This window comes from Myxine glutinosa, chromosome 4, assembly GCF_964187855.1.
Source record: "Myxine glutinosa chromosome 4, kmMyxGlut1.1, whole genome shotgun sequence".
Lineage (NCBI taxonomy): Eukaryota > Metazoa > Chordata > Myxini > Myxiniformes > Myxinidae > Myxine > Myxine glutinosa.
This window is the reverse complement of record NC_136264.1, coordinates 17,894,497-17,966,585: the sequence shown is the minus strand read 5'-3', so window position 1 is coordinate 17,966,585 and position 72,089 is coordinate 17,894,497. Positions and strand designations below refer to the sequence as shown.

The following is a 72,089-nucleotide window of genomic DNA, read 5'->3' as shown; positions in this document are numbered from 1 at the left end:
TAAAGTTTCCGATGACTTTAAATGATATTCCTAAATTTGAAAAGATGAATAATTTATCAGTTAATGTTTATGGTCTAACAGAAACAAACAACATTCAGGTTTTAAAGCTTTCTGACAATTGTAAACAAACTCATATTAATCTTCTATATTTTAATTCAGACGAAAATTCACATTATACATACATCAAAGATATTGCTAAATTAATAAAACCACAAGTCTGTAAGAGAACAAATAAAATATATATTTGTTTGCGTTGTCTTAACTTCTTCCATACACAAGAAAGATTAGATAAACATTCAAATTATTGTGGTGAACATAAATCAACGGTAATCAACATGCCTAAAAAAGGCTCAAAGATCACATTCAAAGATGAAAAGAAAAAGATCAAACATCCATTTGTTATATATGCTGATTTTGAAAGTATTTTAGAAAAAATTGATACTGCTTCTCCAGATCCAAAAGAATCATACACAAATAAATATCAAAAACATACTCCTTGCGGTTTTTGTTATTATATCAAATCATCCGTTGGTGATAAATATAACAAGTTAGAGATGTATAGAGGCTCAAATACCCCAGAGGAGTTTGTGAAACGACTAGAAAAAGACTGTGTCCGATTAACCAAGATAATGAGAGAAACCAATAAACCAATGTCCTTAACAAGTAAAGAAAAAAGCGAATTTAGACAGCCAAAGGTTGCCTGTCATATTTGTGAGAAGAAAATTGGTAAAGGTCTAAAGGTTAGAGACCATTGTCATCTCACTGGTAAATATAGAGGTCCGGCTCATCAAAGTTGTAATATTAATTATCAACTCCCCTCTTTCATTCCTGTTTTTCTTCATAACAACGCTCATTATGATACACATCTATTTATCAAGGAACTCTCAAAGACTTCTGGAAGTATCTCAGCAATTCCATACACGGATCAGAAATACATTTCATTCACAAAAACAATTCACACATCTCCTATTACTCATATCAGATTTCTTGATACATTTAAATTCATGGCAAGTCCATTGGTTAACTTGGTTCAAAATCTAAAAGAGTTTCCATGTCTTTCAGAGTATTTTTTAGATAAAGATTTTCTAACACAAAAGGGAATTTACCCCTATGACTATATGGACTCATTTGAGAGATTCAATGAAACACAACTTCCTTCAAAAGAAAATTTCTATAACAAATTAAACAACAGTAATATATCTGATAAAGATTATGTACACGCACAAAATGTTTGGAAAAAATATAACATCAAGAATCTTGGCGAGTATCACGATTTGTATCTCAAAACTGATGTCCTTTTATTGGCCGATGTATTTGAAGCCTTTAGATCTGTTTGTCGCACTGGATATGGATTGGATCCTGCTCACTACTACACAGCACCTGGATTGGCCTGGAGTGCGATGTTGAAAATGACAAAACAAGATTTGGATTTGATAACCGATGTTGATATGCTTTTGATGATTGAAAAGGCAAAGAGAGGAGGAATTTCACAAGTCTGTTCAAAGAGATACGCAAAAGCAAATAACAAATATCTACCAAATTATGATTCAACGAAAGAGAGTTCTTACTTGATGTACTATGACGCAAACAACCTGTATGGCTGGGCAATGTCTCAGGCTCTTCCTTATGGAAAACTTAGATGGGTAAAGGAAAAAGATTACAAAAAGGTTTTACAAGATGTATGTATCTCTACACAAAAAGAATTGGATGATTCAAAGGTTGGTTATTATTTTGAAATTGATTTAAAATATCCAGAGGAACTCCATAACCTACACAAAGATCTCCCATTTGCTTGTGAGAAAGAAAGTCCAAAGAAGGAGTGGTTAAGTGATTATCAACGATCATTTAATATAGGTGAATCAACAGAAAAATTACTTACTACATTATATAACAAGAAAAATTATGTTCTACACCAAAGAAATTTGCGACAATATTTATCAAAAGGTCTAAGAGTAGAGAAGATCCATAGGGTTCTAAAGTTCAATCAAAGTCATTGGTTAAGGGAGTACATTGATTTCAATACACAAAGAAGAACAGAGTCAAAAACCGATTTTGAGAAAGACTTTTATAAATTGATGAATAATGCGGTCTTTGGTAAGACCATGGAGAATGTGAGGAAAAGACAAAATATCAGACTATCAACATCTTGGGAACAAGCATCAAAATTAATTAATAGACCGAGTTTTACTAGAGCTGAGGTCTTTACTGAGAACTTTTGTGCGATCCATTTGGTTAAAGAGAGTATTGAAATGAACAAACCTATTTATATTGGAACAACAATTCTTGATTTATCAAAGTCATTAATGTATGATTACTTTTATAATAACTTGAGGAAGAAATATCAAAATGATGTTAATCTACTTTATATGGATACAGATAGTTTTATTTTGCAAATTAATACTGATGATGTTTATTCAGACATGAAAAAGGACATTAATATCTATGACACTAGTAATTACAGCCTAGAGAGTGAGTTGTTCTCCTCCAAAAATAAAAAGGTGATTGGAAAGTTCAAGGATGAATTAGGAGGAAATGTCATGAGTGAATTTGTGGGATTGAGGTCTAAGGCTTATGCTTATAAATATATTGTGAATAACGTCGAAAAAACTGATAAGAAGTTAAAAGGCATAAAGAAAAATGTCATAAAAGAAACAATAAACTTTAAGGATTATTATAACTGTTTAACAACAAAGAAAGAAGAGTTTAGAAAGATTAATGGAATAAGAAGTTATAAACATCAATTATATTCAGAAGAGATGAATAAGAAAGCATTGGGGGCTTTTGATGATAAGAGGTTTATTTTAGAAAATGGAATTGATAGTCTCCCTTATGGTTATATAAGTATATAAGTGATAAGTTAATGGGGTTAGGGATTTTAAGGGCTACCGCCACCTTTTTACTATTATATAAATGATAGAACCAAGTATTAACCAGACTAAAGAGTGGAGGTGTAATCAACCTTGGTATATAAATGGAAAACATAACGAATGTGAAAAATATCAAATAGGTATAATTGAAAAGGCAACTGGTAAAAAAGTTCACAAAACAAATAAGAGAATTAATTTAAATACCGGTGAATTGGGTAAAAAAGATGGAAATATTTTTGAGTGGACGGAAAACTTTGATGGTTGCCAGGAAAATATATACTTTAATTTAAAAATGGTATGTGGTACTGGAGGCGCTCAAACAAGAACATTGAGGGAGGTTTACCATTTTATCTTAGCTCAGTTAAAATATCTTAATAAAGAACCAAACTCAAACATATTTTTTGTTAATATATTAGATGGTGAAGAGAGTGGCAAGAGAATTAAATTATTTCCCACGCATAAACAAATATTTGTCGGGTCGATGTTTGAGTGGGTTATATTCACCAGAGTAAAAGGTTCATAAGGTCAGAAGGATCCCACAACTTTCCAGTTGAGACTTGTGTGTATGTGTGAATCCCATCCCTAGCTCAATTAAAATATATTCATTATGTATTAGCCCAAGTAGATTAATTGACTCATGGTTCATAAGGTCAAAAGGCCCATAGAGTCTTTTGGATTAATAGGGTGTTTTCCCAAATAGGGGTAAACGACATTAGATAGGGATTTCCCATGTTAAACGGGCTGTCCCAGAAGCAACATTATTACCCTACTTACGGGGCTACCACCAGGTACCTGTCCGGGCGGCCGACGTCTCGAAGACGGCCGTCATCACGCCGTTCGGCCTGTTCGAATTTTTGCGGATGCCGTTTGGCCTCAAGAACGCGGCCCAGGCGTTCCAGCGCTTGATGGACGGCATGCTGCGCGACCTGCCGTTTCTTTTCGTCTATCTGGACGACATCCTCGTCGCCAGCACGTCCCGCGCCGAGCACCTCCTCCACCTCCGAACACTGTTCGGTCGCCTCAGCGAGCACGGCTTAATTGTCAACCCGGACAAATGCCACTTCGGCGCGACGACCGTTGACTTTTTGGGCCACCGCATCACCAAGACCGGGGCCGAGCCGCTGCCGACCAAGGTCGAGGCCATCGCCACGTTCCCGCATCCCCGTTCCATCAAGGCCCTCCAAGAGTTCCTCGGCATGGTGAATTTTTATCACCGATTCGTGCCCCGCGCTGCTCAGCTCATGCGGCCCCTTTACGAGGCCCTCCGGGACAAGCCGGCCAAGCATGACATTGTTTGGTCCGCGGCCATGGACGCGGCCTTCACCAGTGCCAAACGGGCCCTCGCCGACGCAACGCTGCTGGCTCACCCGGTGCTCAACGCGCCCATCGCCCTCACTACGGACGCCTCCAACTACGCGGTGGGCGCCGTCCATGAGCAATGGGTGGGCGGGGTTTGGCAGCCACTCGCTTTTTTCAGCCGGCAACTCCGGCCGAACGAGTTAAACTACAGCACGTTCGACCGCGAGCTGCTCGGGCTATTCCTGGCCGTTCGCCATTTCCGACACCTCCTGGAGGGCCGCCCGTTCACGGCTTTCGTCGACCACAAGCCGTTGGTCTACGCAATGGCTAAGGTCACGGAGCCGTGGTCGGCCCGCCAGCAGCGCCACCTCTCCGCCGTGTCAGAGTTCACCACGGACATCCAGCACGTCGCCGGCAAAGACAACGCCGTGGCCGACTGCCTTTCGCGGACCAGCGCGAACGCGGTCCACCTCGGCGTGGACTTCACGCTCATGGCGGCCGACCAGACCACCGACGCCTCGGTGCAGGCACTCCGCGTGGCGGACACGGGCCTCCGCCTGGCCAACATCCCCTTCGCGGGCACCGTCCTGCTCTGCGACGTCTCCCAGGGCCAGCCTCGCCCCATCGTGCCCGTTTCCTGGCAGCGCCGCATCTTCGCCTCCATCCACGGCCTTTCTCACCCGGGCCGGAAAGCTTCTCAGAAGCTGGTGTCGGCGCGTTTCGTCTGGCACGGCCTTCGACGAAACATCCGCGACTGGGCCAACGCCTGCACGGCCTGCCAGCGAGCCAAGGTCCACCGCCACACCCAGGCCCCGCTGGCACCTTTCGCCGTGCCTGAACGGCGTTTCGACCACGTCCACGTGGACCTGGTGGGTCCCCTGCCCCCCTCGCGGGGGTTCACCCACCTGCTCACCATGGTGGACAGGACCACCAGGTGGCCGGAGGCCGTGCCCCTCACCTCCACCACCACCGCCGACGTGGCGCAGGCGTTCATCGCCACCTGGGTCGCGCGCTTCGGCGCACCAGCGGACATCTCGTCCGACCGCGGCCCACAGTTCACGTCTGAGCTTTGGGGCGCGGTCGCCCGTTCGTTGGGGGTCACGCTGCACCGCACCACGGCCTACCACCCCCAAGCCAATGGGTTGTGCGAGCGGTTTCACCGCTCCATGAAGGCCGCACTCATGGCCGGCCTTCAGGACGACGGTTGGGCCGACCGGCTGCCGTGGGTCCTTTTGGGCCTTCGCACGGCCCCCAAGGAAGACCTCCAGGCGTCCGCCGCCGAGCTCGTCTACGGCCAGCCACTCCGCGTCCCGGGCGAATTCGTGCCTGACGCTACCAGTCCCTGGTCCGCCGCTCGCCAGCGCTCGGACCTCCAGGAGGCCGGCCGACGATTTGCCCCCGTGCCGACGTCCCGCCACGGTGGCCCCCAGTCCTACGTCCCCCCGGCGCTTCGCACAGCGGAGTACGTCTTTGTGCGTCATGACGCGCACCGGGGGCCACTCCGGCCGCCATACGACGGGCCCTTCCGGGTCCTGCGACGGGGCGACAAGTCTTTCATCGTCGACTTCGGCGGCCGGCCGGACCGGATTTCTGTGGACCGCCTCAAACCGGCGCACATGGACGTCGACCGACCACCACGGTTGGCCCTTCCTCCGCGGCGAGGCCGCCCCCCTTCCACAGTTCCCCCCGCTCGACCACCCACCACCATGTCAGACCCCTCCCCACGACCCTCCAGGGGTCGCTTCGGCCGGGTCATCCGGACCCCCCTTAAATTGACCCTGCCGGTGCAGGTCGATTCTGGAGGGGCATGTGTAGCGGTTACCGCTGGATGTACATAATCGCCTTGCACCGGCCAGAACACGGCCAGACGCGCCTCTCCCGGGCATGCCCGGACTCACTGTTCCCGGGCACGCCCGAACCTCCCGGGCACGCCCGGTCTCGTCTTTCCCGGGCATGCCCGCTCTCGCCTTTCTAGGGCTCGCCCAGAGCGTCCGGGCATGCCCGCTATCGCCTTTCCAGGGCTCGCCCAGAGCGTCCGGGCATGCCCGCTATCGCCTTTCCAGGGCACGCCCAGAGCGTCCGGGCATGCCCGCTATCGCCTTTCCAGGGCTCGCCCAGAGCGTCCGGGCATGCCCGCTATCGCCTTTCCAGTGCTCGCCCAGAGCGCCCGCGCACGCCCAGCCTCGACTTGCCAGGCCGCAGCCAAACACGCCCGGGCAGGTCCAGACTCGCCTTTCCAAGGCTCGCCCTTGATACCCGGGCATGCCCGGTATAGCTTTGGCCGGGCAAACTTCCCGACATAAATGTGTATATATATATTGTTGCCCGAAAAACGGGCTTGTCAGAATACCTGAGCTGTTTTGTTTCAATAAAGCAACTCGGACGAATTCCGTCTTTGGTCGCGTCAATTCTTTCGTCTCGCGTTGGAGCGCAGTTCCTTCACAGTTCCCCTTTACCAGCTGCATATATGGGGGCGTAGCTGTGTCGCTATATGCAGTTGCCCTTTACCAGCTGCACATATGGGGGCATAGCTGTGCCGCTGATGCAGTGCCCCCTTTGCCAGCTGCACATATGGGGACGAAGCTGTGCCGCTGATGCAGTTCGCCCTTACCAGCTGCACAATATGGGGCGTAGCTGTGCCGCTATATGCAGGTCCCATTTACCAGCTGCACATATGGGGGCGTAGCTGTGTCGCTGATGCAGTGCCCCCTTTGCCAGCTGCACATATGGGGACGAAGCTGTGCCGCTGATGCAGTTCCCCCTTACCAGTTGCACAATATGGGGCGTAGCTGTGCCGCTGATGCAGTGCCCCCTTACCAGCTATGAACTAGCTCATACTCATTTTGCGGACCTCGGAAGGATGAGAGGCTGAGTCGACCCGCGTGGTGTTAATTCAGCGGAACGACAGGGGCTCGAACTCATGATCCTGAGATCCACCTAAACCGTTAATCCAACACCAAGCTTAGAGAGTCGTTCATGCATGGAATGGACTACCTGGAAAGGTAGTGGCAACAGAAACAGTCGACACGTTTAAAGTGGGCTTGATGTGGATACCTGGAGGCTGGAGCCTGGAGGTATTGGAGATAGAGGGGTGTAGAGATGTTGGCAGGACTTTTTGATGTTGGCAGGATGTTGGAGATGTTGGCAGGACTTTTTGATGTTGGCAGGACTTTTTGATGTTGGCAGGACTTTTTTATGTTGGCAGGATGTTGGAGATGTTGGCAGGACTTTTTGTCAGCTTGACCATGGATGGGTGATTGTGTGCATCTGTAGTGTTGTCTTTGGGGGTCTCGTCAAGGGGTCGTGTGTGATTGATGTTGAGTCCTTCTCACCCCACCGCCTTCCTGGAAAGTAAAAAAACGTACGAATTTTAATTTATTTATTTCATTTGGTCTGGTGTTGATGTGGCGCAGGCAAGATGGTCCCAATGGCCTCCAACTGAAAGGATGCGCGGGATCGAACTCCGCACGGAGGTGTCCATGACCAATCAGCTTGCTATCGCTTGCCAAGCAGACCGTTCCTTATAAACCGCTTGGTTTGGTTGCTTCAGCCACTTGTCGAACGCTTCACGAGCTGTTTGGTAATGGAACACCCACAGTATTTATTACAACGACATTCAACAAAACTAAAGCATAAACCAGCGAACATTAAAATATGGTCACATACACCGCTCGACTAAACAACACTTCATAAACTACAAGCAACGACGCGTAAAACTTTCAATGTAGAAAGATAGCAGAAGATTAAGACAGAGAAGCATAAATAATGTAATTGAACACAACTTGTGAACATTCAGAAGGTGGGAATCCGTAACCCGGAAGTGATTCCGCGTACAAAAAAATATATGGAGAGAATTCATAACCCGGAAGTTCTACCGAATACAAAAAAGCAAATGAAACATAAAGATTTCTCATATTATTTAAATGGGTAGTTGGTTTAATTACTGGAAAATTCTTCATTTTAGCGAAAGTGTTAATTTTTTTAAATTGTCAAATGTATATATATGTAACTATGTATTTTTAAAGCTAATATTGCATATTAATATTAATTTAATTTGGTTGCTAAGGACGCCAAGTGCAAATCTCAACGCGGAGTGGAGGTTCGTGTTGGACTGCAAGGCAAGTAGTGAATGTTTATTAAATTTGTCAATATATTGTAAGGAAGAAACGATAAATTAGTCAGGATTACGATGTATAGATTAATTTTTTTAAATATTCATACATTTAAATACACCCAGTTTTACCTTTTTCGCACGTCTCGACCGCATTGTTCGCATTGTATAACTATAAAAATTATCTTTTGTCAAACATATAATACACTGTGTGTGTGTGTGTGTGTGTGTGTGTGTGTGTGTGTGTGTATGTGTGTGTGTGTGTGTGTGTGTGGGGGGGGGGGGGGGGGGGGATGTGTGTATGGTGTGTGTATCTACCAAATAAAACAGTCTGTTTGTGTATTTTTGTATTTGTATGTCTGTCCCTCTTCATATGGGTAGGTTTTAAAAGCTTTGAGTAGTGCTTTAGGAGGGATTTGAGTGGGGGGTTTTAATGGGCAATCTTTGAACACAACTATGTGTCTTCCGGTTGAAAGACCTAAAAGACCCCGAGGACCCAAAATACCCAAATGATCCTGAGGACCCAAATAACCCAGAGCACCCAAAAGACCCCAAGGACTCCGAAGACCCTGAAGATCGTTAAAGACCAAAAAGACTCCAAAGACACAAAATACCCCAAAGACCCAAAAGACACTGAAGACCCCAAATTCCCCAAAGACAAATGAAGACCCCAGATACCTAAAAGACCCCAAGACCCTTAAAGACCCAAAAGAAAAACCGAGTGTTCATTTACGTCTGTAGGATGTCTAATAAATAAAGAAGATAAAAGCACATCTGACACTAGGCCCAGGCTTCACACTTTGGCACGCACATGAGGCTACAGGCCTACTAGGCCATCAGCCAGACCCCCAAAATAGGGTCCATTGGTACCAAAATGAGGGAGTAAGCCTAATATTGATTTTTGGATAGGTCTTTACCCCTAGAATATGAAAATATGTGATAGCAAATTCAACCATGTAGCTAAATGGGTGTTATCACCTCATTTTCAAAATGGCCGCCAAAATGCATGTTTTTCTATTAAAAACATGTTTCATGACCATGAGTATGCCATGAGTGAGTGAGTGAGTGAGTGAGAAAAACACCATGAGTGAGTGACATGACTGGTATGATGGTCTTGTTTGGGATTACGCCTGTTCTGATATAGGTGAGAAGTTTTGCATATGCTTCTTTCTCGATCCTCTGATACTGTGCAAAATCATCTGTGTCATCGGGTCCATCTGCACCTTCAACCTCAGGCTGTATACATTCTCTGTTGGAATTCCTGTAGCATGAGAAATGGTAACACGCTTCTGCTGCCACAATATCTCTACTGGTAAGCGCTATCATATCCTTGTCATTTTTCTTTATTGCACATTTTCTCAATCTTTCATCTGCTCTGAGTTGAACAACTTGTGAAAGTTTTTCACGTGTATGAGACCCCTTCACATACTTGTCTCTGCGACAGAAGATGCACTCCGTATCATACACTCTTTTCTCTACTGATGATCTCCTACATGGCCTTTTGGGAGCGCTGCTACCTCCTGCTTCAGATTCAGTGTCTTCTTTGGCTTTCCTCTTTAGCATGTTTAAATCTCGTTTCATGGTGAACAGGCTCCTACATTTTCGGTGGTAGAATATTTCTGGCACTTCATTGCCCTCAAGCCCCTCGGCAATATTGATGATATGTTCATGGTTCCTAACCTTAGCCGCTTCCAGTAATGTCAACCAAGATGTGTAGTTTTGTGGGCTCACCAGATGATCATCGTCATCCGATCTTGTCATGTGTATAACGCATTCTTTGCTTTCTGTGGCGCTGTTCATTTTGGAAAATTAGTAGACCTCATCACTTGGTGTGTACTATTATTTCTATTCTAATCGTATAGCCTCCTCTATGGTTCACCCTCAACAATCACCAATAAACTCCAATACATTCAGAACTCCGCTGCCCGTCTACTCACCCATTCCCGGACCCATGACCACATCACCCCCGTCCTTTACAAGCTTCACTGGCTCCCCATCTCCCAGAGAATCCAGTACAAAATCCTCCTCTTGACCTACAAAGCCCTCCATAACCTGGCCCCATCCTACCTGGCTGACCTCCTCTCCAGACACACTCCCACCCGCAACCTCCGCTCTGCTGGTACCAACCTCCTGACCCCCCCCCCCCCCCCCCCATCTGGACCAAATTTAGATCCTGGGGGGACAGGGCCTTCTCCATCGCTGCTCCCACCCTCTGGAACTCGCTACCTCACACCATCAGAGACTCCTCCTCACTCACCACATTCAAAACATCACTCAAGACCCACCTGTTCAACACTGCATTCAACATTTAACCCACAGCATCTAACCCCTGACTATCTCCTCTCCTTCTCCCTCCTTTGTGCTTTGAATATTTCCCTATTGATTCTTCTTTTTTTGCAATTGTTTTTATGTTTTGCTATGCATTATGTTTTGCACTCTGTCAAAGCGTCTTTGGGCTGCCTGAAAAGCGCTATATAAAATAAATGCATTATTATTATTATTATTACTCCGTTGCTCGTTGCTCCGACCACCGTTCCTACAGAAAAAAAAGCAAACAAAACAACAACAACGTTAAATTTTGTATGTAAAGTGGCGGCCATTTTGAAAATGGGTGATAACACACATTTAGCTACATCGTTGAATTTGCTATCACATATTTTCTTATTCTAGAGGTAAAAACTTGTCAAAAATCATTATTAGCCTTACTCCCTCAATTTGGTACCGGTTGACCCCCCTAGCTGATAGCCTATACCCTCAAAAACTGTTCGAACCCGTCATTTTTGACGGGCTCTATATGAATATATATATATATTATATATGTGTGTATGTATCTTCACTATCGGTCCTTCATATACATACACACACACACACACACACACACACTCCTAGTGGCAATTTGCCTCGGGTACCTTTCCCAACAGTAATCAGGGCTGGAATTTGTAATTTGTTCATGGTGCCGGCGATAACTTGCCTATTCTTCGACTTATTGCCTTGGCGGTACCCAGGCTAAGCACCAACTGTCCTTCAATCAAACGTCAGGCATGGCCAGCCAGTTTATGAAAGACTTGTGCCAAAAAATGTCCATGGTCAACCAAGAAATGTTTGGGGCTGCGCAGAAGATATGAATAATTGGGTCCGCTAAAAATGTAGAGAGAGAAATGTTCAGAGATATACCTTGAAGCAGCAAATGTAAGTTTGTGGATGTGAAATGGAGTTAACAGTAGAATATGTATGGAAGTTGTTCTCATAGTTTGTGCAGTTCTTGTTACCACAATAATTGTTTCTGTTAGAAAGTACCCAGGGAGAGAGAGAGAGAGAGAGAGAGAGAGAGAGAGAGAGAGAGAGAGAGAGAGAGAGAGAGAGAGAGAGAGAGAGAGAGAGAGAGAGAGAGTGGGGGAATTGAACAACCAACAACTGTAAATGGTGTGTGCATATCACAGATGAGCAGCAGTGGTAGCCAGCTCGATAGCGATGAAGAGCCCGAAGATGGGAATGATGTCGAGACCGATGAAAGAGTGGAAAAGGAGACCGAGGATGAAGACGTGTACAATTTAGAGGACTTTTGTCCTCTGTTGTCCTGTGAACCCAGGCGACAGGAGGAAGCCGATGACTTTTCCCCAGAGGCAGCAATGGAATGTCTTGAGCAGGTAAAGGTAGTTTCATTTTATTTTCATCAGTAAATTTTATCACTTGTGCCCATTATTGGGGCCATCATTGCAAAGACCATCAAGGGGTTCAAACTTAAAAAATAAATATATAAATACAGATTTGGATCTTTGTTTAACAATCAATGGTTTTGTTCGGGTGAAATGTTGTCTGTGCTCATTCTTAACCAAATATATCGTGGTTTGTCGCAAAACTTCCTGCTTTTGTCTTCTAGCTGAAGGAACACGGAGGGATCACAGAGGACCTCGCGATACATCTGAAAGCAAAGTATACTCAACTACACCAGGCCCATATCACGTGCGTTCTTGCAGGGGAGCAACAGCAATGTGTGAAGGGATTGGATTTGCGCAGAGTGTTTTGATTCCACACATACGGCTCACTCACAATTGTGAAATTGATATCAACACCAAAAATAATTAAAGGAAAAACTTTGCCTACTTTATTACATTGTTTATTTTATTAGTAATTTCTAAGGAAAACAATTGTCAGTCCTAGACTCATAGCAGACGTCATGGATTCTCGGATCCGGATCTGGATGACTTCTGTGGTGACTCGTTGACCATTGCAGATTGATAATTACACTGTTAATTACCTTCACCACGTAACGTGGACAGAGGTTGTGTTTTCACCATTGCTTGTCTGTCTGTCCGTCTGTTTATCTGTGAGCAGGATGTCTCAAAAAGTTGCGGACGAATTCGGATGAAACTTGGTGGACAGGTTGGGTGTGTGACGAGAAAAAAAATCACGTGACGAGTTCGCCTCTCTCCCTCCCCTTTGCTACTTTCACCCGCCTTTCATTTTTCTTCTGCTTTCGTATGCGGCACATGGCTCCAGGTAGCATCATTTGCTGGGGGCACACCTGTGCTGCTGTTTATTTGCCCCCCTGTAGGTTAGAGCAGGAATTTGTAAGTTGTTCAGGGTGCTGGCGAAGCTCGCCTACACTTCCTGAATTGACACTGTAGGATCTTTAATGATGGCAGATAGAAGGCCCAGTTTAACATCCACTCGAGCAATGGCACACACGCATGAATGAATCGCCCTACCTGTAAAACACCAGGATGGCAATTCAGAGCTGGACCGACAGTCAAACCCATTTTTAATCATTGGAATCTCCCGCGATGAAGTTAACTCCGAGGGCCTTTCACTCACTCACCGCAGGCAGGTTGGTGGTCTTTCTGTCTTCTACAGACTCCTCTCCGGCCTTGCACCCCCAGCTCTCTCTGTGCTTTGTCCTCCAGATATTCCTACAGGTCGCACGAGATCTGCCAGCAGCCCTCTGATGGTGAAACTGCCAAAATCTCGGCTTTCTGCTCACCTTCACTCTTTTATTCCTCTTTTCTTCCGCCTCTGCGAAAAAAACTCCCTCACTCTCTTCAATCCCACTCCTCCCTCCAGGTCTTCAAAACAGCTGTTCACCACCATCTCTTATCTTCCCCCCATCCAAAACCTTGATCTTTTCTACCCCCGCTAATTCACCCCAGATACACTTTTTTGAAATTCCGACTTCTTTCCTGGAAGTGCTTGTAGTGTCCCTGTGTTTTATACCTCAACCCTCCCCATGCTTCTCCCCCACCCCCCAAGCCCTCTCCCTCCCACAGATCTCCCGATGTCCCTGCTCTCAAATATTGTACTTGTCTGCTTCCCTCTCTCTCGATCTTGTTCTCCTGCTCCCTTTATCTTATGTTTTATGTGTCCGTTTGTCTTTGTGTGATTAATGTTAGCTCTTACACCAGCCTCGATCTTGTATACAAAAAAACCAAAAAAAAAAACCTAAAACAAACCCCAAGCTAGACAGCTCAGAGACGAGTGTGCACTGTGCATACGTCTCCGCTATCTTACCCAGCTCCCTTTCTCTCCTGGTCTGCTCCTAAAATCCCGCTGGAGATGTAATCTGCAGTTATTCCTCGAGGCTAAAACTTTGCATTAGAAATAGTGGTAAACTATTATTTTCTTCCCATATGAAGTGAGTCCTGAAAATATGCCGCTCTCCCGTGCTGATTATGCTTCTCGTACCAGGCAACAGGAGAGAGAGCAGGAAGCATTGCTCCGTGCCAAGCAAAGCGTTGCCCACCTGGAACATCTACGTGGCCAGCTTGAGGACTCGGAATGTATTCCTGATGATCCGATGACCGAGAGAGGGCATTTGCGCCAGGTATTGCTGAATCATCATAATGAGCTCGCAAAGGTCAGCCAGAGGAACGAGCATCTCTTGTGCACCTTAGAGAGGTGAGTGACTTGTAGGAATGCCAATTTGCTGATAAAGAACCAACAACTCAAAGTGGCATTTCAATAAAATCTTGACAAACAGCTTTTGTAAATTAAACATTTTGCATATTTGAGGAAATCTGGATGAATGAATCCTTCCAAATATGCAAGGTATGAAGCTAAGGAGACATAATCACTTTCCTTGGGTGTCATAGGGTGTGTGGGCCATGAGCTTCCAATCACTAGTGGCGAGACCTCCGTGACGGCGCATCCCTATCTAATGGCGAGCTAACACTTGCAGCACAGATACCAGCCTTGTGCTAGAGATTATAGAGCAGGAAAATACAAATATCGACAATTTGTCTCAGACGCCTGAGTTGGGTGCCTTCTTTACAAAGAAATCTTTGGCACTTCCATTTTTTTTTTTCCAACTTTTGCCATTCAATTTTATTTTGAAGATGGTAAAGAATTCATCATCATCACCACCAAGTATGACATATTGGAAGGCTGCCTCAAAACTGAGGTGGGTAGAGGGAATAGAACAGCTAGTTGATCTATAAGCACAGTACTTTACCCTCATAAAAAGGATCAAACACAAGCAGTTTCTGCAGAGACGGCAAGGGAAGGGGAAGGGAAGGGGAAGGGAAGGGGCATGATGCCAAAGGATTTTCTGTTGTGTAAAGATGCGAAGTATGACAGATGTTGGCAGGAAGAGTGAATGAAGCCATGAAGCTATCTATATAATATGTACTAGCAACGGTACTCAGCGTTGCCGGGTAATGCAGGGTCCCTCCTCCCACCCCTTCCCCTGCATCCTCCTACTGCACACCAATTCCTTCAGACTCCCACCCCTTCCCCACTCATCCAGACTCCCACCCACCCTTTCCCCCCTCCCATCCCACTCACCTCCTCCCCTCCGGACTCCCACCCCTACCCACTCATCCAGACTCCCACCCACCCTTTCCCCCCTCCCATCCCACTCACCTCCTCCCCTCCGGACTCCCACCCCTACCCACTCATCCAGACTCCCACCCACCCTTTCCCCCCTCCCATCCCACTCACCTCCTCCCCTCCGGACTCCCACCCCTACCCACTCATCCAGACTCCCACCCACCCTTTCCCCCCTCCCATCCCACTCACCTCCTCCCCTGCGGACTCCCAACCCACCCTTTCCCCCCTCTTCAATCCCACTCACCTCCCCCCCCCTCCGGACTCCCAACCCACCATTTCCCCCCCCTCCCATCCCACTCACCTCCTCCCCTCCGGACTCCCACCCCTTCCCCACTCATCCAGACTCCCACCCACCCTTTCCCCCCTCCCATCCCACTCACCTCCTCCCCTGCGGACTCCCAACCCACCCTTTCCCCCCTCTTCAATCCCACTCACCTCCCTCCCCCCTCCGGACTCCCAACCCACCCTTTGCCCCCTCCCATCCCACTCACCTCCCCCCATCCAGACTCCCACCCACTATTTACCCTCCTCCCATCCCCCACTCCCTTCCGACTGCCATCCTTTCCCCGCGAGGCTTGTGTGTTTGTAGGTTATGAACCGTGAATGAGAAAATGACTGTTTCAAAACCCCTATTAGGGTGTATAGTGGTAAAAAAAAAAGTGATCCTATTGAAGCGCGGGGCTACGCGCGCGACTTGCTACCAAGGAGGAAGTGGACAACGCGGTTAAACAAAAGTGTCTTTATTGACAAGAGGTCACTGTAGCACTGGCGCGCTCCGGCTGCGCGCCCAGTGTATATCCTGAGGCCACGCCTACCCCTCGGGCGTGGCCGCCGCCCACTTGGTGCGCGGAATGATGTCACCACGCCAGTGGGCTTTCGTGTCCGCCACACTATAAAGTTTTGTCACGATTACCCTTGGGAGCTCAGAGAAGAAAGCAGCCATTACCAAGCAGCTCGCAGAGCAGACGCTCTCCAAGTGGCTTAAGCGCTCAAGCCAGCACTCCGTGTTGTTTGTAAGATATGAGTTATAAGCGACACGTCATGGTGTTCGGCAGACCAAAAGTAACTATGTTTGACGTCCCAAAATGTGAAGCAGCCATGCGAGGTATGTAAAAAATGCCGTTGCTGCATGATGACGTCATGTGCAGTGACGTATTTTTTACACACCTAGTGTGTATCAAACGGGGGATATCATTTTGCTTGTAACAGTTATTGCGATGCCTCACAAAGTCTGGTGAGCAAATATTGAGTTGTAAGCGACACGTCACTGTGTCCAGCAGACAGAAGGTAACTGTGTCCAGCAGACAGAAGGTAACTGCGTTTGACGTCGCAAAATGTGACGCGGCTTTGTGTGGAGACTGTCGGTTGGGCTTGTGGGCCGTTGGGCTAAAAGGCGGTGCTTATGGAGCTGGGGTGGAGGAGGGAAGGCGTGGCCTGTAGAATGGGCGGCGCTTATGGAGCTGGGGTGGAGGAGGGAAGGCGTGGCCTGTAGAATGGGCGGCGCTTATGACTCAAGACACGAACTGAGCTATATATATATATATATAAGATACAAGCACATTACCCATAAGCTGATTGCATCACCCTTTCCCCCACCCCCATCAGTAACACACACACACACACACACACACACACACACAATTTCATTTTTAAACTCGAACATGCAATTCTGACAACCCCCCAATAAGAAAACCCTCAGCCTCCTCCTTCCAATTCTGTCCCATCTTTGCTCTCACTCCGCCCCCCCCCCCCCCAACCCCAAGTCCCACTCTTCACCTCCCAACCCTAAGGCATCAATTCCATCCCCAAACTCAAGCCTTCAACCCCATCCCCAACCCCCATTTCTTAAACCTAAAAGTTCTCAACCCGCCCACCAAAGCCTCAATCTCCACCTTCCAAGGCTTTCCCATTCTTTCTCTCACTAGTCAGGCAGATAGGTGTATCCATCATAAGAATTGTGGGTTTAGACGTACAAGCATGAAATTTGGCACAGTCATAGATAATAATCTAATGAATAATTCCAGATATGGACCCACCGCGAAAACGTCCTATGGTAGCCATGGCGGCCATTTTACAAAATGGCCGTTTTGACCGCGATTATTTTTTACCGGACGACACAAATGCTTCTTTATGTTCTAATGAAATGACTCTAGATACACATATATGCCATAATTGTATTCTCCAAATGACCACAATTTGCATTTGTGTTGCCAGCAATGTCAATTAACCCACCAAGCACTGTAACGGTAACTTATATTACTAGATAGTTCCAGTTTGATCTTGTTTATACGTCACAATTTTCTCCACCACACTGGCACAAAGCGGTACATTTCAAGCTAGCTTGTTTGCACTTGCATCGTCCCTTGCAACCCTTTTTGCATTTACAACAAATCAGCTCCCTTGATGAAATGCTGGCTTCAGGAAGCATGGACCACAGGGGTTTCCAGTTGTGGGGATCGATCTACCCCCAATCCCCAGGTGAGGGCAGATCCATAACAACCTCGAGCATGTTTCCCCAGCAGTGGCCACCCGTGTACACAGCCCTCTTGATTTGTTGTACCAGGGCTCCTCTGGTAGGGGGAATAGCTTGCATGGCTCGTCTAGTCCTTTCTTCGTGAAGAGTGCCTGTCGAGCTTCGTCTATGTTGACGAGATTGCTGGTGCGATCGTAGAGAAGAATGGTGAACCGCTCGAGCACTGCCACAACGTCATCAGAGATGTCTGCTGTCCCCGTGGAGAGATGAACTAACGCTGGCGTCAATTCGTCAAATACTTTCCAGGTATCCCAGGCTGTATTCTTGCCCCGTGTATTAAATGACGAGACTGTGTCACACCCTGTGTATGCATGGAACATCGGGAGGGCCTGTGACTTATCTGGTCCGAGGAATGCTGCAATTTCATGTGCTGGAATATACCTGAAGTGCTGGCCTGTCCCAAAGGCCACCCAAAGCTCCTGGATTTTGAGTTTGGTTGTTGCTGCCACAGCCAATACCACTATATCTGTATCCACCGTACGCAGAAGAATTTTCTGAAATCCATTACGGACTGCATCCGCGAGATGTATCATCATTCGTGTATCAGCCTCCTCATGGTCACATGGGGCAAGATGACTGGTGTCGCGTGCGGGAATGCACGTCACATCTGAACCGTCCGTGGTGACTATCTGCTTATCTGATACAAGATGTGTGATATGTTTTGTCAAGAAGGCAAACAGTTCTGTTTTGTTTGCATCAATTCTCAGGAACTGCTGCCAATTTCCTGGAAGAACAGTGGATCCGTCAACTCTCCTTCGAATGCCTTTCCCACGTTTGTCCCTGGCTTGAGATTTCAGGCTGTTGTCACGGTACTGGTCCCAGACTATATCCACACGACAGGCTCTTTGCAAGTGACCTTGTATGTGTGGCAAGAATACTTTCAGCGCATAATCATCAAAGGTCCGCGATCTGCATCACGGACTGCATCCGCGAGATGTATCATCATTCGTGTATCAGCCTCCTCATGGTCACATGGGGCAAGATGACTGGTGTCGCGTGCGGGAATGCACGTCACATCTGAACCGTCCGTGGTGACCTTGTATGACCGTGGTGACCTTGTATGAATCGAAGTTAAGTGATTGTTCCCATTTGTATTTTCGTTAAAACTGTATTTATTTATGGTGTTGTACGTATATTGTGTCCCGACGAAGATTTTTCGGTGCAAATCTTTCATACCTGTATTGAAAATCGTGTTAATTCGTGTCGTGTCTTGAGGCCTTGTACAGTGTGCACTGTACAACCTTGAGGCTTTGTTTTTCTCTCAGCGGTCCGTCGTTTGTGATCCAATAACGTTCGTTCTCTGTATTCCCAGGCTTTTCACCCATAGCCTACTTCCTTGTGTAAATCTCAACTAAAAAAAAAACAAAAAAAACAAAAAAAAAACATTTCCTTCTCTGTTCTCATTCGTTTATTCATTCTTATTCGTTCGTTCGTTCTTCGACCACGTGTTTCTCCCCCATTGCCCCAGATAGTTTTCACTCATTAACCTTCAATGTTTACACTTTCCCCTCAAGTTATGTATTCCGTCATATTTTATAACACCTTTTTCTTATTCTTCTTTAAAAGGCTGCTTTCGACTTGCTCACCAAATCAATTCATCCCAAAAAAAAAATCCATCTCCTATAGTGCCTTTTTTCTACATTCCCTAAACTCTCCTGCACTCCATCCTCCATCCAGCGTCCTTAAACGTATTTTTAACTCGAAGGTCACAAGAAACTCATTTTGCAATAAATGTTCGTTTCCCATAAATCGTACACTTTCAAAAATCCAATCTCACCCCTCCCCTCCAAATCTTCCCCATAACCCCTCCCCTCCAAATCTTCCCCATAACCCCTCCCCTCCAAATCTTCCCCATCACCCCTCCCCTCCAAATCTTCCCCATCACCCCTCCCCTCCAAATCTTCCCCATCACCCATCCCTTTCAAATCTCCCCCCTTGCCCCCTCCCTCCTAAACTACCCCCTCACCCCTCCCCGCCAAGACGCCCCCTCGCCCCTCCCCTCCTAGACTCCTGCCTCACCCCTCCCCTCCAAATCTCCCCCATATCCCATCCCTTTTAAATCCCTCCCCTTGTCCCTTCCCTCCCAAACTCCCCCCTCACCCCTCCCCTTCAAATCTCCCCACCCTCATTGCTTCTCAATTTCCCCCCTCTCACTCCCCCTCCTCAAAGCGTCCTCCCCGCTTCTTCCCCCTTCAAACTCTCACCTCCATCTCCCCCAACCTTCTGCCTCGCTCTTCCCCCTCCTCAAATAACACCTCATTGTGGCTCACCCAATCACCATCAAACCTTTTGTCCGCCCCATCCTTCCCTTTCTCCGAGCTATTCTGAAATCTCTGACACACCTTCAACAGCTCTCCCTACCTCTTCCACCTCTTCCACATCTTACCCTACCCCTCCTCCCCCCTGTTCTGTATCTGATGCTCCCCCTTCCTCTTCATTAACGGTATGGACCTCAAACATCCGGGGCCTTCGTTCAAACTTAACTGATCTCTCCATACAGGTTGCTTCTGTCAAACCAGACGTGATCTGCTTAACAGAAACTTTCCTCCTTTATGATGTCTCTGATTCCATAGTATCTCTCCCGGGCTACTCCCTCCTCCGGTATGATAGACCTGAGCCTCGTCCTGGAGGCGGGGTTGCTATCTTTATCAAAAACTCTCTTCCTCACTCGCCCTGCACTGCACTCTCTCCACCTCACCCCCAGGAATACCTCTGGCTACGGCTTCCCCTTCGCTCCCACCTCTTGTTCATATGTGTGTTGTACCGTCCACCAAACAGTGATGACTCCATCTACATCTCGCTGTCTGATGATATGGACCAACTTCTATCTACTCATCCCAACTCTCTCTTCCTCATATGTGGTGATTTCAACTGTCATCATGCCAGTTGGCTGGGTGTGGGTACCTCTCTCACCAGCCATGGCTCCTCAGCAAAGGACTTCTGCGACTCACTGGGACTGACACAATCTGTCAATTTCCCGACCCGGATCTCAGTCAACGGAACATCTTCTCTTCTGGACTTGGTTATGACTAACTTCCCTGAAAATGTCTGCTGCTCTTCTTCTGCTCCGATCGGATCATCTGATCATGTCCTTGTTAAAGTGGACATCTCTCTGACCATCCTCAGGGAGCCTGCTCAGCGTCGACGAGTCTGGCATTTCACTCAGGCCAACTGGCACGGTCTTCAAGCAGCCATCAATCATCTGGACTGGTCTCCCATCTCTACCACCTCTGACATCAACTCATCCTGGGAATTCTTCCAAAGTAAATTGCTCTCTCTCATGCACAGATTTATCCCATCTCGTCTTCAGTTGTCATACCCTTCCTCCCGTCCATGGTACACGGAATCTTGTGGTGAGGCTGTTGCCCAGAAACAACTTGCCTTCGTCTCCTGGAAAGCAAATCCAACGGAAGGAAATCTCATTTCCTTTCACAAAGCCCGAAACAAGTGTGTGTCCACCCTCAGGAGAGCCAGGGAACAATATCTCTCCGTTCTCAAGACCGAACTCTCTTATCTGTCTCCCTCTTCCAAATCCTGGTGGCGTCTGGTCAAATCCGTTTCTGGTGTTTGTTCCCCCTCCATCCCCTCCCTTACCTCAAATGGCTACACAGCTGACTCCGCACGTGAAAAAGCTGAATGCCTCAACTCTGTGTTTGCCTCTAAATCTTGTGTCCCAAACCCATCCCTCTCTGTACCCACCATACCCAGTCGTACCCTGCTGCTACTGGACTCCGTGTCCTTTCCTCCTGACAAGGTGGAAAAGTTTCTGTCAACCCTCGACTCTGATTCTGCAACTGGACCCGACGGCATCAGCCCACGGGTCCTAAAATCCTGCTCTGCTGCTCTATCTCACCCTCTCTCTGTTCTCTTCACCCTCTCTTTTGCTCAAGGTCAACTGCCATCTGCTTGGAAATCAGCCAACATCACCGCTTTGCACAAAAAAGGTGCAAAAACAGATCCTAGCAACTACAGACCAATCAGCCTTCTCCCAATTATCAGCAAAGTCATGGATTCCATCATTGCTTCGGATATGAAATCTTTCCTCTTCTCCAATGGCTTGATCTCTGATCATCAATTTGGTTTCAGACCAGGTCACTCTACTCTGGACATGCTGCTTCTGCTGTCTCAACAATGGATGGAGGTCCTCAATGCCAAACAGGAAATGAGAGCTGTCTCCCTCGACATATCACGTGCCTTCGACACGGTCTGGCACCCTGCTCTGCTCACCAAACTCTCCTCCTTTGGTATCCATGGAAATCTCCACGCATGGCTGGCGGACTTCCTCTCTAGTTGTCATCAACGTGTGGCCCTGAATGGGTTTCTCTCATCTCCTCTTCCTGTTCAGGCTGGAGTTCCCCAAGGCAGTGTTCTGGGCCCCGTGCTTTTTCTGGTCTTCATCAATGATCTCTCTGACTCTCTCGAAAATCCTCTCTATCTCTTTGCTGATGACTCCACTCTCTGCCGCTCCATTCCTCTTCCCTCAGATCGGCAGTCTGCTGCCTCCTCACTCTCTGAAGACCTGGACAAAATCACAGACTGGTCAAACAAGTGGAACATGTCTTTCAATCCTGACAAATCTCACACTCTTACTATGTCTCTCCGAAAAGATCGACTGGACAACCCTCCCATCTACTTTCTCAACAATCCTCTCCAAGAAGTTCTGTCGCTCAAGATTTTGGGTCTCACTATCTGCCATGATCTTTCTTGGGAAAACCACATTTCCAAGCTGGCCTCCAAAGCCAGTCGCCGACTGGGCCTCCTCCGTCGTGCGAAGTCCTTCCTCGGCACACCTGAGCTCCTCACCACATACAAGGCTTTCATCCGCAGCTCAATGGAATACTGTTCTCCCTTATGGGCCGGTGCTCCTGCCTCACACCTAGCTCGGCTTCACGCTGTTGAAACCAAAGCTTTCAGAATTATTGGAATCTCCCGCGATGAAGCTATCTCTGAGGGCCTTTCACTCACTCACCGCAGGCAGGTAGGTGGTCTTTCTGTCTTCTACCGACTCCTCTCCGGCCTTGCACCCCCAGCTCTCTCTGTGCTCTGTCCCCCAAATATTCCTACAGGTCGCACAAGATCTGCCAGCAACCCTCTGATGGTTAAACTGCCGAAATCTCGGCTCTCTGCTCACCTTCACTCTTTCATTCCTCTTTTCTCCCGCCTCTGGAACAAACTCCCTCACTCCCTTCAATCCCACTCCTCCCTCCAGGTCTTTAAAACAGCTGTTCACCACCATCTCTTATCTTCCCCCATCCAAATCCTTGATCTTTTCTACCCCCGCTAATTCACCCCAGATCCACCTTGTTTGAAATTCCAACTTCTTTCCTGGAAGTCCTGGCAGTGTCCATATGTTTTATACCTCTCCCACCACCCCCTTCCCATGCCCCCCCCCCCAAAGCCCTCGCCCTCTCTCAGATCTCTCGATGTCTCCATGTCTCTCGGTCCCTGCTCTCAAATGTTGTGTTTGTGTCCTTCACCCTCTCTCCCCATCTTGTCTACCGCTCCCGATGTTATATGTTTTATGTGTCGGTTTGTCTTTCTGTGTGATTAATGTTCGCTCTTTCACGAGCCTCGATCTTGTATACAAAAAAAAAAAAAAAAAAAAAAAAAGAAGGTTTTGGCAGCAACTGGTTTCAGAACGTTCACCAACACTGCCCCGTCAAGGATAGTGACATCAGTATCTGGTTTTGGAGCATCACCTCTGACCTGGGTGCACGTCAGTATCTGGGTGCACGAGACCCCTATCTAGCCACTAGACTAAAAGCGGCCATTTTTTAAAAATGGCCGCCACGGCTACCATAGGACGTTTTCGCGGTGGGTCCATATCTGGAATTATTCATTAGACTATTATCTATGACTGTGCCAAATTTCATGCTTGTACGTATAAACCCACAATTGTTACACCTATCTACCTGACTACACCCTCCTCCCGCTGATAAAAGCAAACGTGCATTCCCACCTCAAAACGCTTTCTGATATTTAACGCTTTATACTCCTCTATCATGCTTTCATCGACTTCACAGAAACCCATCATGGTCGCCTGCTCAATTCACAATTTTAAGAGAAAATAGTTGGAAATAAAATAGCAAGGACCGGAGTAACCTCCGCAGTGAAAGCGCTGCTTGAGAAAAAGAGTTATAAAGGGTTCTAGAGGGTAAATTCTAAAGGGTTCTACATGGTAAATTCTAAAGGGTTCTACATGGTAAATTCTAGAGGGTAAATTCTAAAGGGTAAAAAAGGGTCTCAAGGATAAATTATAAAGGGTTCTACATGGTAAATTCTAAAGGGTAAATTATAAAAGGTTCTAGTGGGTAAATTCTAAAGGGTAAATTATAAAAGGTTCTAGTGGGTAAATTCTAAAGGGTAAATTATAAAAGGTTCTAGTGGGTAAATTCTAATGGGTTCTAAAGGATAAAATCCAAACGGTAAATTCTAAACTAAAGGGTTCTACAGGGTAAATTCTAGATGTCTGTATGTCTGTATGTCTGATGTCTGTATGTCTAGAGGGTAAATTCTAAAGGGTAATTATAAAGGGTTCTAAAGGGTGAATTATAACGGGTGAATTCTAAAGGGTTCTAAAGGGTAAATTCTAGACAGTAAATTCTCGACGGTAAATTCGAAAAGGTAATTCTAAAGGGTTCTAAAGGGTAAATTATAGAGGGTAAATTCTAAAGGGTTCTAGTGGGTAAATTCGAAAGGGGTTTTAAAGGGTAAATTCTAAAGGGTTTTAAAGGGTAAATTCGAATGGGTTATAAAGGGTAAATTCTAAAGGGTTCTAAAGGGTAAATTCTAAATGGTTTTAAAGGGTAAATTCTAAATGGGTTCTAAAGGGTAAATTCTAAAGGGTTCTAAAGGGTAAATTCTAAAGGGTTCCTGAATTGTAAGCCATAGTTTAGAAATCGTCAGCAGATTCAGGTGAACTGTCCAACCAATATGTGGAACTCGCACGAACGCACGCACGGCTCCTTTTATAGTGTAGAAAACAGAGTGATGTCTGTATGTCCAGTAACTACTTTGAGACCTTTGGGCCGATTGACACCAAAATTTCAGGGTACACTCAGGAAGTCCCTACTGGGGTTTTCCGCAAAACATTTAAAAAAAAAAAAAAATCGAAAATGTTTAATTTTGATTTTCTTTTCAGAATTCTCATCGGTGTTATTATTTGGGTTGTGGCTCCATTGTGGCGGACCAGTGGGCATAGAAAGGCACTTCTGCCCGCAGGGCAGGTGAACCCACGAGTATCTTATATTTACTTAAATACAATATACTCTTCCGAAAGTAATTTGTCATTTAAAATTGTCATGATATGTTCTGCCCCCACCCTCCCCAAACATGAATGATAGTAAATATCACCATCTCAAAAGTTGATTTAAAACCTATGCTGTGCATTCGCAAGCCCCAAATATGTCATCATCGGTGTTCAGAAGCACCCAATCCATATACATAAGCTTCATGTATTTTCACATTGTGAAGATGTCCTTTGTCGAAGAGTTGTTACCGTTACTTGGTAATGACATGCAGCATTGTCTTTCCAATTGCAGACGTCCGTTAAATAAATCACTTAGTCTGCCATGTTCACATGAGGCACTCTGATAAGGTTCAAAGTCCATTCACTGGTAGCGATCCGTCAGGGGTCTTAGGTAGCACACGCCTGCCCTCTTGGGCCTTGCACCGGTCCACATCGCTGGGGGTTTGCAGTATGAACATCTGCTCGTTCGGTGAGCTGAAATGGTTCTCCAACTTTTTCGTTGTGCAGAGGCACATCCCTTTATCTCAGGTACTTTTCCAAGTATTTAGGCTTATTTTAGAAGCTTTTTAAGCCATTTTAGGTAACAATCCTCATCTCACACACACAATATACTTTAGGGTACCTCAAACATCGCTATTCCGAGGGGTTTCTGTGCATGTGTGCCAAGTATTTTGCATTGTGTTTTGTAAAGGAGATTTTAAAAAATGTTTTATTCATGCAGTTTACAAGATGAGAAAGAACTTGTGCAAGAAGAATGCAAGAAATTGCCCAAACCTACAGTAAGTGCATTGACGGATGGAAGCTAACAAATTGGTGTACAGAGCAATGTGATTGAAACCAGGTGTTAGACTTAAAGGTTGGCTTCAGGTAGAGATTTAAAATAGGCCACGAATATAATCATGCATCATGGGAAATTTAACAGATGAGTGATGGCCGAAACTGGCTTTATCTGTCTAGGTATTCGTATCTTTTCTATGAAACACCAATCAGAACCATCCGACACTGACTGTGATTGGAAACTGCCCACTCATCCTAAATAATACATCTATCTATAATTCCACTAATCTCTGTGTGTATGTTTGTTTGTACGTTTGTATGTTTGTATGTTTGTATGTCTGTGACCGCTGTTTCTCGACAACTACCGGTCCGATATACTTGAAACTTGCCAGGTATATTGCTGGGGACCCGAGGATGTGCCTTTTCAAGGTTTTAAATTAATCGCAGAAGTAGTTACCGAGCTATGTCCAAAAAACGATTCAACCAATCAGAGAGCAGCGAGCTATCACGTGTGCCGAACGTGGCGAACAGACTCTGCCTCGGATGGCACATTTGAGAGCGTATTCATTTATTTCCCGTCGGCAAACTATGTTGCCGTTAAACTATGTTTTAAAACTAATTAAAACTAATTTGCGATTCATCGTAACTGCGATTTGCGACCTTCCGGACAGTGAGGACTGCACTTCCGGCATCCAATCACAGAACGCGTTATTGCGTAGGCGTGGCCGATGTGAGAGCGAGCTGATGCTGAGCCCAGCGCGTGCGCCATTACGGTACGTAATTCGATTTCTTCCGGAGAAAATAATAATTTCTCGATTTCTTATGCGCATTATTTCTCCCAATTCAGTCAGAGCGAAGGGCGGAAGCGAAGAGCGTTGTTTTTTTTGTTTACGGGCGTACGGGCGGGGTAGAGCGTACGGGTAGCGGTTTTTTTTTTTTTTGGCACATTTGAGAGCGTATTCATTTATTTCACGTTGGCAAACTATGTTGCCGCTATGTTGGCGTTAAACTATGTTTTAAAACTAATTAAAACTAATTTGCGTTTCTTTCGCTTTCCTGCGCATTTGTGCACGCTATGGCGATTTCTTTACCAAACTCCGCTAGCCGTTAGCTTTGGACCAAACCATTTCATGTAAATAGAGGGGGGGGATTGTCACCGTACTCGCAAGCCGTTAGCTTTGGACCAAACCATTGCATGTAAATAGAGGGGGGGGGGGGATATACTTTTAGATATATATATAGTACGGGCATGCCCTAGTGAGTAATAATGCCAAATACCATCCGTCTGGAACACCTGCATCTTAAAATTTGATTCACTCTACATATACTTGTTCGAATTACCGACCAGAACACCGACAATGTCCAAGATTACAAATAACTATATATTCCAGATAGTTTATGAATACAGTATTTACCATGATCAGGTGACTGCTAATCGATAAGCCTCCACAAGAGCTGATGTAGGTAAGATGAAAATGAACAGCTACAATAAAGGTGAATAAAGAACAAGATCGACCGCACTGTGGACACAACCAGCAACAAAATCCGATAACGGGCTGATGGGGGAAACGCACATGCATTTAAAGCACTTTTAAAAGATGAACAGCACGATTAGGAAACGCACATTTGATGCGCTATTAAAAGATTACCTCGACACCTCTCATTCATGTCAACCTCCAACACGGTTATTTCAGAACAAGCTGATTCGTCACATGGTCACAGATTGATTAACCCCGATATGGGACCATTCAAAAATTACTTAACACTTTTTATAGAGGCACGTGCCATGCATGCTGATGGTCTTAATTAAACCTTACAAATATTTTTTTCCCACATATGATTACATTTTTCAGGGTCCCTAATCAAGAATAACACTCGACCAAAACTAAGCCAATGGAAATCTGACGCAACAAACCCAGGCAGTGTATAATCAGCAGAGGCCTATGGGCCTGATGTCTTAGGTTCACCAGAAAACCAAGATGGCAGCCATAATATTTTGTCTGTGTGCCATGGTGGGTGGGGTCAAGCGACAGATGTGGGTGGGGTCTGGCAGCAGTCCAACCAATGGGAGCACATTTCAAAAATCGACCCACAACAAGAACCAAAGCAATAACAACCTTGCGGAGCTCTTGTAAACCTGTGACAGTCGCAGGTAAAAATAGGATAACAAATTAGAAGATAAAACACATTAAAAAGAAACATGATCAGAATTGTATATCATATTACCAACCATTAGAGCAATACTTACCTTTAAATTTGAATTGGATCATTTTAATGTCGACATTAAGCTGGATATATGGTCGACCACTGATGGTAAGCAATTTCATATAATGGTCTTGCTGGATTTTTAGTATTATCAGTTGTATGAAACGGGCACACTGGACTTACTCCGGGTCACGGGGTGCCTACTATTTTTCCCATAAGTGCATCTCTTTACAATAATAACATATTTTACTGTGTCATTATTACACAGTGGAAACAAACAGTCTTTTGATAATCCGATAAGATGGTGGAAATGGTGCTCGTTCATACACGTGACTCAACAGAGCTCTACGATTAGTCGAGGCATCCTATGAGTGTATTTGCTGATTACAAACATAACAATTTATAGTTTGCTCTTTGTATTTCTCTGTAAAAACTTGGATATGTTCGCACATCTTTTTAAATTTCATTGCCTTCTTCATGGAACTAATAATCTGCATTCTTGTGTTGTAGGAATGGGTAGAGAAATAGTTCAATAAAGCCTCATTTCTTGCGAGAGATCTGAGGTTGATTCCACAACAGTGTGTGACGAGGAAGAATCGATTCGATTTTGGTGAAGATCTGAATATGGATTCGGACGAGAGACTTATTTAATTTTTGAAGTGATTCGTCACCATTGAGAGATCGGGTGAAAAGCGATATATAACATGATATTTAAAAAGTTATGGACGAGTTATGAATAAACTTGGTGGACGAGTTGGTTAGGTGACGAGAACAAGCAGATTAGATTTTGGTTCAGGTCCGAATCCAGATCCGGCCTATCGGTGGGATACAAAACATAAACTGTTCAGCCTGGCGGAGGTATTCGCCCTACCAAGTGCCGTTCTAGTTTGGGACGGTTTCACTATCACATAACAAGTTGCAAAGCAAGCCTTTCTGTAGCGTATTTATAAAGTTTCATCAACTCAGGATATGGGGCGGAAAGGAAGGCCCGGAGGTATGCACGCTCTGCGTTTGAATCCCGATCCAGCTATAAACTGTCATCCGAGTGCTTCACTGGAAGGGTGATTGGCTGACGTTTATGGCATCCTTCAGATGGACGTTAAACGTTGTGTACTCTTTTGTGTAAAATCCAGCAAGTGCCGTGGGCACCTTGGCCAAATCCCAAATTCCTACCCAAACCTACAGAGGACAGTTCATCAGTGGCATAGCCACGTCCTTGGCCAATGATGCTACCCCACAGCATTGTACTGCATATGAACGAAGACGAACGTAGGACACAATCAAATTCAAAGCTGAGGAAATTTCAAAATCCTCGGTTATATGTTGTATTGATTTTGATTGCAGTATATGTTATGGTTGCAGGAAACAGAGAAGCAACATCTGGTTCTCCATGAAGGCTGTGAGATGTTAAGATCAGAGGTGGCACAGCGTGAAGAAGAAGTGTGCAGCTTGCATAAAGCATTGGAGGCCCAATATGATAAGCAGCATACACTGGATCTACAGCTGGAGGTGCAGCAGAAAATGAGTGATCAGCTTAAGGTAGCATTCAAAGCACACTCACTCATTTTTACCTCATCAATATAGTTCTGCATATGAATACCTTGCTCATCAAGAATACTATATTGTTGTGTTTGATGGATGGGTTCTATAGGAGTGTTCACCCAATTACACCCAACCACTGATGGGGATGTGTTTTATACTTTGTTCTCCATGTTTTGTGTAGTTTTGACCTTGTCCCTTAGTGTAACACCTCTCTAGAAGTCTCTAGAACCTTCTGAGAGAGATGAAGAACCTTCTTGCAGCCTACGGCTGCCCTGGTGGTATCGTGGCGGATCATCAATGGATCAACTGGCAGTTAACCACTGCAAGTTTGGAGCATAAAACAAGTGCTTCAAAAGAGGCAGATTTGGAGGAATAAGGGGAGAGAAAGATGTGGAAATATCAGGAAAGAAAGAAAGACAGGGAGAGATCATTGCGAATGGTGGTTGTTGTTGAGTTGGCGATGGAGAAATTTCTCATGGTACTGGAGTTGTTTTCATCATCGGCAATATGGTGGCAATGTCAAAGGCAAGGCAAGTCGGTGAGGTCGTTGTTGGAGGATGTTCTTATCATCTTGGAGTTATTGTCACCTTTGGAGTTGATAAATGATAAAAATTAGAAAAGAGAAATAAAATATTAAAAGTCCATAAAAGCAGTCTAAAGTCGATAAAGATCAGGAAAAAAGAGTTGATAAAAGTCTAGAGGAGTCGAGGAGAAGTTGGTGCTTAAAGAGCAGAATGTCGAGGTCTGCAGGTCCTTTCCGTGAGTTGTGCCAGCTCACGTTGCTCTACTGGAAATGGCCAGACTTGCTGCTCTGGGGGAGTCACAATCTCTCCTCTGCCACAGCTTGGTGTGGTATTCCCCAATCGCGAGGGGGTTTTGCTCCCACAAGTTGATTCAAAGACTCTTTTGCTGGTGAAATCTCCGATACCTTTTCCCCTTTGTATATCTGTGCTTGTTTGAGCCTTGCCTTCCAGCCTGATTGTTGTTGTTGTTGAATAGCCCCGGACAGTTCTCTCAAACAAGCCCACGGCATTGCGACAGCCAATCTATCTTGCAGGAGAGACCCAGATACCCCCCGCATCCAGGATTGTGTATCCCTGCCTTCACGACGTCAGGGCCACGACAAAGTGAGAGAGAGAGAGAGAGAGAGAGAGAGAGGGTGAGAGAGAGGGAGAGATAGAGAGAGAGAGAGAGAGAGAGTGAGAGAGAGAGAGAGAGGCCGGTCCATGGGGACCGATCAGCAATCTGACCGTGACCACTCTGCCTTGACAAATCCGGATGAGAGATGCGCAGGGCACGGTGGACAAATGACAATAATTTTAGACGGTTTGACTGATTTGAAATGCTATATTTTTTTGAACGTGTTTTTTGCATATTGGCCTTACTGCAAAACAAAATCAGTTTCTGTTCATCTTCTCCATATGGAAGGGAGCAGTTGAACATTATAGTCTTAATTGTGGGTGATGCTCTCTAATGTGGAGACACCATACCATCCACGGACGCGTTTCTTGCTGGATGTTACCATCAGCATTAAAAAGGTCAGCAGGCTGTGTCGAATATTCGTTTTTGAGCATTTAAACACTCCAAGGTAATCAGTGAGTAGTAATTGATTTCATAAGTTCAAAAAGGTCAGAGCCAATTATTTAATTAATGATAATCCTATCGCAATGCAGACCTTATTAAGTAACTCCAGACAGGATGCAGTTCTGTGGCAGGTGCTCACTATTGATCATGAACCATGTGTCAATGGCAGGTATGGTATATGATTCTGGTTCACCTCAGCAGTACGGTAAACGAGAAGGCAATTGATAAAATGCAAATGCTGGCCATGGCCTACATCATCCAACAGGTGTTTGCTTATGATGGACAATAGACTGAAATGTTTTCATGTATATGGTGTCTTCGTCATGTAGAGGTCATGTAGGTAGAAAGTAGGTCATGTAGGTCATGTCGGTCATACACCTCATGTCGGTCCAACATTAAGAAAATAAAGTTCTTCAAGTGATAAATGCTAGAGAGTTCATGGAACACTATACATCATGCAGTGTTCAAGTATAAACTTAAGTTTGAATAAAATAATGATATTAAAGAAAAATTCCGGAAGTTTAGCGCTATTGAAACCGTCTTATAGCTAGATCATGCTGGCCATGACCTACATCACCCAACAGGTGAACCACATTTCCAAGCTGGCCTCCAAAGCCAGTCGCCGTGTGGGCATCCTCCGTCATGCGAAGTCCTTCCTTGGCTCTACTGAGCTCCTCACCACATACAAAGCTTTCATCCGCAGCTTGATGGAGTACTGCTCTCCCCTCTGGGCTGGTGCACTTGCCTCACACGTAACTTGACAGGTTGACCCCTGATATCCCCCAAATATTCCTGCAGGACACACAAGATCTGCCAGCAACCCTCTTCTGGTGAAACTGCCAAAATCAAGACTCTCTATTCACCTTCACTCTTTCATTCCTCTTTTCTCCCGCCCCTGGAACAAGCTCCCTCGCTCTCTTCAATCCCACTCCTCCCTCCAGGTCTTCAAAGCAGCCGTTCACCACCATCTCTTATCTTCCCCCATCCAAAATCTTGATCTTTCTACACCCGTTAATACACCACAAATCCACCTCTTTCAATCTTCAACTTCTTTCCTGAAAGTCCTAGTAGTGTCCATCTTGTTTATCCCATGTACCCCGCCCTAGCCCTCTCCCTTCCACAGATCTCCCAATGTCCTTGTTCTCTACTGTTGTTGTGTGTTCCCTCTCTCTCCCTCTTCCTTTATTATACTCGTATGTTATATGTGTTAGCCCTTACATGAGCCTCGACTTAGTATACCAAAAATAAGATCACCCTTATAGACCACCTTTATTTAACATGTCCAAGTGGTATTGTACTGCAAAACTGGAGGTTCTTGGAAGTGAGAAGATGATTTATGTTCTACAATGTTCAAGTATATAATTCAATTAAAAAGATGAAGATTGTAAAAGTCGTATAATGACATTAATTCCGGAATTTACCGCCATTTTACCTCCGTTTCCCCAGTGTCTATTACACCATCCTATCTATCACATTATATTAGTTATTTCTGCCTGTTGTTTGTGTCCTTTATAACATCCTTAAAAACAGTAAGTTTCCTGTTTGGAATGATTTTCAATTTTTCTTGACAGTCAGGCAAAGTAAAGAAATGATGTCACTCCTCTATGCGCATTGCGCATGTACGATCGGGCCGAAAATCAGAGACAAAGTACTGTGTAACAGCAGGTTTGTTTTCCGATTCGCGTTCAAAATATGCATTCAATTTAAATGAGATGTTCCTCGATCATGGCGGACGTTTACAGACAGGCTGACGGACATTAGCCAATTGCTTAACCCCGCTTTTAGCTTCTCGTGCGCAGAGTAATGAAGGTATTGAGTAAAAAAGAAAAATCAGTTCTGATAATTCAGAGAATGAATGAATGAATGATCGTTTTAAGGCCATTTTCCCCGCTAGGGGTTAGCCTTGCGGGTCCCATGACAATCATGGTTCCCTGTTCGAGGCAATGTTTTTATGGCCGGATGCCCTTCCTTACGCCAACCCTTAGTCGCCTCTTATGATGCGCAGGGATACGGTGCACCTATTCTAAATCGGGGTACACACTGTGATCATTCATCCCATAGGCAAGCTGGTACTCAATTTGCACGACCTCGGAAGGATGACAGGCTGAGTCAACCCCCCTGGTGATAATTCAGCGATCGACCGGGATTCGAACCCAGGATCCTAGGATCCCAAGCTGCACCCTAACCGCTAAGTCAACACCAGGCTTAGTAATGACAAGTCAGAGAATGAAATAAATATATTGTCATACATCGGGCTTTGGGGATAAATGGGGATTGGTGAAGCATAGTTATTTCATAGTGCATGTTCACATCAGTTTGTGTAATTACTGTAATTAATGAGATGGTGTCGAGGTATGTTTCGCAGCTTCCGTCTTCCCACCAAATTGTTTCCGTCTAAACTCCCACCTCCCTCCCTCCTATGTACGTTTGCCAATATTCCCCATGTAAATCTGTCTACTTGTATTTTTCCATTTTACCACAGTCTGGGAGAACTGTCAGATCGGATAAGGGTTTCTTTTACGTATCGGTAGTACAGCCAATACGTGATCGGAAAGCTACCACTACCCATAAGCAATGTGTTTGGGCATGTGAGCATCATGCGATGTCGGCACCATCCAATCCACATATCCCACAGACAGCCTGGCGTTGAATGAAAAAGGGCAACTCAGCGCAATGTAATACAATTGATGTGGTTGGTCAAAAAGTTGGTTCTTGGTGCCTTGGGAAGACTCTCTGCAGGTCCCCCCGATTGTCACATTTTCATTGCCCTTGCCATCCCTGGTTAATGCCTGCCTGCAGCTCTGTGGTTCCTGTCTGGTCCTTCTTGGTTCGATGACACGTCCGAGCATCAGGAAAGATGCGCAGGGCACTGAGGAGCCAAACCGAACCCACCATGTGGCCAGCCTTGCCACTCGAAGCACAATCTCTCGTCTGTCTTGTCCTGTCTCTCTTGTTGTCCATTTTGTTTCTCTCTATGAGTGAGGCTTTTAAGTAAAATAATGAAACCGTCAAGTACCTTGGTCACGATGGTGATTTATTATTCTTTGGCTTATTTTTTTATTATGTTATTTTATTTGTTTGATTTATTTATTTGATTAGAAATTATTATTTATTTATTTATTTGATAAGAAATATTTATTTATTATTCTATTTATTATTCTTCACTCCTGTATTGCTGCTGGCAGGTGTCTGCTCTTCTTCTACCCCACCGCATGTTCCAATGGAATAAATCACATTTGTTAATGTGAACCTGTTTTGTGAACATTGAGGAATACGGGGAGCTCCACAGCGCATAGTTTAATTGTCACATAAAGCCGTACGTAGGAAATCGGGAATCTGCACAATTAAGGAATCATTATTTAAAACCAAACTGTCCTTTGGCAGCGCTCGACCAACTTTGGGAATGGCTCCATGGTTCGCTATCACAGGTGCGTGCCCAAATTAAGGGCGGAAAAGGGGACAAATTTGACCCATTCCCACCTGGCAGGCTTGCTGGTCGAAGAATCCCACCGACCGTTACAATATTCATGAATTAGAAGTGAATGATATTATGTGAGGAGAAAAATTAAAGTGTTATAAGATGAATAAATATTTCCTTTGATTTTGGGGTCATAATTGTGTGGGTGTGGTATGTGTTGCCCGATAACACGATACAGGAGAGTTTGGTGACATTCATCTTCCAGCCATTGCAAACACATGACGGGGAGCTGCTCAAAATCAAGCTGAAGTGAGTGTTTGCACATATTATAAACATTCCAAGGCTTATGTACTGTCTATTTAAAAATCAGGACCAAAAGATTTTTTTTTAAATACCCCCCCACGCGACCTCCCCCCAAGCCCCCTCCCTCCCACAGATCTCCCGATGTCCCTGTTCTCTGCTGTTGTGCTTGTGTGCTTCGCTCTCTCTCCCCATCTTGTCTCCTGCTCCCTTTATTGTATGTTTTGTGTGCCCGTTGTTTTTTTTTTGTGATTGATGTTAGCTCTTACACGAGCCTCGATCTTGTATACAAAACAAACAAACAAAAAAATAATGTAAAAGGACCAAAATTGTAGGCCCTCGCCAGGTTTTATCGTACATATTTTATGGACGTACTCATATTCTAATTGTACCGTACATACCTTATAGATGTACTCGCATTCTGCAATTGCACATACTTTATAGAGGTACTTGGTTGAAAAAGATAACGTGTAAAAATTTGTGGTCTACGTTGACACACAGACAAACCAACAGGGGTGGCAATGTAGCCTTCGCCCACTTTCTGTGGCACAGGTAACTAGCACAGGTGACACAGTCACCTTAATGCTGCATTATTTCCCGATGGATTTAGGGTGTATTAACGGGGGTAGAAAAGATCAAGGTTTTGGATGGGGGAAGATAAGAGATGGTGGTGAACAGATGTTTTAAATACCTAGAGGGTGGAGTGGGATTGAAGAGAGTGAGGGAGTTTGTTCCAGAGGCGGGAGAAAAGAGGAATGAAGGAGTAAAGGTGAGCAGAGAGTCTTGATTTTGTTAGTTTCACCAGAAGAGGGTTCCTGGCAGATCTTGTGCGTCCTGAAGGAATATTTGTGGGACAGAGCTGGGGGAGCTAGGCCAGGGGGAGCTAGGCCGGAGAGGAGTCGGTAGAAGACAGAAAATGTTGCACACTTGGAACAAGATTGCCCATATGGTGTGTAATCTGCTCTGATATTAATAATCATAAAGATAATACCCCGCCCCCACCCCCTGGTGACTCCCGTAATGAGCAGGTGCGTCCAGTAACATTAATGCTTGTTTGGGGCCAAATATATTTTTTGCATGTTATGCAATAGTGTTGCAGAAGAACCGCCTTTGGAGGCCATTTTTCCCCACAGAGTGGGAGTGGTCCCCTTTTTCCCCTTTTTGAAGCAATGTTTTACGGCCAGATGCCCTTCCTGCCACCAACCCTGTTAGTCGCCTCTTGCTACACGCAGGGAATTACCAGTGAGCTGGTGCAAAATTTGCCGACCTCGGAAGGACGACAGGCTGAGTCAACCACCCTGGGGTTAATTCAGCGATAAACCGGGATTCGAACCCAGGATCCCAAGCCGGCACCCTAACCGCTAAGCCAACACCAGGCCCTAATAGTGTTGCAGAGTAACACTGTTAAAATCCTTGGCAACAGGCCTACATGGTCTGTTGTTATTCACAACCTCTTTTGCAGCACAGAGCATAACCTCACATCTGTCGGAGTATATACCATGGTAGACTTTGTTTTTCTCATTTATGAAATGAAGTAAAGACGAATTGAAATGGATTAATTGCTTAATGTTGACTCTGGATACGAGGCACCAAGGATACCAGAGCAAGGATTTCAGAAAACATCGATGGGGTTAGTTGGAACATGATGGGGTTAGTTGGAACATGATGGGGTTAGTTGGAACGTGATGGGGGTTAGTTGGAACGTGACGGGGTTAGTTGGAACGTGACGGGGTTAGTTGGAACGTGACGGGGTTAGTTGGAACGTGACGGGGTTAGTTGGAACGTGACGGGGTTAGTTGGAACGTGACGGGGTTGGTTGGAACGTGATGGGGTTGGTTGGAACGTGACGGGGTTGGTTGGAACGTGACGGGGTTTGGTTGGAACGTGACGGGGTTTGGTTGGAACGTGACGGGGTTGGTTGGAACGTTACGGGGTTGGTTGGAACGTGACGGGGTTGGTTGGAACGTGACGGGGTTGGTTGGAACGTGACGGGGTTGGTTGGAACGTGACGGGGTTGGTTGGAACGTGACGGGGTTGGTTGGAACGTGACGGGGTTGGTTGGAACGTGACGGGGTTGGTTGGAACGTGACGGCGTTGGTTGGAACGTGACGGGGTTGGTTGGAACGTGACGGGGTTGGTTGGAACGTGACGGGGTTGGTTGGAACGTGACGGGGTTGGTTGGAACGTGACGGGGTTGGTTGGAACGTGACGGGGTTGGTTGGAACGTGACGGGGTTGGTTGGAACGTGACGGGGTTGGTTGGAACGTGACGGGGTTGGTTGGAACGTGACGGGGTTGGTTGGAACGTGACGGGGTTGGTTGGAACATGACGGGGTTGGTTGGAACGTGACGGGGTTGGTTGGAACGTGACGGGGTTGGTTGGAACGTGACGGGGTTGGTTGGAACGTGACGGGGTTGGTTGGAACGTGACGGGGTTGGTTGGAACGTGACGGGGTTGGTTGGAACGTGACGGGGTTGGTTGGAACGTGACGGGGTTGGTTGGAACGTGACGGGGTTGGTTGGAGCGTGACGGGGTTGGTTGGAGCGTGACGTGGTTGGTTGGAGCGTGACGGGGTTGGTTGGAGCGTGACGGGGTTAGTTGGAGCGTGACGGGGTTAGTTGGAGCGTGACGGGGTTAGTTGGAGCGTGAGGGGGTTAGTTGGAGCGTGAGGGGGTTAGTTGGAGCGTGAGGGGGTTAGTTGGAGCGTGAGGGGGTTAGGTGGAACATGAGGGGGTTAGGTGGAACATGACGGGGTTAGTTGGAACATGACGGGGTTAGTTGGAGCATGACGGGGTTAGTTGGAACATGATGGGGTTAGTTAGAACATGATGGGGTTAGTTGGAACATGATGGGGTTAGTTGGAACATGATGGGGTTAGTTGGAACATGATGGGGATAGTTGGAACATGATGGGGTTTGTTGTGGAAATCAACCAGATTCACAACGTGTTCCATATGTATGGTTTAATCTCAATCAGATCTGTACATCATCCTGTAAAGTACATCAAGCAACATACATGTCAGGATCTAGGCATCATATGAGAAAGATTGAATATATCAGTCAATGCAAGCAAACCTAGAATATAGGCGGGTACGTACCATTCAATTCTACATGGCATTGTATAATGATGTCGCAGGAGTGGCCTCGAGTCGCGGACGTCCGAGGTCTTATAGACACCGCCCAGCGGTTTAACGGAGCACCAAACCTGGGTTCAACTTTGGTACAATTTCACCACATTCTCCCCACCGTTAGAACTATACTGCCGCTCGGCAGGAAGCGAGTGCACGTCAGCATTAATGGATTGAGGAAGTCATCATTTTATTATTTTGGGTGTTAAAGACATATTTCCCTATAAAGTCAGTCGGTCCTTCCATAGCGGTCAGGGTGGCGAAATTACCCTGCAAACACAGGGTCGGAAACTACCGGGTACGACATCCCCAAGCCCGGAGTCCCCCTGCTTCGGAGTAGCCGCTGGAGGCAGGTGTCGGAGGGGCACCTCAGTGCCTTCACTGCTTCAGGCAGGGGTGTATCAGGCGAAGGGAGGGACGGTCACGTGGGTCACAATAGTCTAGTCTTACAGCGGGGTCGTCGGCACAGTAGGTAGATAGGATACGTTGTACCTTGGCGAAGAGCGAATGTCCATTCGTCGCAATGCAACACATGTGTAAATCAGTAAGCCTCTTTACAGTAGGCTGTAACCGTAAGTAAGGTTACATGACAGGAGGCCATTACAGTAAGTCCATTGCAGTCTGTACCTGCCTAGGCTCCCAAGGGTACATGATCGATCCATGTTAGGTCCATGTCATGGAATTACAGTAAGCAAGTACAGTAAATAAGATGACATGACAGGAGGCCATTACAGTAAGTCCATTGCAGTCTGTACCTGCCTAGGCTCCCAAGGGTACATGATCGATCCATGTTAGGTCCATGTCATGGAATTGCCGAGGGAGAGAATCGATGAGAGCCATAATGAGAGTTACTCGACACCGGCAGCGGCCCTGTTGAATCACGAGACTCGAGCGTCCTCTGACGGCAGCTCATACGCATTACAAACTCTTGTTTCGGCACGTGAATCTACCGTTGGCAGCGATCCTTCGCACGAGACACGAGCGGCCTCTGAAGGCTGCTTGGACGACCGGCATGGCTGATTACGACGACGCACAAAACGACCGGAACGCGCCTCCCCAGCGGAGCGTGCAGAACCTCCGCGATGCATACGGCAATCCCGTCCTGCAGTACAGCGCTTGGAGGATCGGAGAAGACCGGCTTTACCGGCTGCCGAGAGAACGTCCCGGATGGACGACAAAAACGACCGAAACGCGCCTCTCCAGCGAAGCGCGCAGAACCTCCGGGATGCATATGGCAATCCTGTCCTGCTGTACAGCGCGCGGAGGATCGGAGAAGATCGGCTATACCGGCTACCGAGAGGATGCCCCGGATGGAAGGATTGTCCCATTCAAAGCGAATTGAATTGTCCCATTCACAAACCGAGAGAGAGTCCCGGCTGGACAAACCTTGTTTGTCTCAGCGTTGTCCCGGATGGATTGTCTAGATGTCGAGATGATTGTCATGCTAGATGTCCCGGATGGATTGGCCATCCACGGATGTCCGACCGATCCATCCATTCAATGCCTTCATTGCATGGCACGGATCCAGCCGGACCGCGGATGGATCGACCATCCACGGACGCAAAGACTCAGAGACCCAAAGACAGCCATCGCCCCGGATGGACTGTCCATCCATGCTAGATGTCCCGGATGGATTGTCCATCCACGGATGTCCGACCGATCCATCCATTCAACGCCTTCATTGAATGGCTCGGATCGACCATCCATGGACTCAAAGACTCACTCAAAGACACAAAGACATCCATGGACGTCATCCTGGGTCCCCACAAGGGGCGAGGTGGGAGTCGTTATACCGAACGGCATCCGGATCGCGGCATCCGGATCGCGGATGGATTGCCCAACCTCCTGGGATCCCACCCCCCCCCCCCCCACCGAGGTTGCAGCGGCGCGCTGCATACCGAAGTCAGACGACCTTCACAGTCTGGGTCAGTCTGAGTCACAGTCAGTCTGGGGCAGAGGGAAAATGGAATCAGACGAGGCGTCTCGCAGTCTCGAAATGTGCGTGGATACGAGCCAAGAGCTCTGTCCGATAAACAACAAGCCCAGAGTCAAGGGCGAGCAGGCAGTACGGTGCCCCCGTTACTTGCGCAGGAGACAAGGGAGTCGGGCGCGACGCTCAATGTCACCATTTCACGAGGTCACCGTGTACTCCCTAAACGGCGCGGGCGCGCGACCTTGAGGTAGCGCCGCGTTACATAGTTTACGTCGTTTACGTAAAGGACATTTGGTACGTAGTTTACCAAGGTACATGGAAATGTAAACGAATCCCCGATGATGAGATCGCGTGAAGCACGCAATTACGTTAATGACGCCGTAGAGCAAACGCGTGATTAGTCGGTGACGTCATCAATTGGTTCGGGCGCGTGCGGTTCGTTGGCGAAACCAAAAGTCGTCCTCGGCCTGTCGAGCCAGCGTGGCACGCTGAGACGAGAGGGCGAGCACGCTGGGCCGCAATAATTTGCACGGCCTGAAGTAGCGTCTCGTTCGATGGCTTTCGGGCAGGGTTTGTCCGGGGTTGAAGCGGGAAATAGCGGCAGCAGTGCGGTAGTTATCAACGGTATCTAGCATGATATGATACATCACGCCAACACAAATCACATTTCACAAATCACATTTCACAAATCCCCGAGTGCCGTGAACCCCTTAGAACCCTTTTAAGATTGTTTATTAAGGTTATGACAGTGGAAGAAGATGAAAGTTTAGGAAGACCATGCTCGGCGAGTCCCCGAGTGGAGCCAAACGAGCCTCACGCGTTGAGGCGAGTCCGGGCAGCGGTGTTCGCCGGCCTCGCTGAGAAGCCATGCGTAGGTGGGATTCCGACCAGCAGCAATGGGGCCACAGAATAGTGCCAGCGAGGGGAATCGCATGCGCTTCGCGTGAAGAAGGGGTCCATCCAGTGAAGATGCGGCACGCGCGACTGGCGCGTCGTGCCTAGTGAGGATGCCATCCAGCGATGGTGCAGCGCGTGATTCGTGCGTGAGGAGGTGATTCCGGCGAGCAGCGATAGGAATCGCCGGCCTCGCCGAGTAGGGCCCGCGAAGGGAGCAACGTGCGGCTTCGCGGCGAGGAGGTGATTCCGAGCAGCGATCGGAATCGTCGGCCTCCCAGAGTATTGCACGCGATGGGTGCAGTGCACGATTCGCGCGGAGGAGGTGATTCCACCGAGCAGCCGGAGTGAGCCGGCTGTGTGAGGCACAGCGTGATTCCGACGAGCAGTGCGCGATTCGCGCGGAGGAGGTGGTTCCACCGAGCAGCGAGGGATTCGCGTGGAGGAGGTGATTCCAACGAGCAGCCAGAGTGAGCCGGCCGTGTGAGGCACGGCGTGATTCCGACGAGCAGTGCGTGATTCGCGCGGAGGAGGTGGTTCCACCGAGCAGCGAGTGGTCAGGGTGAGCCGGCCGTGTGAGGCATGGCGTGATCCCTACGAGCAGTGCGCGATCCGCGCGGAGGAGGCGATTCCACCGAGCAGCGAGTGGTCGGAGTGTGCCGGCCCGCGCGGAGGAGGCGATTCCACCGAGTAGCGAGTGGTCGGAGTGTGCCGGCCCGCGCGGAGGAGGCGATTCCACCGAGCAGCGAGTGGTCAGAGTGTGCCGGCCCACGCGGAGGAGGCGATTCCACCGAGCAGCGAGTGGTCGGAGTGTGCCGGCCCGCGCGGAGGAGGCGATTCCACCGAGCAGCGAGTGGTCGGAGTGTGCCGGCCCGCGCGGAGGAGGCGATTCCACCGAGTAGCGAGTGGTCGGAGTGTGCCGGCCGTGTGGAGGCATGGCCGACATGGGAGTCGTGATCACTCGCGTGGGAATCTCATCTCGGGCCGAGGCACGCAAATCTAGGATGATTCTCTCGGACGGAACCGTTAGCGTTTCGAGCAACCGAGGCTAGACTCGTACCTTCGGCGCCAAGCGGGTCCGTCGTTCCGACAGGGTTGCGGCCCAGGACATTTCCCAGTGGCCTCCTTCAGCAGGCGCCTTGCCGGAGTCCGTCACGCCTGCTCCGGCGTCCGGGCCCCAGGAGAGCAGTTCGCGCTTTGACGGCGCGGTTCCGCAAAATGCTTGCGCTTCCGGTCCCGTCGAGGTAGACCGGCAGCGAGAGTCGTCGGAGCTCCGTGGCTGGAGCTGGCTCGATGGGCTCTCAGCTGGTCATTCTTCTCCGAGGTGGGCCGCGCAGGAGCATGGAGAATGTCGGGAAACGCTCGTCTGAGATCAGCGTTCATCCGGCCATCGCCAGACTCGTGTCCCACCATTCCCGAAGATCATGATTGAGATTAAGTGTTGTGGAAATCAACCAGATTCACAACGTGTTCCATATGTATGGTTTAATCTCAATCAGATCTGTACATCATCCTGTAAAGTACATCAAGCAACATACATGTCAGGATCTAGGCATCATATGAGAAAGATTGAATATATCAGTCAATGCAAGCAAACCTAGAATATAGGCGGGTACGTACCATTCAATTCTACATGGCATTGTATAATGATGTCGCAGGAGTGGCCTCGAGTCGCGGACGTCCGAGGTCTTATAGACACCGCCCAGCGGTTTAAGGGAGCACCAAACCTGGGTTCAACTTTGGTACAATTTCACCACAGGGTTAGTTGGAACATGATGGGGTTAGTTGGAACATGATGGGGTTAGTTGGGACATGCTGGGGTTAGTTGGAAGATGACGGGGTTAGTTGGAACATGACGGGGTTAGTTGGAACATTACGGGGTTAGTTGGAACATGACGGGATTAGTTGGAACATGACGGGGTTAGTTGGAACATGACGGGGTTAGTTGGAACATGACGGGGTTAGTTGGAACATGGTGGGGTTAGTTGGAACATGGTGGGGTTAGTTGGAACATGGTGGGGTTAGTTGGAACATGGTGGGGTTAGTTGGAACATGACGGGGTTAGTTGGAACATGCTGGGGTTAGTTGGAACATGATGGGGTTAGTTGGAACATGATGGGGTTAGTTGGAACATGATGGGGTTAGTTGGAACATGGTCCTGGTCCAACCTGCCTCAAGTTAAGCGTTCCAACTAGCCCCATTGGCAGTTTCGCTTTTGATCATGTGAATTTCTACCAAACATTAACTGATAAAGCCAAGTGGGGAAACCATTGGATACAAGACAAATACAGCGTTTAACTAGAATGGTACTTGGTAGAGCGAATACCTCCGCCAGGCTGAACGGTTTATGTTTTGTATCCCATTGATAGGCCGGATCTTGATTCGGACCTGAACCAAAGTCTAATCGGCTTGCTCTTGTCACCGAACCAACTCGTCCACCCAGTTTAGTCATAACTCGTCCATAACTTTTTTAAATATCATGTTATTTATCGCTTTACGTCCGATCTCTCAATGGTGAAGAATCACTTTAAGAATTAAATAATTCTCATATCTCCAGTGCATTCAGAAAGTATTCAGACCCCTTCACTTTTTTCACATTTTGTTATGTTGCAGCCTTTTGCTGAAATCGTTTAAATTCATTTTTTCCCTCATCAATCTACACTCAATACCCCAAAATGACAAAGAGAAAACAGGATTTTAGAAAGTTTTGCAAATTTATTAAAAAGAAAAAACTGAAATATCACATTTACATAAATATTCATACCCTTTGCTATGACACTTGAAATTTAGCTCAGGTGCCTCCCATTTCTCTTGATCATCTTTGAGATGTTTCTACACCTTGATTGGAGTCCACCTGTGGTAAATTCAATTGATTGGACATGATTTGGAAAGGCACACACCTGTCTATATAAGGTCTCACAGCCGACAATGCATATCAGAGCAAAACCAAGCCATGAGGTCGAAGGAACTGCCTGCAGAGCTCAGAGAGAGGATTGTGTCGAGGCACAGATCTGGGGAAGCCTACAAAAAAAATTCTGCTGCATTGAAGGTTCCCAAGAGCACAGTGGCCTCCATAATTCTTAAATGGAAGAAGTTTGGAACAACCAGGACTCTTCCTAGAGCTGGGGTCGCCCGGCCAAACTGAGCAATCGGGGGAGAAGGGCCTTGGTAATAGAGGTGACCAAGAACCCGATGGTCACTCTGGCTGAGCTCCAGAGATCCTGTGTGGAGATGGGAGAAACTTCCAGAAGGACAACCATCACTGCAACACTCCACCGATCCGGGCTTTATGGCAGAGTGGCCAGACGGAAGCCTCTCCTCAGTGAGACACATGAAAGCCCACAAAATCTTGTTTCTCACAGTCTGAGAGTCCTTAAGGTGCTTTTTTGCAAACTCCAAGCGGGCTTTCATGTGTCTTTCACTGAGGAGAGGCTTCTGTGTAGATGTGTAGAAACATCTCCAAGATGATCAAGAGACATGGGAGGCACCTGAGCTAAATTTCAGGTGTCATCGTAAAGGGTATGAATACTTATGTCAATGTGATATTTCAGTTTTTTCTTTTTAATAAATTTGCAAAACTTTCTAAAATCCCGTTTTCTCTTTGTCATTATGGGGTATTGAGTGTAGATTGATGAGGGAAAAAATGAATTTAAACGATTTCAGCATAAGGCTGCAACATAACAAAATGTGAAAAAAGTGAAGGGGTCTGAATACTTTCTGAATGCACTGTATGTCCGTATTGGGATCTTCACCAAAATCGAATCAATTCTTCCTTGTCAAACGCCCAACTGGTCCACCAACATTCGTCCGAATCCATCCTTAACTTTTTGAGATATCCTGTTCAGAGATAAACAGATAGGTGTGGAAAAAAAACCTCCGCCCACCTTTGGTGGTGGAGGTAAAAATTGAACATTTATAATATGTAGACCTCGTTTTTTGTAACAATGATCAGATTCCATGCTGTTTTACAACATTCATTTCCTGGAGAAGTGTGCCCGATCCACCCTCGACATTATTTTATGGGTTCAGACCGTTAGTCTTGTGCTTCATTACATTGTTTTTGAATACTAAATGTTGTTTTTTGTTGTGAATTGTATTGTAGTGATTCCCGTTGATTGTTGATGCAGGACGCTCACAGGTCACCAAAGCAAGCTGATGGAACAAGAGCACAGAGTGCAGGCCGAGCTGCAGCATGCCGCAACACGACAGATGAATGTCAAACAAGAGAGGCAACAGATCTCGGGAGACATTGATCAACAGTGCACTCTTCTCATGGAGTTAGAACAGAAAAAATTGATGCTCACCTACAAAACTCAGTCTGCCACAGAGAAGTGTGCAGCCCTACAGGCCGACAGGTGAGTTAGAGCAGAGGGGTGAATGGAATTTTTAGTGGGTAACAAATCTAGTTCATCATGGAGGAGAGCTGTCTTCACTGAGGTTCGCCTTTGGTCATATGACCATCCAATGGAAGACGTATAGAAAGAGTTCATAGCATTATTTTATTTCATTTAAAAAGTCCGGAATCATAGAAAATATTTTAATTTCCTTTTCTTTGAGCCGATGCCTTTGAGGTGGATGGGATGCCATGGACCAATAGGATGGCCAATTTTTAAAAATTCAATCCATTTTTAATTCAGGCTGAAACACAACAAAAAGTGAAAAAGACTAAAGGGGTGTGAATACTTTCTGAAGGTCCTGTAAATTATGGCTAAACTCCTCCATGGGCCGAGAAAGCTGCATAGACACATTCCAGAATTTTTGGGGGATATCAAAAACATAATTAAACAATTATAAGAGTGGGACATCTTGAAACAAATCTGTGCCCACCCTTCCTTCCCACCCCTCTTCATGCACCAAATCTAAAACTCGGACAGATTGCCTTGGAGCAAAAGAGCCAACACCGATGCAGATATTAATGCTGAGATGTGCAGGTTGTTGGTTGGGGACTCGGGGTGATTTATCTCATGCGGGGGATAACACATATTGTACCATGATGACTGATGATTGCAGGGCAGCCATTGAACTGCAGCTGGAGCAGGTACAACGAGAGCAACAAAACCAGCGATCACTCTTGGTACAGGAAAAGTTCAGGAATGCGCAGCAACTGCGCTTGCTACGTAAGGGAGAGCTGCAACTCGATAGTGCCAAGGACCGTCTGGGTGAGAGTCGCCGCCAGTATGACAAGGCCTTGCACGAGGTACGCAAAGCCATACATTCACATGGTTGTCTTACTCAAACCTTGACTTTTAGAAGGAAATTTATTTCTTTATTCATAAAAGTCACTTGGGCCAAAAATATTTCATAAAAACCTGCCTGTCTGTTCAAGGCTCAAGTTACAAGAAGAACAACAAGTTACAGAAACAATGTACAGTATGTTAAGGTGGAGATAGATGCCCCCTATCGTGGAAGGTGGGGCAAAAGTTCCGTTTGCTGCCCCCGCGTAACCCCTATCGTGGAAGGTGGGGCAAAAGTTCCGTTTGCTGCCCCCGCGTAACCCCTATCGTGGAAGGTGGGGCAAAAGTTCCGTTTGCTGCCCCCGCGTAACCCCTATCGTGGAAGAGTCCCCCCTTGCCGCACCCACATAATCTCCTTCGCTGTGGTTACACGTTCACCTTCCAGAATGACAACATCGGAGGCCTCTCTCGCTGACGTGTAATCGGGAATTTCAAATGAAAAATGTTCAGTTTACTGACCAAAAGGGCCGAGCAGGATGTTTGCATATATTGGAAGGGACAGAAGGGGGTCTTGCTCCATTTTACCCTGTCTTATTTACTCCTTACAATTCCCAGAGCCCAAACTAGTTAATCGCATCTTATTTATACTTCTGTAAGTATTTGTTGTGATTGTGATCCCGAGGCTCTTCATAAAACCTCTAATATCTAAGACTCTTAGCCAGAAATTACGCCCATGTATGTGGTCATTTTATCGATATACATATGCCATGCAACTTTTGCATCATTCCACATCTTATGTTGCTTTGCATGTTTGCATATTAAACCTGAACGTTTTTAAGGATTAGCTCTGTCATAAACATCCACCCTGTTGTTCTTTTGTTTGTTGCAAGCGGAAAATTTCACAAATTCAGAGGCAGTCCTCAAATCTGTATTATAAAAGGAGACATGTCTCTGTCTGTCTGTCAGTCGTGTTATAACTTGAGAACGGATTAACGGATTTCAATGAAACTAACAACGTTGGATTCAGGGAATTCCTGGGAATGTTTATGATGCAAAAAAAAGAAAAAGAGAAAAAGGAAGGTAAGTTCGTGTATGGGCCACTGAGCTCTATAAAATGGAGGAACTACCAGCTGATTGTGTTTACTGATGAGGCCACGCGGCCGCCATATTGGGACTCTCTACCGATCAAAAGTTCCATTGTGGGAAAACATCAGATAAGCAGGTTTTTAAATAAACTGCGAGTTTTTATTTTTATAGGGCTTTTTCTTGTTGTGGTGAGTCCCAAGATGGTGGCCGGTGACTTCAGTTTCTTCAGCAAACCAGTGATCCAGCTATATTTAGATAAGTGGTGGGGTATATGGGCACACGTGGTGAACCAGAAAATGCCAACTTGCGACGCTGGTTATCCTTGTACGGAGGGCAGGATCTCCCAGGAATCCTTCTTTGTTTTTGCTCTATAGGTTAGCCGTCACAGCTATTCTGAGGAAATGAAAAATCACATTTTTACACATTTACGCAAAGGCAGAGACGAGGAGACCAGATTTTTTTGCTTCCATTGCCTGTCCCTAATATGTACCCCAGACAATTTGATCAAAAGAAAGAAGAGGGGGAGGGTGAGAAATTATTTTTATTTCCATTTTCCTATCGGTGCACGTGTTGTTGTATATTGCCTAAAAGGCGGTGATGAATATCCCATTAACAATATCTCCCTTCTCGCTCACTGAATGTATAGCTAGACTGATATCTATACACTGCCTAATTTTAATTTTTCTCATGAACAAAATCTGTTATACACCACTCCTTTCCTATTCCATCTCGAGGCGCTGCACGATGTCATTGTCGGGCACCAAAGGGGGCCCGGCGATGACGCGCGCTAAAAGGGAGTACTCAGTTTTCACTCCAGTTTCTTGTTTGTTTTTGTACACCGCTCCTTTCCTATGCCATCTCCAGGCGCTGCATAGCGTCATTGCCGGGCACCGAAGGGGGCCCGACAATGACGCACGCTGAAAGGGAGTACTCAGTTTTCACTCTAGTTGTTTTCTTGCTTTCTTGTTTGTTTGTTTCTCTGGGCGATCCTTTGAGCTAGGAAGCTGAAAATTCGGCAAAATAGTGAGGAAGTTCTTTGTCAAAAATGCTATTTTTTGTTTTTTGATTAATCAATTAATTGATGAGTTATTTAATAAATAGTGATTAATTAAGTACTTATACATTTCCTTTCTCTTCTGGCCATTATCTCAGGCACCTTTTGAGTGAGAAAGCTGATATTTGGACATGACAATGACCAAGTGGTGTGGCTATAAACGATATTTTTGATTTATTCATTAATAATTTAATCGATTTATTATTTACTGATTAATGAAATATTTATTTATTTATTTTTCCGATTAATGACTTATTTAATTAAGTTTCAGCTTCGGGTGAAACGCTGGTGGTTGTGGTATGCTATTAATTAGCCAATTGATTGAGAAATTATTTTACGTTTATTATTTATTGATTTTAATTACGCAATTAATCAATCAATTATTGTACACCTCACCCTCCAAATACAGTCTTTATGTCCTGCATGGCGGTATCGCCGGGCGCTGAAGACTCCCTGACAATGCCGCTCTGGAGGATGTTATTTATTTATTTGGCATGGGGGCGGTCTACTTTGAATGTAACTACTTATTTCTTCTTTTTTTTGCAATTACTGCACACAAAGATTTGTATTACCGTCAACGAAGTGACGGGTCTTATATTCTAGTACTGTGCATACATAAATATACACATACACAGTCGCGCACACATGTATATATATATATATATATATATATATATATATACATATATATATATATATATACAGTCACGTGAAAAAGTAAGTACACCCATGTAAAGTTTTGACTTTTTCAACATATTTCAACATACAGCTATTTGATCTTCATTTCAACAATATTGATAGATAAAGGTGATATAATGTAACAAATATCATGAAACATTTACATTTTGTAATCCATTATATAATTTAAATAAACATAAATGCAAATTTCGCATGTGGAAAAAGTAAGTACATCCTTGGCTCTAATAGGTGGTATTCCCCCTTTGGCAGAAACAACCTCAAGTAGGCGTTTCTTATAAGTTATAACTGTCTACCAGTCTCTGACATCGACTGGGAGAAATTTTTGCCACTCCTCCATGTAGAATTATTTCAGCTGTGTGATGTTTGAGGGGTTTCTTGCATGCACAGCTCGTTTCAAATCCCCCCACAACATCTCGATGGGATTTAGATCCGGGCTTTGACTTGGCCATTCCAGAACCCTCCATTTCTTTATTTTCAGCCATTCCTTGTTGGATTTACTGGTATGTTTAGGGTCATTGTCATGTTGCAAGGTCCACCTTCGGTTGAGCTTCAACTTTCCGACAGATGGCCTCACATTATCCTCAAGCACCCAGCTACAAACTGTCAGTTTGGTGTTTCGCAGACGTGGTGTTTCATCAGTGTGTGTGCCGTCCCTCCGATGGACGTTAAACTGGGGGTCCCATCTGCCAGCATGGGTCGGTGGACGTTAACGATCCCACAGTGTCCTTCGCAAAGAGAAGGCGAGTATGGCGGCACCATGGCTAGGCGAACTAACTAGGTGAATGTCAGGCCTCGACATCCGGTTCGTGAATGACTTGGGCCAAGCTTCCCCCGGCTGACCCCTCCAGATACAACAAGTGAATCCTCTTGGATTGCGCTGAGGTTCGGGCATGGAATTTCTAGGAGGAAGTATAATTTGTATGCAATGAAAGTACATGTAATATGGGATCGAGTAAGATCGAGTAAGCTTCACCAGTGCGCGTGCGCGAATTTACGTCACGTCGGCAGCGAGAAGGCGTTCCCCAACACGAACCAATCAGGAACTGCCACGCCCACTTATATGATCTCAGAATTCCTGTGACAGGAATTAGCGTTACACTGGCTGGAAGTCATTCGCTAGAGGCGCTTCCTCAGCGCCAATCACCAGTGCGCGTGCGCGAATTTACGTCACGTCGGCAGCGAGAAGGCGTTCCCCAACACGAACCAATCAGGAACTGCCACGCCCACTTATATGATCTCAGAATTCCTGTGACAGGAATTAGCGTTACACTGGCTGGAAGTCAATCGCTAAAGGCGCTTCCTCAGCGCCAATAATAGTGGCAATTAAAGAACAACAATATTAAAGTGGAGAATTTACATTCCATATTATATCACCTGCTTTATTTTATACAGCTGCATTTAATACGGGTAGATGTTTTCTTGTTTTGAGAGAAACTAAACACACAAAGCACTCAAATTAGTCAATACACCTTCAATATGTGGCTATAAGGTTCCACCGAATGCGCATGCGCAGCACCTATGGCGATAACAAATATGGATTTATCGTTATCGCGAGAGTAAATCGAAAGCACGATTATCGCTCAGCACTAATATATACATATATATTTACATATATACATACAGACATAAATACATGCACACATAATCAGATCATTGTTCATTTTTTTTCACTACACATAGTGTCATGAAACATGCTGTTTATGAGTAAATGCAACACCAGTGAATTTCCAAGTAATTGCTGTGGGGGCTGCCACGTCCTGCCTTCTGGGAGCCCAATTCGCTGTAATAATAATAAAAATCTTACAATAATTCACCAAATGTCCGTCTGTCCGTTCGAAGGTACCGCAAAAACGGCTGAACCGATCGCAACGATATTTTGGGTGGGTATTCCTGGGACCCCTGGGAGTAAAATAGGCTATATTGTTTTTCCAAGTTTTCCATTTTTCCAATTTTTCAGTTTTTCCAAACACGATGAAATAATATTTACCGATATGAACAGTGATGTGGCTTTTATTGAAATTCTACAAACACTATTTAGATTTTGATGACAATTATGAACCTGCCGCGAATGCGCAAGTGGACAGATGATGGCAATGTGGGGGTTTGATAATATCCAAATACAACCGTCATTCAATCGTAATGTTAAATCGTTAAACGTTAATCGTGTTAATCGTTTTGTTAAAGTATCAATTGATGATTGGAATTCAGTGAATACAATTACGATTTTGAATTCGTTATTGTATTCCCCCAACCATACGGATTACGGAACTTCACATCAGGATTCAAATATTTGTTTATGTGACGAATGTTGTTAAAACTTTATTTTTTATATTAATGTTATTTAATTTGTGATTGGAGTTATGCTGTTTGGAATGAAAAAAGAGATATCGAGTTCAAGTGAATGACGAAATGCCATGATGGTTTCTACTTTCTAAACGTGAATTCGCGGATCGCCATATGCAGATTCGCCAATGACTGCGTATGGAACAAACGTACCCGTTTGTTTGCCAACGGGTACGTTTTTCATGGAAGTCCTTCACGAACTTGCTGTCCATGTCTGATATGTGACTGAAGGTGCTACAGGAATGTGGAATTTTTGGTTTCATGCTTTAGCATTCGCCTTTTCTGCATTGTCTGTTTGCTTCTGGCCTCCCCACCGTGCGTAGCACAGGTACCTCACTAGTTAGTATAATTTGTGAATCCTCTCCCCCTCCGCCCTTCCCCCAAAAAATAAGACATTTCCAGAAAAAAATTATCTTTCCCTTTTCCTTGTCTAAAGCAACATGAACATGCTAATTGTATTGTTTGATCCATTTGTACAGACACGTGAAAAAGTAAGTACACCCCATGTAAAGTTTTGACTTTTTCAACATATTTCAACATACAGCTATTTGATCTTCATTTCACAATATTGAAAGATAAAGGTGATATAACATAACAAATATCATGAAACATTTACATTTTGTAGTCCATTGTATAATTTAAATAAACATAAATGCAAATTTCGCATGTGGAAAAAGTAAGTACACCCTTGGCTCTAATAGGTGGCATTGCCCCCTTTGGCAGAAACAACCTCAAGTAGGCGTTTCTTATAACTGTCTACCAGCCTCTGACATCGACTGGGAGAAATTTCTGCCCACTCCTCCATGCAGAATTCTTTCAGCTGTGCGATGTTTGAGAGGTTTCTTGCATGCACAGTTTGTTTCAAATCCCCCCACAACATCTCGTTGGAATTTTGATCCGGGCTTTGACTTGGCCATTCCAGAACCCTGCATTTCTTTCTTTTCAGCCATTCCTTGGTGGATTTACTGGTATGTTTTGGGTCATTGTCATGTTGCAAGGTCCACCTTCGGTTGAGCTTCAACTTACCGACAGATGGCCTCACATTATCCTCAAGCACCCTCTGGTATAATGAAGAATTCATAGTGGATTATATGATGGTGAGCTGCCCAGGCCCTGATGCAGCAAAGCTGCCCCAAACCATAATATTTCCACCACCATGCTTTACAGTTGGTATCAGGTTCGTGTGGTCAAATGCTGTCTTTGGTTTTCGCCAAAACATGTCTTCTGGTACTGTGGCCAAATAGCTCGACCTTTGACTCATCTGTCCAGAGCACATTGTTCCAGAAGTGCTGGTCTTTGCCTCGGTGTTCATTGGCAAACTTTAGTTTTGCCCTGATGTTCTTTCTGGACAGCAAAGGTTTGCTCCTGGCACACCTCCCATGTAGATCAAATTTGTGCAGCCTCTTTCTAATGGTAGACTCGTGCACTTTGACATCAACAGTGGCAAGAGCTACCTGTAGGTCCCATGATGACATTCTGGGGTTCTTAGAGACTTCTTTCAGCATCTTGCGGTCTGCTCTCGGGCTGAACTTGCTGGGGCGGCCTGGCCTGAACAAGTTGGCAGTTGTTTGGAATCTTCTCCACTTGTAGATGATCTTCCGGACAGTCGAATGATTGATTTCAAATTGTTTGGAGATCTTTTTAAATCCCTTCCCAGACTCGTAGGCATCTATAACCTTCTTTCTGAAGGCCTCAGAGAGCTCTTTCGATCGAGGCAGGGTGACGCCGCACACTTCAACAACAAAGAGCAAACCAAACTAAATGTCTGAGGTTTAAATAAGACAGGTTCCTCCAAGATCCTCTCTGACGATGTTCTAATCATTTGCACCTGAGCTGGTGCACCTGATTCTAATTTTAGGTATTTGAAGTAGTGATAAATGTAGGGGTGTACTTACTTTTTCCACATGCGAAATTTGCATTGATGTTTATTTAAATTATACAATGGACTACAAAATGTAAATGTTTCATGATATTTGTTATATTATATCACCTTTATCTATCAATATTGCTGAAATGAAGATCAAATAGCTGTATGTTGAAATATGTTGAAAAAGTCAAAACTTTACATGGGGTGTACTTACTTTTTCACGTGACTGTATCTGCTTCCTGTGCGTTATTTACACTGGATTCGTTTAATGGTTTTGTGGTGGTTTCCTCAGTTTGAAGCATGCCCAAAGGATGGAGTACAAATGTTAGCTGTGATAAAGCAACAGCGGAAGGAAGGAAACTTGTTGAGACACGAGCTGCAGCTAAAGGTGAGCTGCCTCTGTTGGTGGTAAGAACAAGTTACACAAACAATGTAAAACCCCAAAAACCCAAACTTTAAGTTGTTTTTCAGGGCCATTGCCAGTGTTGATTAATAAAACAATTCCGCACTTCTCATATCTAAAGGTGCATCCAGCTAATTGTATCCGTTGTCATTGACATTTTCTGTTGGAGACAGATATACATGGCCATCCTCATCACAATTCCCTTTTCTGGAATGTAGATTTTTTTTTGTGTAATGGATTAGTGTTCTGAAAAACTGGAGATGCTGAGCCAAGTTTTACTTGATGGGCAATCTCAGCTGCGTCATCGTTTTCGACTGGTGAGATATATTTTTAAGTTGTATTGGATGTACCATCCATCCTTTATTGAGGGATTTTCAACCTTACTCCTGTTTCTGAGGGTACTTTATGCAGAACAACTATTATGTTGGTTAAACTTTGTGAATTATTACCCTCGCCAGAGGAGAGGGTACTATATTTCATTTGGGACCGTATGGATGTTTGCCTGTCTGTTTGTTGTCCACAGAGAATGTGCTAATGTAGGCCACAACCGCCACCTAGTGGTAGCCAGTAGTACACGTTCTCTTTTTTGTACAATTAGACGGTGAGTATGTCTATCAAGTATGTACAATTAGAATGTGAGTGCGTCTATAAATTATGTACAATTAGAATGTGAGTACGTCTATAAATTATGTGCCATTAGAATGTGAGTACGTCTATAAATTATGTACAATTAGAATGTGAGTACGTCTATAAATTATGTACAATTAGAATGTGAGTACGTCTATAAATTATGTACAATTAGAATGTGAGTATGTCTATAAATTATGTGCCATTAGAATGTGAGTACGTCTATAAATTATGTACAATTAGAATGTGAGTACGTCTATAAAGTATGTTCAGTTAGAACGCTAGTACATCTATAAATTATGTACAATTAGAATGTGAGTACATCTATAAATTATGTACAATTAGAATGTGAGTACATCTATAAAGTATGTGCAATTCGAATGTGAGTACATCTATAAATTATGTACATTTACAATGTGAGTATGTCTATAAAGTATGTACAATTACAATGTGAGTACGTCGATAAAGTATGTGCATTACAATTAGAATGTGAGTACCTCTATAAAGTATGTACAATTAGAATATGAGTACATCTATAAAATACGTACTATAAAACCACACAAATAGGCTGGAGACAGCTAGTGAAATTTTTTTTTTACTAAACTTTTGTAGTAGAATTTGGAAACAGATACCTATTTGAAAGAATATTTGTTACTGATCGTAATTGGACCAATTTACAGCTAATAATTTGCTCGTGTGGCGGCCATTTTGGATTTCAAAATTCCCTTTTATATACATGGCCATTTGAAATAGATTTAAAAACGGCCGCCATTTGAGATGCCATTTTCTCAAATCCCGGCTTCTACACCAAGTAGATCGAGGCAAACAAACACTGGCTATACCCACACTTTTGGTACCAAGGAGTCTCTTCATCATACTCTGGGCAAAATACTGAAGCAAGACATGACGCATTGATGCTACAAGCTGCATATTGGATGGCATGGAAATAGTGCAGATCCTTGCCAATCGTTCGGAAGCAAATGCATTTGGTGACTGGTGTGATAACTTTCAAAAGCATGTGGTTGGACAGTTCTCTGAAATATGTACCAGGGTTGACATTGTCTTCGGCAGATACCAAGATAACTCGATCAAAGAAGGAATATGGGGAAAGCGTGTGGGAGAGAAAGGCAAACGAATTAGAAGAATGGTGGAAAGCAGGAATCAGAAAATTGGGAATTGGGAGAGGTTTTTTTTCCCTCGGAGAAAACAAGGCAAGTCTGGTCAATTTTTTCTGCACTGACGAGCTCTCGACTTTCTGTCAGACAGAAGCCAGAAGAGAACTCATTCTCAGAAGAAGGGCCAGAAGAAAACCCAACCTCAGTGGCGGATTCATCGAGGCGAAGAAATTTTGGTCTTTGACAGAGGACTCTTTCTAGTCTCAGTTCGAATCATATCATTAAATGATCCTCGAAGTGTGTGTGTGTGTGTGTGTGTGTGTGTGTGTGTGTGTGTGTGTGTGTGTGTGTCTTATAATATTAAATATCGATTTTCATTAGTAGGTGTAAGTAGTGTATATATGTTGCTTCTGGGACACTCTCATTTTCCCATTGACTTACATGTTAATTTTCCTCTTAACCTCATTGCCCATTAACACCTCTATTTCTCCCACCCTCATCTTTATGAACCGTTTGTCTATAGTACCTATCCTTAATGTTGTTCATTAGACCACTCAAACACTACAAATATTTGTTTTCCCTTATAGACCTATAATCCTTCTTCTACATATCATCTGGCAGATTATCTTTGACCCACTCAAACATCGACCCATTCACTTACTGTTAATTTTCTTCTCACCTCTTTACGAACCTTTTAGCCTTTTGACACTCAAACAATGATTCCCCCCTTGGTCTGATGGTACTCTTACTATCAATGATCCCGAGTAGACCACTCAAACATTGATCCTACAAATATTTGTTTATGCGTGGGAAATAATTTAATTCTCTTGCCACTCTCTTCACCATCTAATATATTAACAAAAAAGATGTTTGAGTTTGGTTCTTTATTAAGATATTTTAACTGAGCTGAGATAAAATGATAAAATGATACAACAAAAAAACAAACTCCCTCAATGTTCTTGTTTGAGCACCTCCAGTGCCACACACTTTTTGGTAGGCTCTGCCCACCTTTTGTTAAGCTCCGTCCACTTTTTGGTAAGCCCCGCCCATTTTTGGTAAACCACGCCACCTTTTGCTAAGCCCCGCCCACTTTTTGTTAGACCACGCCCACTTTTAGTATGCCCCACCCACTTTATAAACTCTTCAGCATTGTATCATTTCCAGGTAATACATTACATCATTTTCAGGGAATTTCCATCACATCATTTCCAGTTAAGACACGCCCAGGTTTGCCCAGGGAATTTCCACAGGAAATGACACACACCCAGCCCTTCTTATAAAAGGCACCGACCACACAGGCTTTTTCAAACACGCTTTCTGCTTCACTTGAGAATGGACTACTATGCCGAAATGGAATGGGATAACTTTGCTATTCCTTGGAGTCCTACTACCTGTGTAGAACTCAACCTTCAGATTGATGAACTTGGACTCAAACCTCTTATCAATGGAGGTACGTTTGTTTATTTATTTATTAAATTTTTATTTTTTTTTATTTTTATTTTTTAGATGAGACTCGTGTAAGAGTTAACAAAGTTTATTTTAATATTCATAGAGCTTGATTTATACAAATAAAAATATTGTATTAAATTAATACATTGTTATTTTCTTTCACAGGAAATTGTATCTGAGATACGAAATGAAAATTCTGCTTTTAACACAACTTGGAATGAAGTTATTTTTTTGTTTGAAGACATTTTGAACAACCAAGACCCCCAGAACGAGTTCTACCTTGATGACCCAGCCAAAGAGTTATACCTTGGAGATCCACAAAATCCTGAAAAAGAGTTTTACCATGATGATACTTGTTGTGAGTTATCAAAACAAAACCCACTGAACAAGTTCTACCTTGATGAGCCAGAATACAAGTCATACATTGGAGACCCACAAATTTCTGAAAATTGGGAAAGGGGAGTTCTCCCTGATGGTCCGCAGTTATACTATGTGAGACTTATCACGGAAACCCCCAATATTTCTGAAAATTGTGGTTCTACCTTGGGGACTTGGAAAGATGGTTATATTTTTGGAGACTCGGAATGGGGGTTTTGTTTTGATGACTCGGAATGTGATACCTATCTTGGAGGCTCAACAGGAATGTGGTTATACCTTGGGAACTTGGAAAGTTGGTTTTATTTTGGAGACTCTACCTGTGGGGTCCATCTTGGAGACTCTTTGGATTCTAAAGCAATGAACAATGTTCTTTGTTTAATGACGCTTGATTTAAGCAATATCAAGAAAGTTCGAGGAAGAAAATGCTGGAAAATTCTTTCTTCCCATTTCTACTTCTTCAAACTTGAAAGCCTTGAAAGACAGAATTGGAGGAAGAGGGAAAAAAAAAAAAAGAAATACGTATTTTAAAAAAAGAAGAAAAGAAAGATTATGTTAGGGTTTGGGTGGGATTTTGAATGTGAGGGTTAGGGATGGGGTTGGGTTAGGGATGGGATTGGGTTAGGGTTGGGATTTTGAATGTGAGGGTTAGGGTTGGGGTTGGGTTAGGGATGGGATTGGGTTAGGGTTGGGATTTTGAATGTGAGGGTTAGGGATGGGTTGGGTTAGGGATGGGGTTGGGTTAGGGTTGGGTTAGGGATGGGGTTGGGTTAGGGATGGGGTTGGGTTAGGGATGGGGTTGGATTAGGGATGGGGTTGGGTTAGGGATGGGGTTGGGTTAGGGATGGGTTGGGTTAGGGATGGGGTTGGGTTAGGGATGGGTTTGGGTTAGGGATGGGGTTGGGTTAGGGATGGGTTTGGGTTAGGGATGGGGTTGGGTTAGGGATGGGGTTGGGTTAGGGTTTGTATATTATTATAACTCACTCACACATACACACACACACAAAAGTTAAGCCCCAACTGGAAAGTTGAGGGATTCTGTGTTTGGGGTTCACAGATTTAAAAACGTATCCCCATTATACACACACAAAAGTTAAGCCCCAACTGAAAAGTTGTGGGATTCTGTGTTTGGGGTTCACAGATTTAAAAACGTATCCCCATTATACACACACAAAAGTTAAGCCCCACTAAAAAGTTGTGGGATTCTGTGTTTGGGGTTCACAGATTTAAAAACGTATCCCCATTATACACACACAAAAGTTAAGCCCCAACTAAAAAGTTGTGGGATTCTGTGTTTGGGGTTCACAGATTTAAAAACGTATCCCCATTACATTTTATTTATTTATTTATTATTTTCAAGGGTATTATCTGCTTACTTGTGTTTTTTGTAATTCTTGCGAGTAAAATGAACCCAAGATTTCTTCTCCATTTAAATCATATAATTTGTAGGTCCAAGGGACTGTATCCATTACATCAATGATTTAAAATAATTCACGAGTCCATTTTTGTGCATAACCTTTCTCAAAATGACTTTTCCATTTGTATATTCTTACAATATCACCAACTTTGAACTTGGGCTTTCTCAAATTAATCTCCTTTTCATATTCTAATTTTGTAAATGTTTCTGATGGTTTTGATTTTGTTGATGAATGAACTGTATTATTGTAATTATCAACAATATTCTGGATTAAATACACCCATTGTTGAGAACCGAGTTGTGTGAATTTTTTATATAATTTCTCTTTTAAAGTACGATTAAAACGCTCAATAACAACTGCCTTTCCTTCATTAAAGGTGCTGTATAATTTAATATCCTCCCCCTTAAGAAATTTCATAAATATTTTGTTATAGAACTCTGTTCCCTCATCAGTCCATAACTTCTTTGGTTTCCTTTTATCCCTATCAAATATTAGCTTAAAGGCTAACATTAAAGTATTACCTCTCTTGTTTTTCAACGGAACAACCCAGGCAAATCTACTCCTCAAATCAATAACGGTTAAGGCATACCTGTATCCCCTGTCATTATTCAATTCAATTAAATCAGCGGACCATATGTGGTCGGTGTATTTAGAATAAACTTTCCTTCTTTTAAACTTTGTGATTATAGGTTTGTGTAATTCATTAGCCAAAAGCTCCTCAGCCTTGATGACATCATTGGAGTCTAATAGTTTTTTGAGGGTGAATAACCAAGATCAAGTTTCAATTTGACACTTATCATTTTTTTAACAATAAACCGATCAACTTTCTCTCTCAATGTAGGATTTTGTATCAAAGACAAATTATATAACATTTCTCTGTCTGCTTCATGTTTTTAATCCAATGTAGTGGTTTTCCCATAAGCAATATCATGCTTCATACACACTTCATCAACCCTATTTATAGGTTTAGACCAAGGTTTAGGATTGTCAGCCTCATCTAATCTTTTCTCCAGGTTTGTTCCTGGACCACAGAACGAATATCCAGGTAGATGTAGTTCCCCAGGAATTCCAGTTGTTGTAAATTTACTTCCTGACAGAAACTTTTGTATGTCTCCTCCACTTTTAGGAGAGATAAATTGGCACTTTTTAGAGCCACACACTTGACATATTCCTTTTTGATAAACTCTATTATTTTTAGCTTTAACATAAGAGATATTTTTAGATTTAGTTTTCTTTTTACATTTGAGATAATAACTCATATTTATTTATCAGAAAAATTCCGACAGAGTATCAAAACCTTTTTGGTTTTCAACATATACATTTCTATCTTAATTTTTAAAACATAAAGAATCCTAAGGAATGCCTTCACTCTCTCCTCCATTTATTTACAAATAAAACTAACTAAAGTCAATAACACCAACATCATCAACCACATAATCTTTTCCTTCTTCTTCTTCTTCACCACTTTCTCGTTTAAATCTCCTCCCTGAAAGTGAAGACATTGACGTCGTTATTCTTGAAAATAATATTTCCATTAGACTTTTCATTTCTTTATTTTCCTCCTCAGTGCGTTAAGTTTGATTTATTTGCTGTAATACCTTCAATCTTTTACGAATCTCACTGATTTCCATCTTTTTATATTTTTCCTCCCTCTCTCTTTGCTCCCTTTCCTCCCTCTCTTCCTTCTCTCTTTTCTCCCTTTCCTCCTTCTCCTTTTTCTCCCTCTCCTCCCTCTCCTTTTTCTCCCTTTCCTCCTTCTCCTTTTTCTCCCTTTCCTCCTTCTTCTTTTTCTCCCTTTCCTCCTTCTCCTCCTTCTCTCTTTCCTCCTTCTCTTCTTCAACTCCTTCCTCATCCCTTGCTACCCTTGAGCTTGAGCCCCAAAGAATATTATACATATACTCATCTGGATTTTGAGATATTCTTGTATCTATAATTATTTTTCTCATAATAGGATACCAATAAGATTTGTTAATGATTTCTAAAAGAGTTTTATATTTCATAACTTTGAGAAGTTCATTTTTATTTAATATTTTAAACAAGTCTCTATTTGTGGGTTTAACAATATCAGTATAAGGCCAGTTTTTAATGACAAAATTCCCATGTATATGCTCCAAATCATAAGGTATGTAATACCGAGCACCCTTTTCTTGTAGGTATCCCTGAATACAAAAATTAGAATTCTCTTGTAGTCTTCTTCCTGCCATTTATGTATCAGAAATATATGTGAGATTAATATTATGACAGGTAATACCACCCCATCTTCCCACTACCAAATTGGTTTGTATTCCTCGGCTTTCTATCCTTATCTCATGACCTTCCTTCTTTGTCATGCTAACCATCGCTATACTATCATATATTTTTCTTTTCTTAAAACCATGTATTTGTTGTTTATTAATTGTACTTCCACATAAATCCTTATCCTCACCAAGTGGATAATATTCTTCTTTACGAGACTGATTAAAATCATGTAGGTCTTCTATGTTTATTGAAAAAGACCAATTATACCCTAAATCAGGCATATCATACCCCCATTTATTAATTCGCATATTAACTATATGTCCTTCTTTATAAAATTCAATTGTAAGCAGGTAGTTAAATTCAATGAGGAAAGGTGTATGGTCAGTATAACCAGGTGTTGTGGTTGTAAATTTTACTTGTTTAACAAAACGTGCTGTTTTCTTTAAAAATATACATTGTGATAAATCACTAAATCTAATTAAGTCATTCGCATCTGTAGGGTTTGGATAATTGATTAATTTATAAGTATTCTTCATATTAATATTTTTACTTACACTATATTTTTGTCGTTCAGCCTGTGCCTTTTTTATTTTTATTTTTTTATTTTTTTTTGTATACAAGATCGAGGCTCGTGAAAGAGCGAACATGAATCACACAGAAAGACAAACAGACACATAAAACAAATAACATCGGGAGCGGTAGACAAGATGGGGAGAGAGGGGGAAGGACACAAACACAACATTTGAGAGCAGGGACCGAGAGACATGGAGACATCGAGAGATCTGTGGGAGGGAGAGGGCTTTGGGGGGGAGGCATGTGAAGGGGGGGCGAGGCATGTGAAGGGGGGGGGGGTGGGAGAGGTATAAACATATGGACACTGCCAGGATTTCCAGGAAAGAAGTTGGAATTTCAAACAAGGTGGATCTGGGGTGAATTAGTGGGGGTAGAAAAGATCAAGGTTTTGGATGGGGGAAGATAAGAGATGGTGGTGAACAGCTGTTTTAAAGACCTGGAGGGAGGAGAGGGATTGAAGGGAGTGTGGGAGTTTGTTCCAGAGGCGGGAGAAAAGAGGAATGAAAGAGTGAAGGTGAGCAGAGAGCCGAGATTTCGGCAGTTTAACCATCAGAGGGTTGCTGGCAGATCTTGTGCGACCTGTAGGAATATTTGGGGGACAGAGCACAGAGAGAGCTGGGGGAGCAAGGCCGGAGAGGAGTCGGTAGAAGACAGAAAGACCCCCTACCTGCCTGCGGTGAGTGAGTGAAAGGCCCTCAGAGATAGCTTCATCGCGGGAGATTCCAATGATTTTGAAAGCTTTGGATTCAACAGCGTGAAGCCGAGCCAGGTGTGAGGCAGGAGCACCAGCCCAGAGGGGAGAACAGTATTCCATTGAGCTGCGGATGAAAGCCTTGTATGTGGTGAGGAGCTCAGGTGTGCCGAGGAAGGACTTCGCACGACGGAGGATGCCCAGTCGGCGACTGGCTTTGGAGGCCAGCTTGGAAATGTGGTTTTCCCAAGAAAGATCATGGCAGATAGTGAGACCCAAAAGCTTGAGCGACAGAACTTCTTGGAGAGGATTGTTGAGAAAGTAGATGGGAGGGTTGTCCAGTCGATCTTTTCGGAGAGACATAGTAAGAGAGTGAGATTTGTCAGGATTGAAAGACATGTTCCACTTGTTTGACCAGTCTGTGATTTTGTCCAGGTCTTCAGAGAGTGAGGAGGCTGCAGACTGCCGATCTGAGGGAAGAGGAATGGAGCGGCAGAGAGTGGAGTCATCAGCAAAGAGATAGAGAGGATTTTCCAGAGAGTCGGAGAGATCATTGATAAAGACCAGAAAAAGCACAGGGCCCAGCACACTTCCTTGGGGAACTCCAGCCTGAACAGGAAGGGGAGATGAGAGAAATCCATTCAGGGCCACACGTTGACTACGACCAGAGAGGAAGTCCGCAAGCCGTGCATGGAGATTTCCATGGATACCATAGGAGGAGAGTTTGGTGAGCAGAGCTGGGTGCCAGACCGTATCAAAGGCCCGTGATATGTCAAGGGAGACAGCTCTGATTTCCTGTTTGGCATTGAGGACCTCCATCCATTGTTGAGACAGCAGAAGCAGCATGTCCAGAGTAGAGTGACCTGGTCTGAAACCAAATTGATGGTCAGAGATCAAGCCATTGGAGAAGAGGAAAGATTTCATATCCGAAGCAATGATGGATTCCATGACTTTGCTGATAATTGGGAGCAGGCTGATTGGTCTGTAGTTGCAAGGATCTGTTTTTGCACCTTTTTTGTGTAAAGCGGTAATGTTTGCTGATTTCCAGGATGCTGGCAGATGACCTTGAGCAAAAGATAGGGTGAAAAGAACAGAGAGAGGGTGAGATAGAGCGGCAGAGCAGGATTTTAGGACCCGTGGGCTGATGCCATCTGGTCCAGTTGCAGAATCAGAGTCGAGGTTTGACAAAAACTCCTCCACCTTGTCAGGAGAGAAGGTCACAGAGTCCAGGAGCAGTTTGGTTCGACTGGGAAAGGTGGGAACAGAGAGAGATGGGTTTGGGACTAAGGATTTTGAGGCAAACACAGAGTTGAGGCATTCGGCTTTGTCACGTGCGATGTCAACTGTGTGGCCATTTGAGGTAAGGGAGGGGATGGAGGGGGAACAAACACCAGAAACGGATTTGACCAGACGCCAACAGGATTTGGAGGAAGGAGACAGGTTTGAGAGTTCATTCTTGAGTGAGGAGAGATAGTGCTTCCTGGCACTCCTGAGGGTAGACACACACTTGTTCCGAGCTTGGTGGAAGGAACTGAGATTTCCTTCAGTTGGATTAGCCTTCCAAGAGGCAAAGGCAAGTTGTTTCAGGGCAACTGCCTCACCACAAGATTCAGTGTACCATGGACGGGAGGAAGGGTAAGACAACTGAAGGCGAGATGGGATAAATCTGTGCATGAGAGAGATCAGTTTGCTTTGGAAGAATTCCCAGGAAGAATTGATGTCAGAGGCAGTGGAGATGGGAGACCAATCCAGACGATTGATGGCTGCTTGAAGACCGTCCCAGTCGGCCTGAGTGAAATGCCAGACTCGTCGACGCTGAGGAGGCTCTCTGAGAATGGCCAGAGAGATGTCCACTTTGACAAGCACATGATCAGAAGAACCGATTGGAGCAGAAGAAGAGCAGCAGACATTAGCAGGGAAGTTAGTCATAACCAAGTCTAGAAGAGAAGAAGATACTCCATTGGCTGAGATCCGGGTCGGGAAATTGACAGATTGTGTCAATCCCAGTGAGTCACAGAAGTCCTTTGCTGAGGTGCCATGACTGGTGAGAGAGGAACCCACACCCAACCAGGTGGCATGATGACAATTGAAGTCACCACATATGAGGAAGAGAGAGTTGGGATGAGTGGATAGAAGTTGGTCCATGTTGTCAGACAGTGAAATGTAGATGGAGTCATCACTGTTTGGGGGACGGTACAGAACACATATGAACAAAAGGTGGGAGCGGAGAGGAAGCCGTAGCCAGAGGTACTCCTGGGGGTGAGGAGGAGAGAGGGCAGTGCAAGGAGAGTGAGGAAGAGAGTTTTTGATAAAGATAGCCACCCCACCACCAGGCCGAGGCTCAGGTCTATCATACCGGAGGAGGGAGTAACCAGGAAGAGATATTAAGGAATCAGAGACATCTTGATGGAGGAAAGTCTCTGTTAAGCAGATCAAGTCTGGATTGTCAGAAGCAACCTGTATGGAGAGATCAGTCAGGTTTGCGCGAAGGCCCCTGATGTTTGAGGTCCATACCGTTAATGAAGAGAGAGGGGGAGCATCGGGTACAGGACAGGGTAGGGGAGAAGTAGGGTAAGATGAAGGATGAGAGGGGGAGGTAGGGAGAGCAGTTGTTAGTGTGTCAGCGATTGCAGAAGAGTTCCAAGAAAGGGAAGGATGAGGAGGATGAAAGGTTTGAAGGTGAAGGGATGAGGCACAGTGAGGGGTTGTTTGAGGGGGGGCAGAGGAAAGAAGAAGGTTGGGGGGGGTGGAGGTATGAGATAGAAGGGAGACGAAGTGGGGAGGAGGCAGCTTTGAGGAGGAGGGGGGAGGAGGGAGAATTGGAGAGGAATGGTATGGGGGGAGTTTTGAAGGGGAGGAGTGAGGGGGGAGTTTAGGAGGGGAAGGGCAAGGGGGGAGTTCAGGAGTGGAAGGGCAAGGGCGGAGTTCTGGAGTGGAGGGGCAGGGGGGGAGTTTAAGAGTGGCGGGGCAAGGGGGGAGTTTAGGAGTGTAGGTGCAAGGGGAGGGATTTGGATGGGAGGGGCAAGAGGGGAGTTTAGAAAGTGGATGATTAATGAAAGACGAACATTGAAAACAAATTGGGTTTGTTGTGATTTTCAAGTTAGCAATCCGGTTCAGAATGATGGAGGAGGGATGGAATGAATGTGAATTTAGACCATGTAGTGAGGGAGACGTATAAGATATTGAATTTCTTTTTTTTGAGGTGGAATGAGTTGGAGAGGAAATTGAGAAAAGCCTTTTAAATAGGAAGAAAAACAGCGTGTTGTAAAATACCACTGAGTAAAACACTGAAGGGGAAAGGTTATACATATTTAAATAATATTTAAACAGAACCGTGAACAATCTTATGTGCACAAAAATACCAACGGGGGGAGAGCCGAGAGGGACCACCACGAGTCACGTGAAGGGCAAACGGTGGATGGCAAGGAGTTAATGGGGGCGGGGCGAACAGCACACCTGGACAGAAAATACAGGATGAGTCAACAGTACACGTGGAGAAAGGAAAATAAATGTTTTTGGTTTTTTTTTTGTTTGTTTGGTTTTTGGGGGTGGGGGGGGGGGGGGGGGAGGTGGGGATTTAGAACGTTAGACAGAGTATTATGTTCGGGGTAGAAGGGAAAAAAACTAAGAGCCAAGCAAAACACGATTAAGATAACAAACACCGACGGGGGTACAACTACAAGGCCGCACACGAGGAGCAGAACACGATTAAATAATTACAAGTTACAGGAAATTCAAACCAAAAGTAACTATAATCAAAACAATAACGCATGGATGATAAAATAACGAGTTGAAATTTGACAATCTATCTGGGGAAATGGGGGAGAAACACGTGGTCGAAGAACGAACGAACGAACGAATAAGAATGAATAAACGAATGAGAACAGAGAAGGAAATATTTTTTTTGGGATTTTTTTGAGTTGTGATTTACACAAGGAAGAGGGCTATGGGGTGAAAAGATTGGGAAAACAGAGAACGAAAGTTATTGGATCACAAAAACACGGACCGCTGAGAGAAAAACAAAGCCTCAAGGTTGTACAGTGTTCACTGTACAACTACAAGGCCTCAAAACACGACCCGAATTAACATGATTTTCAATACAGGTATGAAAGATTTGCACCGAAAATCTTCGTCGGGAGACAATATATACACCATAAAATAAATAGTTATAACGAAAATACAAATGGGAACAATTACTTAACTTCGATTTCGATGGATAGCATGGAGAGCTGAGAATAAACGAACCCTCGCCAGCAAGACCGGAAACGGAAGTCAAGCCTTTGTATAATAATTTGATAAATCAATATCCTGAGAGGATTTTCCAAAGATAGAACCATCTTTTCCAACATGTCATTTATATTAGATTAAAAATGATATCATAAAAATTTTCATTATTGTTGAGTTGAAATAATACATATAAACATAATTGACCACAACATTTAGAATTAATTTCTTGAACTTGAAATGTTTGATAAACACCATTCTGTAAGAATTGTATTACTTCAACAGGTGGTGGCATACCATAACTATCAAAATAATATTTATCCTGACTATTATGAATACAAACCCAATGAGAACCATTCTGTGTGTCTAAATTCATAATAATGTTCTTTGTATTCTTATTTATATGTATTAATTCATCTCTCATACAAATAACCACATTATCAATTTTTAGTGTTTTACAATACTTAGCTAGATCTATATTTGACGTTGTATTCTTTCCAAATTGTTTAAACCATTTATCCATTTATTTATGAGAAAGATACAATCCATTACCCCGTTTAGTTAGTTTAACACCCGCTTGAGCGATAGAGGAAAGCATATCTCCAACCAACAATCTAGCTTTATCAGGTAGACTTTCAAGTTTTTGAGCAAAATCTACAATTACACCACTTCCACTAATTTGTTTCTCCAACTCCTTGTTATGTCTTTCCAATTCTTTTTGAGCTTTTAGTTGTGCCTTCCTTTCGTTAGCAGTTTTTACCGCTGCTGAAATACCACCAGTCAATGCTCCCGCCGCACTTAAACCAGCAAATAAAGGAATTAGAAACGGGAGAAATCCTCCTCTTGACTCGTCTATTGAATATTTCTTTAACATAGGTTTTGTCATTTTAATTTTAAGTGAACCAGTATCATTTAGTGTTTTTACTTGTGTGTGTGTGAGTAAAACATCAATTCTTACTGCTCCTTTTCTTTGAATTGTATTAACATTAATAATACAAGGCTTTTGATTTTGAATACAAGATGTTAATTTATTAAGATTGATTTGATTAACATATACCACAACCATTTATTTATGAGAAAAAACCTATGTGATATTAATCATAACACCATTATCTGTATTAATCTGTAATTCTGTTTCCTCCAAAAGCAAACAATATGCATTAACCTCTTCACTCTCCCCTCTTTCAATGTATAGAGAAGTATCCACTCGATTAGACTTTATAGTTTCCTTTTGAGAACTCAGGTCAATTGCGTAGATTGTATAAAGTTTTTGAAACGCAACCATATCCAAAATAGGATCATTATTACCACTAGGGCATGCCCGTACTATATCTATATCTAAAATTATATCCCCCCCTCTATTTACATGAAATGGTTTGGTCCATGAAATGTTTTGGTCCATTCGCAACGCCAAAGCGAACGGCGAACGCTTTACATGAAATGGTTTGGTGCATGAAATGTTTTTGTCCATTCGCAACGCCAAAGCGAACGGCGAACGGCTTGCGAGTACAGTGACAATCCCCCCGGGGTTTTTATTAGTTTTAAAACATAGTTTAACGCCAACATAGCGCCAACATAGTTTGCAAACGTGAAATAAATGAATACGCTCTCAAATGTGCCATCCGAGGCAGAGTGTGTCTGCCACGTTCGGCACACGCGATAGCTCGCTGCTCTCTGATTGGTTGAATCGTTTTTTGGACATAGCTCGGTAAGTAATTGTCCGATTAATATGAAACCTTGAAAAGGCACATCCTCGGGTCCCCAGCAATATACCTGGCAAGTTTCAAGTATATCGGACCCGTGGTTGTCGAGAAACAGCGGTCACAGACAAACAAACGTACAAACAAACACACAGAGATTACTGGAATTATAGATAGATTACTTTCACACACCTTTTGGTAGGACTTGTAGGCTTCCGCATTATCATTTTTTTCCCAATCAATTTCCAATCTATCTCGCGGATAAAATGTGCCATCAAGAGAAACCCGAAGTTGTTTCACCTTGGCATTATCACTCAGGGCATTATTCTTATTAGTACCGTCCTCTCCATCTGGTTTTTTTAAAATGAGCCAGAGGTATCGTGGCTTTCCTTGAAGAACACCCAAATTCCAAGTGTAGGTAGTGTGTTCCAGTTTAACGTGTTGACATCTTCTTTTAAGGTATGATACATTTAGCGGTTTCTTTGAGTTAAGTCTTCTATTTAACATCTCTTCCGTTTTAAGATTAGGAGTATATTCACTGATATACCAACACAAATCATTAATAACAAATTTATTATTTTCTCCAAAAGCATTTTCAACCCCAAAAAGCAATCTATTTACATTATCATTCCTTTGTAGTTGAAATCTAATTTTAAGCCCATACAAAACTTTATCATAATCACAAAATCCAAATATACCTTTCAGAGGTACTGCTACGGTAAAACTATTCTCAGCTTTTGCGTCATCATTATACATTGACTTCCTTTGACTATAACCAGGGTCTGCGTTTGTACCCGTTGACATATCAGGAATAAAACCTTCAACAACTCCCTTACCCATTCTATCACTAAACGAATATAGTGTAAATTTCATCATTTCAGATGCAGCAGAGACATAATCAACCGCTTCAACCTCTTGTGTTCCAATATACAGGCGAACACTATCAAACATTTTCCAGAAGAAATCATTTACGAGTGTAGCATTAGTATTATTCGCAGCCTTAGTGAATTTAAATTTACACAGCAAGAAACTATCAGCTATATTCAAGTAAGTTTGTTGATTATTTATTTCAAAACTTTTTGTTCCGTTTGAATTCCAGTCTGTTCCTGGAATAGCATTTACCTTAAAATAGTCTTCCTTTTTAGTGGAGTTTGAAATGATAATCGTATCATCCAAATCATAGATACTATCAATCGCTTCCATACTTGTATTTATATAGCATTAAAATTGTTGAAACCCTGACCCAAGTATTTTAATGATTTTTTGTCGTTCTTGTGAAGATAGTTGAGTTTTACCTTTTTTAATTTCTTTGATTGCTTGTAATTTATGAGACTCCTTTTGAGCATCTTTTATACTCTTTATAGCACCCGCAACTGAGCCCATGGCAGAAGCAGTTGAACCAATTAGGTCTTTATGTTTAAGAATGGTTGAACCAATACCCATTAGAGTATCAATTATACCATCTCCTTTATTTCTAAATTGATGTCCCACACCCCGTTGTCTCTTTGGTTTATAGTATCCTCTACCCACATACCTTGTATAGTATGGTGAAAGGAACATCCCATCCCCTGTAATTATTTTATATTTTCCCAACTCGTGTTTTCTCACAATAACCATTATTTATTTATTGAAAAACTTCACGTAGGTGAATTCTGATGGATATAATTTCATCATTGAAGGAGATCATACGATTATCTTGGTCGGTTATCCTAAAATTTACTCTGTATATGGTTTTTCCTGACACAGGTAAATAGACAAGATTTTTTGTTTCCATATTAAATTTATAACCAATCGGGGTTGAGTATGCACTGAATGAAAATATTGTATTTGTTCTTATTCCATCGTTATAAGCACCATCAATCAAATCACAATGAATTAATACTGAATTTATACCGGAGGATATTTGAATGACATTATCACTGTAAGACGTCCCATTAGTTTCAATCTTTTTTGAAGAGAAACCCAATAGCTCTCTGAACGAATTTTCAATCGTGAAATCAACTTTATAATTATTTTTAAGTTTAATCGTTGATTTTGAAGTGTGTTTTTGAATATCTATTACAATATTTTTTGGTTCATCACCTTGTTCTTTCATAAGGCGAGAGACTTCAGAAGATATTTGAGAAATCTCGTAAGCTCCGGGTGAAACGGTTATAGTTTTATATCCACTTCCTGGATTATAACTAAACTTGTTGTTTTTCTCTGTGATATTAAACAAGGTATTATAAGTTTCCATCGACAATAAAGATGCCTCATATGAGGTAAGAGGGTCAAGTTGTAGTGGGTAAGGGAATGATGCTGTGTAATCACTCGTTGTAAAATTAAAACTAAGAATTGTGCTTCTCATCTTATTTAATATCTAATAAAATATCTTTGTATTGACATTTATTAATTATTTTCATATTCATCAACTGGTCTAAAATGGCAGATGTTTCATTAAAACAATTGTTGTTTCCAGCCTTCTTACTACCTAACAACAATAATAGCCTATTAACTAATTGTGATGGGTCATTTGGAAGAAAACTAACACCTGAACCAAGCTTACTTAAAGCATCAATAATATGTTTCTCCTTCTCATTCTTCTTACTTTTACCAGCAACAGAAACTCCATAATCAAGTGCATTTAGCAACTCAATATATACCCTATCTTCCTCTCTTTCCATATCAAGTGGTTCCTCAAAATATTTTGAACTGCTGAATCCGGGGTTTGTTAGAAGAAACATTAATCTTGGAGTTAATTTAACATTTGGTTGAGTAGAACTCAAGAACATCAATTCATCATTAAATATCAATACCTTTTCTTCCACAAGATGAAACACTGCTGGTTCTTCTGTTGGAATGAGACCTGCTCTGGTTTTTGAATCTGCCAAATATTCATTGTTTTGAAGAGCTTCCACTACATAATTAGGGGGTTGATTTACCTCCTCAAGTTTCTGAAATAATTCTTCATCATTATATTCTAATTTTCCAAGTTCTTGTTTTGTTATCTGACTAAAATCTTTGAGCATTTGAAGTTTTTTCGGAGTAAATTCTACCGTGGGAACTGTAGGGTGTTGAGTTTTTAAAAGCGGTTAAAAAAATTTCTCTTGTTTTCTTTCAAAGGCTTCTTCACCAGTTAGTTTCTGTCTCCGTTTCTTCTTTATCTCTTCCTGTTGTTTTACAACTTTTGAAACCAACTCTTGATGTTCTTTAAACTTTCTTGCTCTTTCTTCGGTATTCATTTTCTGTATTTATTTATTGAAAAATATCATTTAATGAATTGTAAAGGTCAAAAAGGAAAATTTTCCTTTTCTTCATCATTATAGTAAATGTGTTGAAATAAATCCTTTTCTTTAAATATTTCATCAAATTCTTTATTGGTATTAATACGAGTTGTTATTTCTTCTTCACTAATACTTGTATCTCTGCTTTTCATACGTTTGCGTTGAGTCTCCTCATCGATATCAAAACCGAATGATAAAATCTTAACTCCATCACCACACAAATGTTTAATAATTTGTCTCATTCCTTCAGGATTAGTTTCTAAAATCCCAAGACCATTAGATTTCACTTTATTTAACTCACTCTTACAATGTGAATATTTTGTCGAACCAAGAGAGACCTCCTCAAATATTTGACCTTCGTTCCTCAATCGCATATGTTCCTCCATTGAAATGTAGAAATAATCTTTCCCTTCTACTTCTCCTGGTCGCTTTGCTCTGGTTGTAGTACTCACAAAACGAATCATAGGGTGTTTTTTAAAAAAACTTACAATCTTTTCATTTTTACTATTCAAGAGTTTAGATTTATGAAAGTTCTTTCCTGAAGCAGATTTACCCACAAGATTAATAATAATAGTTATCATTTATATATGTAATTATGTTTAAAATAAAAATACATCCTTTAATATCTCATCTTGTTTCACAACAATATATTTATATTTTCCAATCGTGTGTTTCATATAATTTTCAAATTCTTTTTTACTACATAACGTAGAGCAATTATCTCTCCAAAAATTATTTACATCTATTGAATTTAACTTAAATAAAATAAAAGTATTGGCATTGTTTCTTATTGAGCGTCGAGGGAGTTGAAAATATGACTGACTAAGATAAATACAATTACAAGAAGAATGTCTCCCTCTTGTATAGTAGCTGTCCATTACTGTTTGGTTTCTCTCATTAACACAATCATCAAAGATGACGAGGTTCTTTTTTGATTTATCTAAATCTTGAGGTGAAGGTATATCATCCGTATTATCACTGAGAATACAAGTTATGGGTTTTGGTTTCGATTTTGATTTCTGTGTATCACAAAATAATTGTATTATATCTTCAATATTATAATCATTTAGTTTGTTTTGAAGTTTAAATAAACCGATAATGTCTTCCTTTTTAAGACCTGCATTAAAAC

General features: G+C 43.9%; 1 protein-coding gene across 1 annotated transcript; it reads left to right on the top strand.

The window, feature by feature from the left end:
* The first annotated feature begins 13,921 nt into the window (after positions 1–13,921).
* Positions 13,922–53,822, top strand: LOC137425729 (coiled-coil domain-containing protein 146-like). Its single transcript, XM_068114463.2, has 9 exons — positions 13,922–14,169; positions 25,603–25,660; positions 29,226–29,402; positions 34,646–34,716; positions 44,789–45,016; positions 45,672–45,858; positions 53,177–53,272; positions 53,530–53,604; positions 53,811–53,822. The coding sequence occupies exons 1-9, from the start codon at positions 13,922–13,924 to the stop codon at positions 53,820–53,822; spliced, it is 1,152 nt and encodes a 383-aa protein (XP_067970564.2).
* Positions 53,823–72,089: the final 18,267 nt, after the last annotated feature.

What these genes read in the sequence shown, in the direction of transcription:
- LOC137425729 (XM_068114463.2), top strand. Translation starts at nt 13,922, where the DNA reads ATGCCGCTCTCCCGTGCTGATTATGCTTCTCGTACCAGGCAACAGGAG. An exon ending in CTGCTCAAAATCAAGCTGAA is followed by an intron (nt 34,717 to 44,788) that starts GTGAGTGTTTGC and finishes TTGTTGATGCAG; the next exon opens with GACGCTCACAGGTCACCAAA. An exon ending in ATGACAAGGCCTTGCACGAG is followed by an intron (nt 45,859 to 53,176) that starts GTACGCAAAGCC and finishes TGGTTTCCTCAG; the next exon opens with TTTGAAGCATGCCCAAAGGA.